This window comes from Pinus tabuliformis, chromosome 9 (genome assembly GCF_031772625.1).
Source record: "Pinus tabuliformis cultivar Carrire ecotype Pingquan chromosome 9, CPIR1, whole genome shotgun sequence".
Taxonomy (NCBI): Eukaryota; Viridiplantae; Streptophyta; class Pinopsida; order Pinales; family Pinaceae; genus Pinus; species Pinus tabuliformis.
In genome coordinates this window covers 1,462,540,494-1,462,612,582 of record NC_142307.1, presented here as the reverse complement: position 1 = coordinate 1,462,612,582, position 72,089 = coordinate 1,462,540,494, and the positions used below count along the sequence as shown (strand labels likewise).

Below are 72,089 nucleotides of genomic sequence, written 5' to 3'. Positions count from 1 at the left end.
AATGGTAGCTATAAATTAAGATATATTTGGCCATATAAATTAAAATAATGATTCATATTACTAAACATTATAATTTAAAACTTCATATTTAAATTTAATTAATACACATATAAAAAAATTATAAAACATGTGAAAGAGTTTTATTAAAATTAAGAATATATATATATATATATATATCTATATCTTATTTTGGATTTGCATCTTGAGAGATTTGATATCTAGGCTCTTAGTAGAATATGAGTTAAGATGGATCTATATTGATTACATTATATATATATATATATATATCTCTTAATTTTGGATTTGCATCTTGAGAGATTTGATCTCTAGGCTTTTAGTAGAATATGAGTTAAGATGGATCTATGTTGATTACATTAATAGTAATAAGATGTATTTTCAATTTAATATGTTATATATAGAGGTTTGTTGTATGAGGATTGTTTATTTAAAAAAACAAAACCAATAAAACTTAGTAAATAATAATACTAATAATGACGACTTTCCTCCAAATGGACACCACCTTGAAGGAAGAACTATTATACTACTCCTCTGATCCTTTAGAAGGTATTAACATCTGGCAGTCTTCTTTTAACCGCTTTGTTTCCTCTCCAAGTGTAGCACGGGGCCCGTTGATGTCATTTTTCTTTGACCTCCTTTAACCCTTCATCAATGTCCTAGATTCTTTGTATCCTCCTCTATTTAGGGTCATCAGAATGAGCTCCCCTTCCAACTCAACGAAGTGAGTGGAGGTGTCACACTCCAAGCTGTTAAATCAGTCCTGGTTTATTTCAAATCTCAAATTGGGGTCCTTCATTTTGGATGGGGCATTACTCCTTTCCTAAGGCTCTACCTTTTCATTCGCCAATTTTACTTTCCCACTCCAGGACAACTCTAGTGCCCTCCTTTCCTGATCCCCCATTGTGGATCCATTGTCATTAGGCTTTGTCATAAATTTACTAACCCTCGAGTCCAAGAGAAATAAGGAGCCAACACAACAGTGGTCTTCCTGACCATCTCTAGAAGCCATTGTGGTTAATGCACCTGTTAAACAAAACCACAAATGTATCAAGAGGAAGTTAGTAGAAGCCAACTTAGTTTTAGGCAAAGAGATGCAATTGAGTGAGTGTAAAAAAATGGAGTAGGAGGCTGAGGCTATTGTAGGTAGGTTTGTGAGCAAGCATATGTCAGCCGAGTAGCTTAGACGATGGACTCAATAAAAAATTTTGCTACTCTCCTTGGTTATTACCCTCAAAGTATGATTCGTTTGAAGGGTTGGATGACCTAGATAGCCCATTCAAGTGATGATGTGTAAAAATTACTCTTAGGTTGCTAATTTTGGGGCTCGTGAGCCTTATTTCAAAAAAAATGGAGCTTGGAATTTGATGCCCGCATCGAAAAAATGGAGGTCATTCTGGTATGGATGAGATTGTCTAGTCTACCCTTAGTTCTTTAGTTGACAGACATGTTTAAGGAGATTGGAAATAAATTAGGGTTTTTCTTTGAGGCAGATGAATCCTTCCGCACCACTAGTTATATGGGCATGGCAAGGATTTTGGTCAACTTAAATCTAGCCATGGGTTTGGTGAACATCATCACTATCAACTTTGGTGACAAGATGATCAAGCAGTCATTGGATTATGAGGGAGTTCCATTCATATGTGTTCGTTTTCACTCTTATGGCCATCTGGGTTCTGATTTCCTAATGTCACATAAAAAACAGAAATGGGCCAGGAAGCCCTCTCTCACTCCTTCCATCCCACTCAAGCAGCATGCAACAACATAAGAGACAATGGGGATGGACGTCAAGTCAATTGTTGATAATGTGGAAGTAGTGGTAATAGGTAATTCTATGGGGCTAGGTTTGATACAAGATTCGACGGCCCCAGGTATGTCTTCGACTACCCCTCTTACTCTTCTTTGCTACAAAATTTAGTTTCCCTTAAAATTATTAATGGCTCTAGGTTTGACATTCCTGGCCCCACTTTCCCTATTCACCCATCCCATGTTTGCTCGTATAGAAATATTTCCCCACATCCTCTATACCTATCGTTGCTTTGTAATTCAGAGTCTTCCCCTCATATTTTCCCTTGGACACATCACCCTCCTCAGCTGAATATTAGTTACAACCTTAGGTCACAGGGAAAACCCTCTTTGAGCTCATATTTTGGGGAGAATGTAGATTCTTTGCCTCTTCTTTCCAAGAGTTTAGGAATGTATGACCCTATATGGGGTCAAAAAATAGGGAGAGGTCAAAAGTCATAGTTTTCATATGCTTAGAAAGAAACACAAGAAAAAATTAGGGTAGGGTAACAAAACTCCCTGGATGGGGATCTTAGAGCATCAACCCTTGAAGTGGGTGCCTCATGAAAATTCTATCCTTCAACTGTCGAGGCCTATATATCCTTGTGAAAAAATGATCTCTAAGTTATCTGATAGATTAGCACTTGCTCAAAGTAATTTTGATCTAGGAATCCATGATGGAAGGGACACAAGTGACCTCCCTACTATATACAATATGCCTGGGATGGGAGTTTTTGGCCCCTGATGCGGATGGGAGATTGAGACGGCTAGTATTTATAATATGGAAGAAATCAGAATTAAAGCTCCAAACGACCTAATTGTCCCGAAAATCTCTACTTCTAGAATTGTTCTCGCAAGACTTGGACTATTCTTTCTCAATCCTAAATGTTTATGGTCCTTATTAGGATAGGGAACCTTTATGGGAAAAATATTTTTTCTCTATTGAATATATTTTCTAACCTAGTGATTTTAGAAGGGGATTTAAATTTATCCCTAGGGCAGAGGGAGGTTTTAGGCCCTACTGTAAGGATCGGCCCTTTGACAGACTTCTTTCTGCAAAAATTGGACTCGGTCGGGCTCTTGGACATCCAACCCACCAAACTCCTCCCAACTTAGTGAAACAATAGGACAACTGAGAATAGAATCGCTAAAATAATCAACATTTTTCTCATTTTGGAAGGTAGGTTAGAAGGAAATATCAAGATGAGGTAGTGGATTGACTAGGGGTAATTCAAACCATTTTCCCATTCTCTTTGAACTAGCTCTGACCCATCCAAAACTAGCTAGCCCTTTCAAGTTGAATCCTCACTTATTTGAGGATCCTCTTTTTTTCAAGCTATTTAATTTGTCTGGGTCCCCTATGATGACAGTGGAAAACGTCCCCTCCCCTCAATTTCAAAAAAATCTTAAGTGAGAAAAAGATACAACCATATCCTAGGTAAAACAAAAACGAGAACAAGACACAAAATCATTGGAGGGCATAGAATCCTGACTTAGGGTCACTCTTCAAGGGGGAGGCTTTTGGATGCATAATTATATCAAACTCCAAGAATTCAAAACTTTTGAAGTGCGGAAGAGAAAGATTCTACTGGATAGGTAAAAAGAGTGGAGGATGAAAAGCAAAGCCCTTTGGCTTCAGGTGGGTGACGAAAACTTCAAATTTTTCATTAGCATGAAAATCATAAAAAATCCATCAATACCATCTAGTCCATAAAAAATGTGGATGGCTTCCAAGCTCCCTCTTTTCAGGAGATTTCCCATGTTGACGTCGTTTTCTATGAAAATATTTATAATGGTGCAGGAAAAGTCAATATAGATCATATACTCCATGGTGTTTCTCCTTTTCCTTATTTTGTGAATGAGCAATAAAATAAGGCATTGATAGAGGTAGTATCCATGGAAGAACTTGAAACCATGTTTCACATCTTCGAACAGGCAAGAGTCCACGACCAGGCATGCTACCTGTTGAATTCTATATTGGTTGTTTTAACTTTCTTGGGGAGGAACTTTTACACGTGGTGGAATATTGATCCAGTTGGATATTGGTGGCCACCCATCTATTCCACCTAGACCCTCTAATCAATTTCATATGTTTCCTTGTTTATTTCATCATTTACTATTTTTAGCAGTTTTTCGCGTCCTGAACTTTCAGGGCAGTTTTGACCCCCTAAACGTCATTTTTTTTTAGGTCCGTTGCAGGCCCGTAGTTGTAGGAAGGGGCCTGCGACGAAACCTGTAGTAATCGAAGAGACATTTCCAACAAAGTATCATACGTGCCAAACAGAGATAATATGACCAAGTTACGACCCTGGGAAGTTGGTTGCCCAACTAACCCCAACAGGGCCCACAAACTCTTGGTGTTACATCTCTTGGGGTTAGGGTTTTGGTTGTTTATGGTTTTATCATGTTTTTCAATAATAAATAGGCCCTTGAGCCTCATTGTAACACATTTCATAGGCATGTAGCCGCCACATATCTTCTTAGAGATAAGCTACCATCGCCCGAGCTATCTTAATTCCATTATGTTTGTAAGTATAGTTCAATATTGTTCTATTAATGAAATGAAGTATTTTTCTGTTGCATCTATGTATTTATGATTATATCTGTAATTTGTTGTGTTCTTGTTTAAGTTAAGATCAAATATTCCATAATAAGTGGACATATCTTGTTCCTCTTCAACTCTAGATCTTTAACCTTGATCCCCAAGGTGGAATTTCTTTTCTCTTTTGACCTTCTCAGACATATATCACTTTCTAATGAAATCTACAAGATCATTTCCAAAATAATTTCCCTTCACTTAAAAAGCATCCTCTCCTCCAACATCTCCCTTGAACAATTTGGGTTTCTCAGGGGCTAGCGAATCCACAATGTTATAGGTCCAGCCTAAGAGGGACTTCACTCCATCCATAGGGATTGTCTTTAGGTGGCTTTCTACAAAGTGGATTTATCAAAGGATTTTGACAGAGTCAAATGGCTATATATTTGATTTATTTTGCATCTGGGCTTTCATCACTAGTTTGTAGCATGTGTTATGGGCTACATCTCCTCAACTTCTTTTGTTATCCTAGTCAATGGAGTAGCCTCCCGCTTATTTAATGCAAAACAAGGCTTCAGAAAAGGGTGGCCCTATCCCCCTTACTCTTTCTATTTGGTGGAAAAATGTCTCAGTTGTCTTCTGAAGAGTTCCCTCTCTCGTCAAAATTTTAAAGGTATCTCTTTGGGGCCTCAATACATACTATCACATCTATTATTTTGGAATATATCCTTATTTTTTGTGAAGATTCCTTTAGATCTCTATATGCCTTAAATAAATATTTGGGAGCTTTCTATGAGGCCATGGGAATGCTTATAAATAGGGGAAAAGCCCACATCTTCTTCTGTGGAATGGAGGATGTTGAGAGGCAATGATGTTTTGCACTTCTTAATTCCCAAGTCAAAGAAATCATATATGGCCTGAAATATTTGGGCTTTTTCCTGAAGTTGAACAATTATTTAAAAAAGGACTAGAGATCGCTAATAGAAAAACAAGAATAAAGGATACCATTCTAGTGCTTTCATTGGCTCTCTCGAGTTGGAAGACTCGCATTGATAAAATCCGTCATCGAACCTATTACAGTTTTCTGGGCCACCTTGGCATGGATCCCAAAAGGTGTTCTCAAGAAAATAATACAACTTGTTTGCAGGTTCCTTTGGTCGGGGAAAAAAGATAGAAATTTATTCACATTAACTTTTTGGACTTCCATCACCCTGTCAAAATCCCTAGGAGCCTAAGGTCTAAAAAAATTAAGCTAGCTCACCTCAGACTTAGTAGCAAAAAGAGATTGACCTCTCATATAGGGCCACAAATTTTGGGCCCAATACACAACTTAGAAATATATTTCTCCTTCCTCCCCGACTGATTAGATAAGAGCAACAAAATCTTTTTCCTTTGGATATATTATATAGAAGGTCATAGTAATTTCATTCCTTATCCTTGAAAACAAATTGGTTTGGTTGATTGAGGACAGGTCCAGTCGTCTAATCATTAGAGACCCTTGGGTGGGTTGCATGCAAAACCATATTTTCTTGGAGGAACTCTTCCAAGTACTAAGCCAAACAATAATTTTCTATCTAGGTCAAGCTTCTCATCAGATGGATGGCTTTCAACATTGGATACTCAATGATTAATTGGGTTTGTCCAACCCACTAGATGTAACATGGTTTGAATATATTAGAGCTCTTAGGATCTCACATATTTACCTCTCTAATGCGCCAAAAAACTGAATTTGTTCAAGCTTTGATATAGGCAGCTACACTCCAAAAGCTAGATATATGTCCATTTTATCCAGAGAACACCCACGGTGGGGTGAAAAGCTATGGAAAATAAAGTTCATTGCTAAGTCAAAGTTTCTAATGTGGTTAATGCTCAGAAATAAAGCTCCTACTTGGGATATCTTACAGAAATGATATTTTCAAGGGGCTGGGAAAGCCCCTTCTACAAAGATAGTGACGAAACAATTTAAGATCTATTTATCTCCTACCCTTTCATTAAAGAAGTTTGGAATGAAACCACTCAGCTAAAAGGACAAGACTTTAAATGTTAGGGTGACTCAGGGGAGCATTGTCTAAAAACCTAGTTCTCCTCCCACATTCCCAAGTCATATATGGGTTGTCTCTCTCCATAGCATGGGGGATGTTGTTGGAATGAAATCATGCTATATTTGAAGATAAGCCACATGTTTCTCTGTGTGTGACCACCTAGAGTATTTCCATATATGATTTAGGGGCCTCCATCTGGCATCATGCGCCCCCTAGGTGTCATGCATAATAAAAAATACTAAAGGATATGTCGTGGGCCTTCTTTGATGGGGTTGCCTCTCCCTCTCCTTCCTTAGGGGTGGGGAGGGGGGGTTGTTGAGGGAATCATTTATTTTAAATACACCCATTATATCTCCTTTTGAGATGGATGGGACCAGTCATAAACAATTATGCAGAATTGATGGGCCTAAAATTAATTCTCACAATAGCGGAACAACACAACATTCCTAGGATGCACATATATGGGGTTCCCCATTAGTTATAAATTGGATGAAAGGGGAATTCAGGCAAAGGAACTTTAGGCTCTTGCCACTTTTCAAAGACATTTGAAATCAGACTTAAAAAGTTTCTTACATATCTTTTGAACATGTCTATAGGAACAGGAACCAATAAGAAAATGCACTCTTAAAGTTGCAGCTGGAGCTAGTCCTAGGAACGTGGAATACCACAGAAGTGAAAGTTGGACATCAAACTGAAGATTTTCATGAACATTAGTCTTAAGCAGTATTGACTACTCTTAAGCAATTGTGCACCAACGGTGCTCCAGGAATGACACCAACATATACTGATGTGATTTTTTTGCTTGATAAAATTACTATTTTTTCCCTGGAAAGTAATAATAATAATATATGTTAGTAAAATATAAATATAAAAAATAAAATAAAAAATACCCCCATATATAAAAGAAAAATATTTGATATATAAATATAATTTAAAAATTGACATATACTAATACAACCATATAAATTAAATGGATGGTAAACCATGATATGTATCAAAACATTTACCTCATGATACATATTACATTACTAAAATTAAAAAAATCATAAAAATTAACTAAATTATAAGTTTTTTTTGAGTTAGGCACTTTCCATTATGTAAAAAGAGGATTCCATAGACAAAAAAAGTTCTACTATTGGTCTGCTCGAAGGGAAACCAAACTAGTAAAATAAGTTCACAGTCTTGAGGTTGTTAAGACCTCGTCTAATTAGAGCATCTTGTAAATAGAAGCTTATAAAAACTGGTTGGTTGTGCTAAACCTTGACATACATCAACATGAGAAGACAAAAAAAAACTACTAGTGTTGCAAGAAAAAAACCAGTTAGCCACAACAACTATTGCGGAAAATCTTCAGGAATTTGTGTTCGCTGGTCACTACCCTCATTCGAGGATAAGGAGATCTTCACTGATCTCCTAGCTAGAATGGTTCGCTTGCAGTCTATACTATCATTTTTTCCCTTTATTTTTGCCATTCTCATAGAATTCTCTCACTAAATCCTCATGTACTTCCCTTTGCAGCTTGCAATATTCAAATGATGTTTAGCCTTGTACTGCCTTCACACCATGATTGATGAAGTGGCAATAGTATATGCAATGCGCCAAGTATATTGGGAGCCACAACCCCCTTTCATGTGAGTTGGCATCATATCAAGGCGGGGGAGAGGGGGGGCGTCCGCTCCTATGTACCCTCCTTGATGGATAAATTATAACTTTATTTTAAATTATTGTTATTATTATTAATTATAAAAATAATTAATATATGATTTGAGTGTGTGTATATATATATATATATATATATATATATATAGATATATATGTATGTATGTATGTATGTATGTATGTATATGTATATGTATATGTATATGTATACATATGTATATGTATATGTATATATATACATATGTATATGTATATGTATATATATATACATATATACATATATACATATATACATATATATATACATATATATATATATATATATATATATATATATATATATATATATATATATATATATACATATATATATATATAGAGAGAGAGAGAGAGAGAGAGAGAGAGAGAGAGAGAACCATAAAGATTCACCCCACTTTATTATGGAGATTCTTAACTTGGAAATGGACTCGTTTACAATAACACGGGCCAATACCATGGCATACCACATGCCCAAAAAACCGTAACTCATACCCATATGACACATGTTCATAAGACTTGTTTTTTTAATTACACTGATATGAGTGTCTATTTTGGAATAGGGCTTCTAGAATTTTAATTTAACTATCAATAATTATCAACTGGATGGTAGGGATTTAACCTCCACATAGTATTTTAAAATATTCATAGTAATATACACAATTCAAAAGTTGAGATTTACTTTCAAAATAGTTGTCCACTTTTTTCCCTTTTAATTAAATTGATTAATTAAAAGAAAATGTCATATGAAGTGAGTTATAGTTTTTTAAGGCAATTAATGTTGATAAGCTATAATATTGGGTCATGGTATTGTAATAAATACTATTTATAGATTAAGAATCTCCATGGTAAAGCGGAGGTAAATCTCCCTGGTTAAGAATCTTGTTCCATGCATTTTAAATTTATATATGTTTAATTTATATATTAATTCTTTTTTATAATTAATAATAATGATGATGATGATGATGATTAACATCCACTAAGACCAATGTGGTCTATTAGACCTCAAGAAAAGAGAGTCTAATTGTCATTCTTCAAAATCTTGTTTCTGTGATCAAGGAGCAGGGAAAGAAGCATTCCAAGATCGCTATAGTTGGGTTGGCTTAATAAGTCAAGAAGATTGGAGGTGTGGCTGATGATAGGGAATTGAGAGCAAATGTGGGCAAGAGTTGGGCAGTCTAAAAGGAAGTGATTTTCATCTTCCACCTTCTTAGTATCACAAATCTGACAAATTCTATCATCCCAGGGAGTCTTGGGAGTAGACCACCACCCGGTCTCACTCTGAAGCTCATGAGAGTTAGTTCTAATCCTAGCGATGTTCATTTTCTTCTTAGTGCTAGTCAACATAGAGAGATAATTCTGGTTATCAAGGGTGGGGTTGATCACCTCCTTATAATACCTTAGCTTCCTTTTACCCTCCAGCTCCTTAGCATCCCACATCTTGTCCTTAAAATTGGAGGTAATAGTATCTTTGATACTATCCTTTCTTCCCATGATGATCTCATCTTTAATCCCCCAAAGGTTGAGCCATGATTGAGAATTGTGATGACACCCGTGCTTGAGACACACGTGGGGGTTTTGACTAAAGTTGGAAGAAAATTTTGGGAGCCTTTTTGGATTCCATATTGTGAAGCTTCTTCTTAGACATCATATATCTAATCATAGCCACACTTTCAATGGGGGACATGCCAGCTTTGATCAAGAGGATAGGATATGGAGTATTTCCCTTGATCTTGAGGTTATAGGTTCTCAATTTGTTTTGGATCATCTCAATTTTTCTCCATGACTCCCTAGATATATTGCACCCTCAAACTTCACATCTATATAAGATAACAGGGGTGACGAGAGTCTCAAAGAGGAACCTTTTTTTACTCTAAATGTAAAGATTGGTTGACCTACAATTGTTTTCAAGCTCATAATAAGCTTTCCAACCTCCAATAATTCTTTTCTCGGTGCTATAATTCCAGTTGAGCTGATGATGGAAGTCAATACCCAAATATTTATAAGAAGAAACCTACTCAAGATAATGGTTATCATAGATCAAACTACCATGGGTGATCTTTTTGGATTTGATGATCATGACTTTAGTCTTGTTGGTATTAATTGTCATACCCATCTTGGAGCAGTAGACATGAATATTCTTAAGCTACTTGTCTAGGTCATCATAACTCCTTGCAAGAAGAATGATATCATCAGCATAAAGGAGAAGAGTAATGATAATACCAGCAATCTCGGTGCCTTTGCAGCCTGCAATTTCCAGACACTCCTCTAGTTTATCGATGTAAATACCAAAGAGGGTAGGGGAAAGGGGACAACCTTGCTTAAACCCGATATTACATTTAATATCTTTAGACCACCCTTTGTTGGTCTTAAGCATGGAAATGACAGTCTCGTAGAGGCAGATGAGAACAATCCTCAGTTCAGGAGGAACCATAATCTCTTCAAGCCTTTCCTAGAGCTTAGCTCGGGGGATAGTGTCGAAAGTTTTTCTAAAGTCCACAAAACAACAGAAGAGATCAGTTTTACTATTGTGACATTCCTTTGCGATGATCGCAATATAGTTTACTTAGTTTTTATGATATATTTTTTAGCATGTATAATGAAGTAGATGTTTTGATCATTATTAGTCTCTACCCATGCATGACTCTAGCAATTGATTTGTTTGTTGACCATTATTAGGTTAAATTTCGCCATAACAACTTGTAATGTTTAACATTATAAATCATTCAAGTATTTTTTATTTTAATTAAAAAATAATAATTTGTTAACATTTGATTGGTTTAAACATTTGTGTCTTTTAGGGTTCTTGACATGTGTCTCATGGTACCCATGAATTTTGGTCACCTTGAGAACTCGCCAATCTTCATGGGGATCAGGCTTCGCATTCTGTAATCAAAATAAATATAGATATTTAAGTAAATTATAATCATATTAAGTAAAACATAATTAAATTAATAATACAACCAAACTAAAGAATAAAATAAAAAATCATTAATTCAAAGTAACTACGAATCATAAAATTATATTAACTAAGAATCAAAATAAAGTTATGAACTTAAATTAAACTAAATTATTATAAAAGTTGAATTAACAAAACAAGACTAAATATTATAAGTAATTAAAATAAACTAAAGTGATAACTAAACCACATTTTCATGGGATCTTGTAATTAATTAAACAAATTAATAAAAGTTAATACATATATGAGTCTATATAATTAATTTGATAATTATAGTCTTCTCAAGTTTTGAACCAATCGTACCAAATCTCATTATTTCGTTAATGTAATTAAAAGTCTATTTCTTTCATGTCAATCATGAGGCCAAGGACTTTAATCTATGCTCTGAGATAAAATATGAAATCATTCTTATAGGGTCTCTTATACTTTTACTGTTCATCCCTACATACATATATAAACTTGTTTGGAATAATAATATTGCATTCTTATACTCTTACTATACATCCCCCACACATATATAAACTTGTCTACAATAATAGTTTTGCATTCCATTATATATATAGATATATAATTCCATGGAGAAATATGAAGGTATAACTCATATTAATTCATCAGTGCAGCCCTGTCTCCCATTCCATATTTATAGTTTTTGTTTACAAAGTGTCAATATCGTTTTTTTGTTCACTTCAAATTGATGTATATATTGTTGTATTGTATGAAGTAGCGCATGGTAACTAAAGTCTATGTACTATTTAATTATGATTATAAAAATGATATTAACATAAAAGGATTTATGTGGTTTTGTATCAAGTAATAACAAAAAGGAAAGGGCATAGTTATTATTCTTATAGATATTCATAGCGTTTTCAAGTGGAATCAAATTCCCATTGATAATGGAAACGTTTCTATATCAATAGAGTTGTATTTTGTAATATCTATAATTATTATGTGATTATATTATTTTATGTGTTTATTTGAATATAATAACAATATTTTGTGATTGATATTGATAAGTTATTGTGTATTTATTTGATGGTTGGTTAAATTTTTTTGACTTTCGAATTTGAATTCCAAATGTGAATGGATAAAATCCTTGGGACTAACCCAAATTTGTTGAAAAACTTTTTCATGTGGTTCATAATCCACCAACTCCTCCTCCTCCATGTGGGTCCAATAGTAAAAAACTGACATTTCATATGAAAAGTATATTTGACAAGTGGTTGTGTGTCTTCAAAGGGTTTATCATGGTAATCATCTCTGCATTTAAAAAATATATATCATGTGGATAAAAAACTCATGGTTACCATTTAATCTTATTTTGCGTTTTGACAAGGATATCAAAGCCTGACATTGTCCAGAGCTCGTTCACTCTTCGTCAAAACTACGCCTTGCTCTAGTTTGAAACTCGACGACCCTTTCTCTGCCTATAATTTTTTCGTGGGCCTATAGGGTTTCTTTAGTGTTGAATTCCTCTTCCATGGTAGAGATTTTGTAATTTCATCTTTAGCAATTTTTACTTCGTCAAAATAAAATAAATAAAAAACATAAAATTTATAATTAAACCAATCTAGATCCATCTTAACTCTAGATCTACCAAGTTCTGAGAGAGATGAATCAAATATCTTAAGGTGTAAACCTCTTTTAGAGTGAAAAGAGATTTTATCCCTTTGGGCACTTGGTAGATCCAAAATTAAGATATATCAAGACCGATTATATAAAATGAAAAGATTAAAAAATGATATATTTTCCACCTTTCTTTTGAAAAATATTAGAAATATTTTTTCACTTTTCTTTTGAAAAACATTAAAATATTTATAATATTTGAATAACTTAAAATTAAAGTATTTATTATATTTGAATAAATTTTTTAACATTGTATTTTGACCCTTACTATTAAAATGGGAGTTGTCTATAATGCGACTTTTTGAGATTCCGGTGACGGAATCCGGCGGAAGAAATTGAGATGAAATCATGATTTGTTGCAGTTAAAATGGTTTTTTAACTGCATATTAGGATTCAGCACCCTGAAAAACCCCTGGGACGGTTTCATTGTGCAGAAATTAGCTATCAAACTTGGATTCCAATAAATTACTGCCGGATTTTCACCAGAAAAAATCGCCGGAAAGACTTTCAAAAAGTCGCGTTAAAGACTACTCCGTTAAAATGTGTTAACTGGTTGAATATCATTTTCCCACTCCTTTTAAATTTTCATGGGTATTGTCCATGGAGGATTGGCGGGAAAATCAAACACGGTTAACATTTTGTTACCAACATAGTAGGGCAGAGCTACAGGAGGGGAGACATTACACCCTCTCATCGATTTGCAGTATGGCTTTTATTGCTAGTTCTAGAACAAATCTCTTACATTCCCTGGAATCAGAATCTTCTTACAAATTAAAAAATGGCAGGCAGATACTCTGCATGTTTCTTCATCTATTTGCTGCTCTTAAACCAAAATCCAATTTGGCTTTTCAACCCAATAATTATTTATCCGTAGAGGGTTCAATTCCCAATACCAACATCTATGCCTCTCTCTTGCAGGCCTCCACCAACGAAAAATCACTGTTACAGGGTAAGTGACTTCACGCCCACCTTCTCATCACTGGACCATACCAAAACATCTTTCTAGCAACTAAAATCACCAAATTCTATGCCATTTGTGGGAATATTTTGGATGCACACCAAGTGTTTGAAAAAATATCTGAAAGAAGTGGATTATTATGGAACATGATGATCAGAGGTTATGCCTGCAACGGTTTTTCTGAAGAAGCCCTTATGCTCTATCATCAGATGCAAGAGGCAGGGATACAACCAGATAAATTCACCTTTCCTTTTGCGCTCAAGGCATGTGCTACTCTCTCAGCTTTGCAAGAGGGCAAGGAAATTCATCTTTTTATACTCATATTTGGACTTGAATCTGATGTTGCAATAGGGAATTCACTCATAACGATGAATGTCAAGTGTGGGAGTGTAGACATTGCATGCCAATTGTTCGAAATAGTACACTGGAGAGTTCGACTTGAGAAAAGATGATGAACAGATTATTCAGTGTCAAGAAGAAGAAGATTGGCCCAATTCCTCCATCCGTGGAAGAGGCCTATGAGAAGGTAAGCATTTAAGCCATTATTTCCTGTACAATGTAGCTTCCTTTGATGATCATACAAAATATTTGTGCTAGAATCCACTGTGTAATTTATTTTTGTGGATTTTATGTTTTTAATTTTTTGTTCAATTTGTTAACTTTGTAATATCTAGAAACCTTTCTTTACTATTTTTTGTCATGATTTTTGGTGACACCATTTTTCCTATCACTCCAACTTGCTTGGAAGTGAGACATATGTACTTATTATGTGACCTTATTGTGCACATTGATTTCCAAATCGATGATTTATGGTAAATATTTCATTCTTTATTACCTAATGCATGAATATATGGATGGAACATATATGAATTAGCTTGCTTGGTCACAACAAAATGTTTGTAGTTGTTTATTGCAAGTTTCTGAAGAGACAACAAATATAAATCTTGATTCTTTAAATGCAACATTATGCAAGAATGCATAAATGTGATATTAGTGAATTAGAAAAAAAATGGAATTTGTTTCCCATCATTATGCTTTCAAATGTATGTTACAATGTCTACTACTCAAAATTGATAAGGATTTATAATTTCTTGGATATTATCATCATTTATTTTTTGTTATTCCCAAAAAATAAATAAATCTGAGTAATATGACTCTGGATTTAAAAAATATTCAGGTCTTTGATAACATAGTGATCTTGTTGGTTTCTTCAACAGGCTCATTGACATGTTTTTAAAGCCTCTATCTCTAATATTATTGAACTCCTGCTAGTTAATTCACATTGCAATCACATTGTTTTGTTTGGATGACTCATGGTTAACTCTAAATGTCTCTTATGGGTAATTATGTAGCGAATTTGATTTAGTGGGTGCAGTGATTCTATTGGTTTCATCATCTGGCATAACAGTATCACTAGTTGAGGTAACGTGTCAATATTGTTCAACTTTTGTTTTTGTAGCCTTCTAGATTTTGCAACTTTGCTATATTTTACATCCTGAAATGTTCGACTATAAAATATGTAAAGAGTAAAATGTTTTTCTACCCATATTTCTAGTAAATACCCAAAAATCATATAATTGAAAACATCTAGGAAAATCAGGACACTTGATTTTTCTTTTTCCCACAATTACCCTGAATCTGCTAATTTCAACAAATTTAAGTAATTATTCCTTTCTCCCAAATTATGAAAATGCCTTATTTTGGTAAAAATATTATTGGGCAGATTTATTAACATATACTAACTCATTGGATAACCAGCCTCAAGCCACATGCACACCACTCATTAGTTTTTATGGTTGGAGCCATTGTGGTGAAGTTAAGAAAGTTTCACCAAATAACTACAAAAGAGGATGATGTGCCCAAATGAAGAATTAAGTTCGTGCCTATGAGACAATAGTCCAACCAGAATATGAAAAGTAGCAGGAATAACCTCCCCAAATGCAATAGCCATGTGAAAAAATGGGCCATGTATGCCAAATCCTATGAACAATAAAGTCTCTTGCCTGTAAAATAGTTGCAATGAATGTCGTTAATACATGATTATTTCGTTGGATCCATTCTAAGGCTTGTCTAAATAGAGTAGATGCATGTGAAAATTTACTCATTCCCATTCCCTTCTAGCTGTTGGAAAATTACATGCATCCCATTCTCCATGCTTTCTTGCATCTCAGAGTACTGAGTATTGGTGGCTCGATTAGGGAAATGTATGTCTCTGTTGCAGCTTTTAGCATTCATCAACCTTTCCTCATACTCCCTTTCCTCACCGACATTAGTTCCATCACCATCTCCAGTAGTTATTTTCCCTCCATTTTCTTTGGATGTACTTACTTCTTTTTACTTAGAAGAATTTAGTTTTGTACTCGGTTGTTGTCTGGATAGGGAAGTCTTGCCCTTAGAAATGTTGGGTTATGTAGGTGTTGCACCCTATTTACCATCTCCTAAACCTATGTACCTCTGTGATTTGGTCCTATAAACATTGCTCTGATTATCTGGGCAATCAATATTCTGAGCATTCTCACCGTTGTTTCCAGATCCCTTGTGTATGACTGAAGTTGCAAATCTTGAACCCATTTTTCTTGAGGGCATACCAGTTGACTCTGAAGAGGAAACATTGTCCACTAATCCATTATTTTTAAACCCCTTATCATGAAAGTTACCCTTTCTATCCATGAAACCAAAAGCTACAGGCCTTCTGATCAGTCTTGTGCTAACTCCAATATGAATGATTCACCACCATAGGTTTCCACAAAGGCAAGAACTACATATTTATGTTTAATATTTTCTTTGGTACAATGGAACTAGAGTCTCAACATGGGGAGAGTTAAATGGATTTCAAACCTTGTTGGAAATTTTTTTTCCACTACCTTCTTCTGCCAGGACTAGCTAGAGAAAAATCAGAGTCAAATGTATTCAATAAGTCGTTTGATCTTAGATCTATTATTATTTCACTCCTTAGAGCAAACCCTACTTATCATAGCTTTTGAATAGATGTTTATTTGGAAAGTTCTTCTTCGTGGATTTTGCTGCAGTAACTAACCTATGATCTCATCCGACTTAACATTGTCTACTCTTGTAGCTTCATTGATGGTAAGTATTAGATTCTTCCAACAATCTAAAAGACCATAGTGTAGTTTATGCATAGCTTATTGTATTGTTAAGGCACTCCTAAGTGTTAATTCATTGTTTTAATTTACCGCCTTATTTGGGTGTTATTCTTGAACATGAATAGACGAGGTTACCAAAAAAAATACATTGCCACTGTCTCTTTGTTTTAGGTCTGAAAATCCTTCTAACCCTCCACCTTTTACTGGTTGACCTCTTGTGTTATTTTATGGTTTTGTTGATCCGAATTTAAACAGGAACGCAACAAATTACATATATAACCATAAATACAGATATGTAGCAGAAATAACACTTCATTTCATTAATGTCAAATACTGAAGTATGCTTACAAACAGAATGGAAATAAGACTAGCTCAGGTGATGGTAACTTCTCTCTCAAAAGAGATGTGGCGGCTACATGTGTCTGAACTGTGTTACAATGAGGCTCAAAGGCTTATTTATTATTGAGAAACAATGGAAAACCATAAACATCAAAAAACCTAACCCTAGGAGATGAAGTGCAAAACTATGGGGCCATTTTGGGTAAATTGGTACATCAACTTCTCGGGGTTGTAACTTTGGCATACGATCTTTGTTTGACACGTACAATACCTCGTTAGAAAGATCTATCCAACGACTACAACTTTCAAGTGGCCAACAAAGGTCTAATTCCCATGTTGGCCCCCTTTTTCCAAAAAAAAAAAAAAAAAAAAAAAAAAAAAAAAAAAAAAAACGTTGTTTAGGACCTCAAAACAGCTTCGGAAGTTCAGGACCCGACAAACTGCCAAAAACAGTAAATTGTGCTACAAATAAGGAAACTAAAAAACTGAAAGAAACAATGGTGGGGGTCCAAGTGGAATAGGCAGGTGGCCACCAATATCCACATGGATCATTTGTATTACTTGGGTTTCTTATTAGAGGATTTTACATTAACCATTTAGCGGTTGGGTGGTTGTGCTCATCCGCTAGCCGCCTCCCTATTTGCCTCGTTCGCTTACTCTCTTTTTTCTTTTGGTCACCATTGTTGATGAAACTGGTAAATTTGAAAGTGAAAGGGTGGCATATCGATACCTTCCCCTACCCCTTGCTTTAGTGAGGGTCGTGCTTTGAGTCTCCCTTCAATCATCTTCCCTTTGGTTTAAGGGAGGCCCGACCTGAGCTTAGGTGGCACCAAGGCTAGTATGACTCACGAGTCCATGTCATACCGAGCAAGTCCCACTTCACAGAACACAATTGAATATTGTATCTATTCAAAAGTTCAAAATGGTCCACAATTTCTTGAAAAAGGGTTTGTTAAACTAGTTAAGGCAGAAAGATCTAGTGGTGTTTCCTTGATCAACAATAATAAATGTTGTCTAAATAAATAAATTTGATCTTCCTTACAGGATGTTGCTCGTAGAGCTTTAGAAGATGCCCTTAGTGGAAAGAAAGATGCATTTGATAGATGGGATGGGGAGATAAAAAAGAGGGAAGTAGCTAGAGGTGGGGTGGAAATGGAGGTAGAAGATGGTTTGGTGGTTTTGGAAATGAGGATTCCTAGGAGGAAATCCAGCAAGCAAGCTTGGCAGTGGTTGGGCTATTTCTTCTGGTGAGTGCTTTTTTAATTTGAAACTTTCAATTGGTCAGTACTTGTGAAACTGAATTCCCTTTAATGATTCTTATATTAGTGGAGTCATATATTTGTTCGGTGTGATAACATGTTTCCCTTTTGTACTCCTAATAATAGCACTGTTGGAGTGACTACTTGGTGACATGCTACTTATGTTTCTGTTCATTCATTTTTTGATGACCTATGACATGTTCTTTGGACAGTACGTTCTACTTTCCCAGGGTAATTCAATGATGTTAGTTGCATCAAAACTCCATATTGTTTTTCTTGCGAGGATTTAGAAATGGTTTGAATTCAATTTCTTCTGCTCGATCCAGAATAGGAACTGAATTAGTTTCTAGCTTTAAAGATAACTCAAAAGCTCAAGATGACACACTTGTTTCTACAAAAGCTAATGTTATTAGGAAATGGGGGCTGCAATGATTTCATATTTTCAGTGTTATCTTCTATTAATATGGGGAAATAAAATTTGTAGATCTATTCCAACAAGTATTACTCAATGGCGAGTGAGTCTTGTAGGTTCTTACTGGTACAGACCCTGACCGCTCAATAACTTCTAGGCAATTTACCTACCTAAGAGTCCAACTCACAGGTAGATGGAGAAACTCTTAGGTGTCAAATATAAATGCCAAATGGGAAAAAAAAATATTCATTTTGGATGATATTTGTTGCCAAGTTATTGTCGATACTGAGTGGAACGCTTACACTTTGGCTTTGCAGATTTTTGTTGATTGATTTTTTTAATGCTGGCAAGAGCACCACTAGAGAAGGGAGATATAAAATGCAATTTTTGCAACAAATCTATTAGTGGGGGCATAAACTATCCAAAATATAGTTTGGCTCAAATATAGGAACAAATGTAAGAGAATGCCCAAGTGTGCCTATAGATGCCTATAGTTTATATCCTATTGAAGTTGCAAAAGATAAAAAAGGAAGAAAATAAAAAGCTGCAAAAAAAGGGGGGGTTGAAATTGGTGTTGCTTGTGTTTTCCTTTTTTGCATCTGGTTCTTAAACCAGAAAATGAAAATGACATTTTTGAATCTCCGGAGTTTATGTTCCCTACCAACAGACACTCCTATTCCTTCTCCTAATGTTGGTGGTTGTTCTTATTTTAGATGTTTATTTGCTAACTCATGGTTTTTGTACAAAAAGTGCAAGAGATGGACTGTGTGAATCTCATTAGGAAGCACATATTGCACTCATGAAACTCATGAAATGGCGCGCTGAGGGCCTACACCCATTGTATGCTCAAGTAGTTCAGGTAAAACAACGAGATCTTGTAACAGGTAAAATGAAAATTTCCAATCCTCAAAGAAGTAGGCTTGTGTGGGAGACATGTTTGAGCGAGTTTAAAGCCCTTGGGAAAGTCATTGTTCATTTGATATTCATTCATGCAACTTCATGTGGTCTAAAGTGTAATTTGTCATTCATGAGGTGGGTGTATGCTCATGGGCATTCACGGACATCGACGGATAAAGCTCAGAAGATGATTTTTGTTGCCTCACATGTGAGGCTTGAGCTCAGATTCTTTGTTAATGAATAAGAGAAGGATGTAGATCTTTTTTCCAATGGTGAGGACAATGTCCTCAACGAGGTTTTCTCAGATTTGGCAATGTAACATTTTAAACATAGGAGTTTAGGATTGGATTCTTTGTACTATTCTCTTTGCCTTTGTTACCCTTTCCAGGGTTTTGGTTTCAGGGGGAGGAAGAAAAGAGAAAGGAGGAGAAACCCTATGGCTATTAGTTTCTCAAGCTCTACTATTGATCTTTTACATGAGTTTTGTTGTTAATACTCACACATCCTTTTCATAACTGATTTTGTTCGTTGAGGTAGTGCAACTGCAAATTCTAGTCTTATAGATTTAGGGTTGTTATATAACTTCTACCTTTTCGATATTTTAATGATGTAGTAGCCTTTTCATTTCAATTTTGAATGTCATAGTTCTAGGAAGCTTGGATTCAAAGCATTTTGGGACCTAGGATAAAGTGGTATTCCTTTATTTAAATTCCATTTTCTTGTATGACCAATGTCTTACCAATCGACTAGAGTCTTCTGCATGAAGCTTAGATCTAGCTAGTTAGAAGCTATACTAAATGGAGTCTTAATAGATCGTAATGATACACATTGTTTTGATTATAATATATGAAATTTATTAGATCAAATGACCTAGACATTTTAGGGTGGCTTTATCAGGGAAGAATGAGTGTGTATTCCTGATCCTAGCATGAATATGGGCCAATGAATAAGATAGGGGCATGCATTTAAACTTAGTGTCTTACTCTTTTACCGCCAAAGTTAAACCTGCAATGAAATAGGTCCACAAATTTTTATTTTTGAGCCATCGGAGCTGAGGGCTCAAACATAAATTCCTACTATTAGGCACCCTCACACTCACTGTGGCTTGGATGTTCTACAATTTTAAAATGATACTGGCATATTGGCAATTTCCACTTTCCATAGTAGCAATTTAAAGTCCAATTGAATAAGGAATAACAAAATAAAAGAATTTTTTTTTGTTTTCCTAATCAATATACCTTCCTGTTGCTTTGCTACTAATGGGTTTTAGCCAAGGTTAATATTTGACACCGATAGCTGAAATATATAGTACACCTCATTTCATGATTTGACATATAGTTTCTATAAAGAATATGTACTCATGTACAAGGTTGTTTACTCTAGGACTTCTTGATAAATTTAACTTGTGCTCTTAAGCAATTTTATTAAGTCTATGGTGTGAAGGTTGGATGTTTTTTCCCCATGGAAATAATCGCACCCTACCCTCACACACTTAAATGAAGAAGGTGTTGATTGCATGCCAATACTGGAGCTCTTCCACTTCTTACTCATAATTTTCAGATGGAACACAGATACACTTCTAGCAGCATATGTGGTTGGTAACCCAAAAGGCCTTGATGAGATTTGATCCGAGACCTCTTTGGTCTTAGCACAAGAGCATCTACTAGTCAATCTAACCCTTAGGACGTTATTAATGGGAACCTGTCTTTTATGGATTTGTAAACTCGATAATAAGCTCAACTCACCACCCTTAGGGCGTTATTATTGGGAACCTATCTTTTATGGATTGTAAACCAGTAATAAGCTCAACTCACCATCGCACAAGCAAAGAATATGGTTTTCTAGTATCTTCTCATAACCATAACAATAATTTTCCTGAAGGGTACATCAACAATTTTCAATATATTCAATATCCACATCCAACTCCACAAACCCCATGTAGGGGACGAGCATGCATCAGAATTTGAACTTGGGTCATTGTCACAACCGCTACTTCAAGTTGTTGCTAGACCATGGTCCAATGGACTGGGAAAGTTGGATGCTTATTTGAAATGTTTGTTGTAGAATGTTCAGAAATGGTTTAGATCTTTTTGTGATAGCTTGAAAATGGACATTTTTGGTGCAGAATGTTCTAGTGAAGAAGTTATGTTTCTTGTTAATAGCACCACAAGCTCTTTCTTTGAGATGTCTGAAACACTTTGGTCTAGTCTTTTAGAGTCATTGGAAGGTTGTTGGGACATTGGTACAGTTGGTGTTGCTTTATATCATTCTTTGTAGAGTGTCAAAATTTTCCATTGTTGTTAGAAAAATTAATTTTGTTTATTAGAGGGACTAGGGTTAGGGTTTTGTCTTTTGTTGGAGGGCATACACTAGGTGGTCTATGCAATCATTGTATCTTATATTCACCTAGTATATAAACGAGACATAAAAATTTTTGTGGGTTAGATAGAATTTTTGAGCAGTTTGCTTTGTATTTTTCCATTTGAAACTTTGAAGTAATAGAGACTTAACGTGTTTGTGTGCCTAAAATTTGTTTGATGTCATAATTTTTAGATCATTGTTTTATGCAGAATTAGCATATATACATTATGTTGTTCTCGTCACTTCTAGTTTTTTGTTTATACTTTTTAGTTTGTCTACACGTAATTAGATATAGCAGTAACAATATTTTGGAGAGTTAAGTTTCCATCTCTCTTAAGTGTTTTTTGGTTCTCTGATATGATCACATATACTAAAATTTTAACATGACATCAGAGCACATTGTCTATGGTTTTTGAGATCCATGTATGGAGTGGGTTTTTGCCTGTTAGAGGGAGTTGTTGAAGGATTGTAGTGGATGTGAAGCTATTTTAGGAATTGAAGAAAATTGGGACCTGTGCTAGGTTGGTTGTGATGTTTGGGTTGCTTTAGTGATTGGGATTTTTTAGCATCTGCATGAATAACGACTCTTGGGCTTAGAGTATCACATGTTGTAGCGAACTACCAATTTTGTAACATGGAAGTGCAGGCTATAGAATTTGTTAGAGAAGTGTGATCTTTAGGGTTTTGTGGAGACTAAGGTAGCAGAGCTGACCAATCCCGTGCAATTGGAAAAAATTAACAAGATGTCTAGGGAAAAGAAGGCCATACTCGACTCAGTGAAGGATCAGTGGATCCTTCATGTTGCCAGAAAGAAGACCAGTAAGGAGATGTTTAATTATCTATTCACTCTATATATTCGTGAGAACATCAATTGGAAGATGCTTTAGAGGAATAAGCTCATAGCCACATAGAGTAGCAAGGTAAATGTTGTAGCTAGTTAGAAAACCTTGTGATTAGCTTGTAGCAGTTGGAAAAGAGGTCAAGAGTGAAACTTGGGTACCGATAACCTTGAATGGGTTTTCATATTTTTTGCAGCCTTTTGTTTGGGGTGTCTATGATTGAGATAAGCTTCCCACCTTTGAGAGGCTATGGGATGATTTCGTCTAGGAGAGAGACAAAATTGGAGACAATTGCAGGGATGGAGGAGGAAGAGCAGAATCAAGACCTAATCAATAGGATGGAGGAAAGTTAGAAAGGAGGTCTTGTGAGGGGTCATAAGAGCTAGGAGGAAGAATATGATTCTTTGGACCAGGGTAGGAAAGAGTTGAGTCACGTGCAGTGTTTCAACTTTCAAGTGCCACAAGATGGGCCACTATGTATCTCAGTGTCATAAGAGGAAGAAGCCAAGCAACGAAAACATGGGTTTGTAGGGAGTGAAAAAAAATTAGTGAGAGTAGATGGGTTAGCATTTAGACTTGACAATGCATGGCTAAGTTTGATGGTCAACTAGTGATATTTAGAAAACACAATCCTTAATTGAAGTTTTGGCTAGAGGAGTTCATGATGGTGGCCTTTATAGGCTACTCACTAATCTAGTGGAGCAGGTATGGAAAGAAGCCATGATGGAGGAGTGTCCTTCCAGCTTTGTGGAGACAATTTCAAAACCTATCATGACATCAACAATTGATTCCATGCATGCAATTGATGGCAGTATTGAAGAGTACCAGGGCATGTTTGTTGTTGAAAAACTCTCTTAGAAAGAGGGAGATGATATTTTTATTGAAGGTTTTGAGGTGCACGAGTGAGATATGCATGAATTGAAACTGAATAAGTCCCAATATGGGCTGATGCATGCACCACAAGTTTGTTATTTCATGCTTGACAAGTTTCGACTCAAGTTGGACTTTCCAATTTTAGTGCAGTTTTTAATTTTTATTTGATAGATTTGATCCACTTATCTTGGCCCTGTATACAAATGAGTTTACCTTTGCAAGAATTCCTAAACAACTCATGTTGTGGTGTAAGAAGATTTTGGCCAGTGAAGTTGACTTGAAGGATGTAGGAGGTTTGCAAGTTCTTTATTAAATTTTCCTTGTACAAGGGATTTACACCTTGAAGATTCTGAAGGGATATCATAGCACAGAAAGGAGAAGTGGTCCTGGTTTACATTCCTTTGGATTCACAGGTGGTCAAAATTCTTATGAAGCCCATAATAGAGGGGAGGTTTTGAGATCTTGTGCTAGTATCTTAATTTGGTATAAAACACCTTCCTCTTAGAGAGGTAGTTCGAGTTTTACTTAATAAGATTGTGTTCTCCTTCATCTTACTGCACATAAGAAATTATTCCTCAAAAGTACATTGCATTCAACAATCAATACAAAAGTCACATCTAGTGTGAAACATGGAAGATGTGTGGATAAGGGCACAACAACAGTATTAACAATCCTCTGCAATGTGTGCAACAAATTGTAGTCATAATGAAGGTGTAATAGAGATGCCTCTTTTGAAGTGAAACAGTTAATCCATAGTGGTAGAGGCACATGCATTCATGTGGCTAGACTTGATTTATTTAGGGGCATTATTCAGCATAGTAGGACTTTAGTGTTTGTGGTGCATGCAGGAATTTACTACCCTTGGAACTTTCTGCAGAAGTTAAAGCCTGGCTTTCTGAAGAACTGCTTATTGATTTCCCACTTAATATGTCCACATAGTTCAGGTGTTCAGGAATTTTCATTGAAGGTGAAAGTTGGCTGTAAAATTTACTTGAACCCATTGCCTGATCCTATAAAATATTGCCTGCAAGTGTTCCCTTCCATAGGTTGTGCTGCTCTTCATAGAGCTTACAAGCAAGTGTTTTATTCCAGTCTTTTTCTTTCTTGACTGACTGGTTTTCTGGGTTGCAAATAGGCCCATGTTATTATTGTCCTCTTCCCAAAAACTATCCATGGTAGGAAACTCTTCTTCTGAGTCACCAAATGGGAAGCTCCTGCATGACTTGAATACACATTGTTCAAGAGTCACCATGAAGTACATGAGATGAGTTTGCTTCATTGCCACTATCAACCACTCTATTATTTTTCTCTGAAACATGTGACAAGTCTGGCAGCTTTGCAGCATATAATTCTTCACTACTGCCAACAGGGGTCTCAAATACATTAGCCTGAACATCACCCACATCACAAGTAGGTTTATCCAGCTCATCAATCTGTTCTTCAGAGTCCTCAAAGTATGACATCTGAGAAAAATCATGGTTGCCCATACTTTCACACTTAGCAGTTAATGGAAATTCCCCTGCATTTTTGGCCTCAAAATAGAGTTACTCAAAGCCAATTAATGCACACACTCTTGAAGTGTTGGCTTCTTGTTCATCACCAGATTTTCCATCCCCTGTTGTTCCAATGCTTGAATTCACTATCTCTTCTTCATACTATCTCAGTGTAGCCTCCATGAATGCTTCAACAATGGTCTCTAATGCATATGGGACACCGAACTCCACCTTACCACCAAGCTCAGCAACCAGTATGTCCATCAGGTCTTTTACCTTATTCACTACAATGCTCTGGCATGGATTCAACGTATCATCCTCTACCATTGCAATTACACTGCTCCCACACTCCTCAAAACCAACCCCAACCTCCTCCTCTGCTTCAATTAATGCTTTTTATACCTGTATATAAAATTGTTAAGGTAAAATATATTTCGAATGAAAATTAGGTTTCTCTTTTCATGTGTATGACTTCTAGTGACTAATAGTAAGGGTGCTTTGTCTAGAAACTTTTTAGTAAATAGATTTGCTTCAATTTTCTTTGATTATCATCGCAATATATATATGTTAGGTATTTTGGGACTGGGACTTCACTCATTGAAAATCCCATCTACCAATTTCTGTTTTAGGCTTTTATAAACAGGACATTATATCCTTTAGATGGTCCATCGCTTGCATTCAATGAAAAATGGATTCCCATTCCTTCATAGCTATAACCAAATCTCATTTCACACTAGGTATGTCACAATAAATTCTATGGGTTTTTTCTTTGAGCCTATTTCAATCTTGGGTTGATCTAATTTGTCAAGCATCAACTGATAAGTATCACACTATTTGGGCAATCAATTTATGGCTATTAAGAGGATTGTATCTCAACTTCTCCTTCTTGTGGTTCCTAGGGGTTATGGAGTGTTGTGACCTCTTTTGAGAATTACACAAATCAGTTCCTCTTGGAGAAACCTACTTTACGGGTTCATAGGCATTGCAGTTTGTAAAATGTTGGATTCATTAATAATGTTTCTGGATATACAAGTATTTTCCTTGCAATATTTAATGTAGTTCTTGATGCCTTAAATGAGAATATTGATATTGTGCTAATGTAGAATGGTATACTGAAGTTATCATAAAAGTGTGTCCTGACATGTTTATAGGTACATAATTACAAAGCCAAGATGTTATGTAAGGTGCCCTTCTCCAACAAAATTCTCCAACAAGGTCAAACTTCCTTAACCACCTGGCACCTCGATTATTTGTGCTTTAAATTAGTTTAGGAATTAGTTCCAAGTGTAAGTCATGTTTTTATTGCTTCAATCGTAATGACAATTTTTTAGAATGGCTGGAGTGCTCTTTAAGGCACCAAGTAATTTTTTTATGCTAAGTCAATGGTATTCTTGAGTAGAATGGAAGCTTGATTTAGTCTTCCAGACGCCAATTTTTAATCCTTAATCTTTGTGTGTCATAGAGACAGATTGCTTCTTCCTATCACTGGATTTTGTAAATAGTGATTTCATCTATAATGCATGCCCATATTTCTTTCCACTCATGCCTTTTTAGCCATGACATCCCAACACTATCCATGGGGGAAGATTCAAAACTACTTTGATCAGTTATCTCTTTTTCCAATCCTTTAGAGTAGTATATCAGTTTTTTCAAATTTGCTATAGGTGGAGCAGTTTGAATGGCTTTAGTAAACTACTCTCTGCACTGAATTGAGATAGCACTTCTTTCATGCACATTTTTTATGACGTGGCAGCTATCTAATAGGTGAATCATGGCCTTTTGTCTTGCTTACAGTAGACACATAATGAGAGTAGCCTTGAGAGTACAGTGTCCAAATATTTCCCCTCTCCACTTCTCTGCTAAAATGTATTGTCAATATGTTGTAACCACAACAATGAGTAGCCCCAATCAATTACTACATCCAAATTTGAGAGAAGAAGAAGAATGTAGCTAGACTAGCATAGTGGATGGGAAATTGTCTGATGCCATATAAAAGGCAAGGCAAACAATCCATTGGTATCCAGTGGTAGATTAGCAGAGAAATACTGCCCTTCTCAAGATATTTTGCAGATTGAAGATCCAAAATCTAGGTTGAGAACATCTTTTTAGAAGTCGTCCATTGCATTCAGGAGAACGAGGTAATCAGTACAAACTGGAATTAGCCATTGAACACTTCAAGAAAGTAAGATGTGGATTGAGCTGATTGGCTATTGGGAATGGAAAGAAGGTTATCAATTAGTGATTTATAATGGGTACATTGATTGATGACACTAGCTCTGAATTTTTGTCTCATGCTTCATGAATATCTTGAAATATTGTTGTAGGCAATTGGTGGGGTTAAAAAGATTATTTTCTTGTGTAATATGAAGCCAATATGTGGTTTTTAATTAGTTTACGACTCTGATCTCGTGATTGATAAACTGCAACAGATTGATGTTCGATGTTGAAGCCATTGAAAGAGTTGAACAATAAATAGTTTCCTGTGTAAGAATGTTAAACATTATAAGGACTTAAGTGATGTCTATGGGTATGAACATGAATATGAATTGTGATAGAGGACATGATATGAACACTATCAAGAGATAGGTTATACATTAATGCATTCTCATGAGCTTCCTGGACGCTAATCCGAGAAAATTCAAGAACCCATTCACACTACGTTCACAAAAAACAGGGCACAACTAATGGACTATACAGTCAAGTATTTTGAATTCTATGTTTTCCCAATTGGAAAACGTTACATATTTACACATATCTTCTCACATCTCTCGTTATGCGTAGCCAAAAATACTTTTCTTTCAAAATGCATGGGTTTTGTCGCTTCTGAAATGATCATTCAATCCTCCACCATATGATTCCCAAATTCTAGATTAAATTGTCACTGATGGAACCTCTTGGCACACAAAACTGTTTTTTTCTTTTCTAATAAAAATTCTTCTTGAAAAAGTAATCCATGTAGGATGTTTGATCTCCCATCAATGATTCCTTACATGCTCTCCTTGCCTCTGAAAATCGTTATAATGCTCATACATTTTTTTATAGCTGCAAAGCTAACTACCTTTATTGACATAGTTGCCAACAAAGTAATTTGTTTACTCATTGCATCAACTATAATGTTTGAATTTTTTTATTTGTCTTTCCCTAGAAGAATAAATTTACAAATATCCAACCCACCTCATATTCCTTTGATGGGACATTCAACAAATCAACCCATGCTGCTTCCTACCCAATAGATCTCTTATTATTTCACTCCTTAGAGCAACCCCTACTCATCATAGCTTGTGAATCTTTGTTTATTAGGAAAGTTTTTCTTCGTGTCTTTTGTTGTAGTAACTAACCTATGATCTCATCCAACTTGACATTGTCTACTCTTGTAGCTACACTAATGGTAAGTATTAGATTCTTCCAAGAATCTAAAAGACCATAGTTCAGGTTATGCATAGTTTATTGTATTGTTAAGGCACTTCTAGGTGTTAATTCATTGGTTTAGTTTCCTACCTTGTTTGGGTGTTATTCTTGAACATGAATAACCAAGGCTACAAAAAAAATACATTTCCACTCTCTCTTTGGTTCAGGTCTGAAAATCCTTCTAACCCTTTGACTTTTACTAGTTGACCTTGCGTGCTATTTTATAGTTTTGTATTACCTAGGTTTCTTATTAGATGATTTAACCTTAACCATTGAGTGGCTAGGTAGTTGTGCTTGTCCGCTAACTACATCCCTATTCACCTCACTTGCTTACTCTCTCTTTTCTTTTGGTCGTCACTGTTGATGAAACTGGTAAATTTGATAGTGAAAGGGTGGTGTATTGGGACCTTCCCCTACCCCTTGCTTCAGTGAGGGTCGTGCTTTGAGTCTCCCTTCAATCATCTTGCCTTTGGTTTAAGGAAGTCCTGACCTGAGCTTAGGTGGCACCAAGGCTAGTATGACTCATGAGTCCATGTCATACCCAACAAGTCCCGCTTCACATAACATAATCGAATATTGTATCTAGTCAAAAGTTTAGAATGGTCCACAATTTCTTGAAACCAAAAAATATTTGTTAAATTGGTCAAGGAAGAAAGATCTAGTGGTGTTTCCTTGATCAACAATAATTAATGTTGTCTAAATAAATAAATTTGATCTTCCATGCAGGATGTTGCTCGTAGAGCTTTAGAAGATGACCTTAGTGGAAAGAAAGATGCATTTGATAGATGGGATTGGGAGATAAAAAAGAGGGAAGTAGCTGGAGGTGGGTTGGAAATGGAGGTAGAAGATGGTTTGGTGGTTTTGGAAATGAGGATTCCTAGTAGGAAATCCAGCAAGCAATCTTGGTAATGGTTGGGCTATTTATTCTAGTGGGTTCTTTTTTAATTTGAAACTTTCAATTGGTAAGTACTTGTGAAATTGAATTCCATTTAACGATTCTTATAGTAGTGGAGTCATATATTTGTTCGGTGTGATAACATTTTTCCCTTTTGTAATCCTAATAATAGCATTGTTGGAGTGATTACCTCATGACATGCTACTTATGTTTCTATTCATTCATTTTTTGATGACCTATGACCTATTCTTTGGACAAGGTGTTATACTTTTCCAGGGGAAGTCAATGATGTTAGTTTCATCGAAAGTCCATATTGTTTTTCTTGCGAGGATTTAGAAAGGGTTTGAATTCAATTTATTCTTCTCGATCCAGAATAGGAACTGAATTAGTTTTTAGCTTTAAAGAGAACTCAAAAGCTCAAGATGACACACCTTTTTCTGCAAAAGCTAATGTTATTAGGAAATGGGGGCTGCAATGATTTCATATTTTTAATGTTCTATGCTATTAATCTAGGGAAATCAATTGTGCAGATCTCTTCTAGCAAGTCATACTCGGCAACGAGTGAGTCTTGTAGGTTCTTGCTGGTACAGACCCTGACCGCTCAATAACTTCTAGGAAATTTACCTACCTGAGAGTCCAACTCATAGGTAGATGGAGAAACTCTTTGGTGTCAAATATAAATGTGAAATGGGAAAAAATATTCATTTTGGATGATATTTTCTGCAAAGTTATTATCGATACTGAGCAGAACGCTTACACTTTGGCTTTGCAGAGTTTTTTGTTGATTGATTTTTTTTAATGTTGGCAAGAGCACCACTAGAGAAGGGAGATATACAATGAAATTTTTGCAACAAATCTATTAGTGGGGGCATAAACTATCCAAAATACCATTTGGCTCAAAGATAGAAACAAATGTAAGAGAATGCTCAAGTGTGCCTATAGATGCCTATAATTTATATGCTATTGAAGTTGCAAAAGAAAAAAAAAATCAAAAATCAAAAGCTGCAAAAAAAGGAGGTTAAAATTGGTGGTTCTTGTGTTTCCCTTTTCTGCATCTGGTTCTTAAACCAAAAAATGCAAATGACATTTCTGACTCTCCTGAGTTCCTTTATGTTCCCTACTAGTAGACACTCCTAGTCATTCTCCTAATGTTGGTGGTTGTTCTTATTTTAGATTTTTATTTGCCAACTCATGGGTTTTGTACAAAAAGTGCAAGAGATGGATCATGTGAATCTCATTAGGAAGCACATATTGCACTCATGAAACTCATGAAATGGTGCGTTGAGGGCCTACACCCATTGTATGCTCGGGAAGTTCACGTAAAACAACGAGACCTTGTAACAGGTAAAATGAAAATTGCCAATCCTCAAAGCAGTAGGCTTGTGTGGGAGACATGCTTGAGCGAGTTTAAAGCCCTTGGGAAAGCCATTGTTCATTTGATATTCATTCATGCAACTTCATGTGGTCTAAAGTGTAATTGGTCATTCATGAGGTGGGTGTATGCTCATAGGTATTCAGGGATAGTGGCAGATAGATCTCAGAATATTTTTTTTGTTGCCTCACATACGAGGATTGAGCTCAGATTATTTGTTAATGAATAAGAGAAGGATGCAGAGCTTTTTCCAATGGTGAGGACGATGTCCTCAACAAGGTTTTCTCAGATCTGGCAATGTAACATTTTAAACATAGGAGTTTAGGATTGGATTCTTTGTATTGTTGTCTTTGCCTTTGTTACCCTTTCCAGGGTTTTTGTTTCAGGGGGAGGAAGAAAAGAGAAAGGAGGAGCAACCCTATGGATATTAGTTTCTCAAGCTCTACTATTGATCTTTTACATGAGTTTTGTTGTTAATACTCACACATCCTTTTCATAACTGATTTTGTTCATTGAGGCAGTGCAACTGCAAATTCTGGTCTTATAGATTTAGGGTTGTTATATAACTTCTACCTTTTCTATTAGATCAACACACTCATTAATTTCTCTCTTGTAAGGGAATTTATGAATAGAAGTAGAGTTATTCTTGTGATATGAACATTTTTGTGTACAACTGTAATTTTCCAATGCATGGGATTGTCTAAGCAACCATAACATTCTCTTCATAAATAGAATAAATTGAAGCACCACAAACTTTATGGTTGGTTAGGATCCCTTTGACACTAGGCATGAGTTAAGGCTTTCTTTTCCCATGCAAAGGAATGGAATAATATAAAGAGTTCTTCATGGTTTAAATTCTAATAACATTCAAGTTGTTGATTTTGAGTTCAAGTTTTGCAATTACTTTTTTTGAAAATTTGTGATATGCCAGATCATTTTATATGCATTTAGACATTTATAGGTTTTTTTAATCCAACCACAATTGCACTTATTTGGAAATCTACGACTAGTCCTTGAGTATGAATAAACTGGTAATGTTTCTTATTTGCTTTAATTCTTTGCTCTTTATTTCCCACTGATCTGGAAGACATTTTGATAAAAATTTCATGGATTGAGATATAGAAGCTTCTTCTATGTTCTATTTAGTCATTGTATAACTGTGTTTCACGGGTACCCGCACCCGGGGGTGGGGTTCTCGAACCCGTCCCGGGTTCTCGCACCCAAGTACCGGATTCGGGTACGGGTTCTTCCCAGACGAACCCAGAAGAACCGGGTTCTTCAAAAAAAAAATTGGGTTCTTTTCCTTTAACGGGTTCTTGGGTTCTTCGGGTGCTTGGGTTCTTGGGTTCTTCGGGTTCTTCGGGTTCTTCATAAAAAAACATATATTAAAAATTTAATTTTCAAATAATTTTTTTTTTATTGAAATTAAAAAATAACTTATAACAAAGGTAAAACTTATAACAAAACCTAAAAACCCTAAATCAATTTGGAATGAAACATTCTTCCACGGTCCTTACCATCAAAACCTGTGTTGCACGGGTACCCGCACCTGGTTTTTTAAGTTTTTTACAAGTCTTTGTTTTTAAGAATTCTTGTAAATAAATTTGGAATGAAACATTCATTCCCGAGCCAAATAACCATCAAATTATAAACTGTAAATGCACACATACAGGTTCAGACATTTTCAGTTAAATAGAAAGTAGGATTGAGACCAGCCATAAGCTGTAATCAACTGATGCTGTTAAATGGCGAAGGGCTATTTTGGACAATGGCTAAATTAAGTATCAAAATCTGCCAATTTCTCATAGCATTCTGATAACATCATGTTATGATTAGAACTAGGAAAATATGCCTAAATCATATATGGTCTCTACAGACTTGTACACCAAGTAATCTCTAAAAACTGCGAAGATGTTTTATGTTTAGATAATTAATATTCAGGCAGAGCTTCGCACTCAAAGACAAACTATCCCTCAAGCCATCAGATGGCTGCTGTGCATTTTATTGGGAAACAAAGACTGATAAGCGTGTTTTGTGGAAGGGTAAGGCTGCCACTGTTTTTGGGATTGCTTTACCATAGAGCACACCATGCATGGGGCAGGTGGATGATTAGGCATCAAGAAAATTCTAGACCACTATCAGGTTGAGAAGAATCTCCTATGAAAAAATTATGTTTTTATATGGGGGAGACTAAACATTCAAAGCAAAGTTACAAGCTCAAGCTCTAGCCAGAATGAGCAATTTCAAGGAGAGAAGCTGTCTTGAAATCAGAGCAGGAGGCAGAAATGCTAACACTCCTTGGTTGTGTAGGAGGAAGGGTCTGTACGACCACAGCCTGATTCATTGATAGGCATCCTTGCAAATGAACCTAAGCTGCATAGTTATTTTAAAGCCTGTGTGTGACAAAATCTGTCCCAAGTTTCACCAAAATAGCTGAGTCTAGCATTTATCCTAGTATGTATTTTGAATTTTCAGTGTTAGTGGTAGCCTTGAGCTCTCTCACATAGTTGTCACAGTGTCATGGTTACACAGGAAAGATTCAAAAGAACAATTTTTTGGTGATAAATTTTGAAATTTCAATGTCAATGTTGAATGTTCAATGATGTGCATGTTTAAATGATTATCATTAAAGTTTTCTTGTTTAAAGTTGAAAAAATATACAAATTCAAATTTCATATATATTATTAATTATAAATTTATAATTTATAAAATATAATTATTAAAATTTAATATTATTATATTACCCGACGAACCCACGCACCCTGTTTCCAAAAATGCCGTCCCCGTCAGTCCCCGTCCCCGCACCCACGTTTCCTGGCAACATAGTTGTATAATGCACATTTCTCTTAAATTCAAATTTCAAACAAATCCACTCCAAAACAAGGAGGCTTCACTTTGTTCTTTTAGTGGCTATGTTTGGTCGTTGTTTGAGCCTAATTAGTGTGCAATATTTGTACAAATATGCATAACTGAACTCTTGGAGGTAGAAAGTTTTGTAAGGTTTTTTCCTCCAATAGTAGTTGAAAATATGTTGCACTGAGATATGAATACCATCTCACATCAGAATTTAGACTAGTCATAATGAACACTAGTGACATGGTAACTCTTTCTCAACATAACTAAATTTCTTATACATAATGGTTCAATCACGATCTTTGTAGAGTACTTGTATAATTATCATGTATCTTTGTTGTTTTGTAATGCATGTGTCTTACATTACTTGTTACATAGTTTTCTTTGGCTTTTTGACAACCCAGGGTTATAATTTATAACTTATCTAGTGAAATTATTTGAGAGAATACAAACATATACCTCTCGCATATTCTTTGTGGTTTATCAAAAAGGGATAAGTCTTAAATATCCCAATTAATAATGCATTTTATTTTGGTCAATAAAGGATAAATTTTCCATTAATAATACAAAATTAACAATATTACAGTCTCATGTTGCTACCTAGCAAAGAGAGTCTCGATCTGATATCCAGATCTGACCCTTGGTTGACAAATGAACTTGACTTTCCTACCCAATATTGTTGTTCTATTATTGGTATTTACATAGCTTTTAGAAGCTCTAACCATACTCCCAATAACACATTTCAAAATTGCATAGATCAAACATTTTTGCCTTGGATTATATAACAAGGAAAGTTTCAGAGATCTTCCATTGACAACTTGATTATACCTCTCCAGAAGACTATTAGAATATAACTCAAAGAAAGATTGTTTTGGCTAGATAGAAATCATTAAGGCAAAGAACAACTTAAGAGCAAGGCATATGGCTAGTAGAATGCCCCAAAATCATATCTCTAGAGTTTGGATTCATCTGATCAATTAAAGAAGGGCCATTGGTCCACTAGATTCTATACATGATCTCGTCACTCCATCCCTTCAAATTTCAAATGCTTTATCCCAACCTTATGCAACAAATATGGTAGTATCAAGGTTTGTTTAACAACATGCTCCTCCACTAAGGTCAACCTCTGCTTTATGAATTCCCTATCAGCAACAGAAATATTGTGGATTGAATATCTAAGCTCGGATTCTATATTCTCGTTCAGGCTACCAATATCTTTTAGATCTTTGACTATCCACTGGGAATTTGTGTTGGGCATGGAATCCCCGCGAGGCATGTTTTGGGGCTCAAAGCCCATGTTTTGACTGAATAATGTTGTAAAGCCGCGCGAATTGCGGGCGTGGAAGTATGTCAGAGTCATAGGGTTGTCCGCCCTAGTTTGTAATGTAATGTCGGCCTACCCATGGTCCACGGACCATGGGATTGTATAAATAGAGCGAGGCTCTAAGTGTAAAAGGGGGTGAAGGAGAGGAAGTATGAGATAGAGAAGTAGAAGCATAGAGCAAGTGCAAAGTGTGTCTTGGGTCGTAGAGTAGGAGAAGGCTCTGCAGCTGAGTGCGCAGAGGCCTAGTTGTCCACAGCTGAGTGCGCGGACCCCTGCAGCTGAGTGCACAGGGCGGAGTTGAGTCTGTAACCAAAGGAAGAGAATAATAAAGAGAAGTTTTATCTGAATTCCGTGTATCTATTCTTGAGTTATTACATGTTTGATATCAATTGCAAATATACTGTTTATTTACTGCGCGCACTTGTATGAATGATTTATATTGCTAAGTATACTTTACACATGCAAGTAAGCTAAGTTAATAAACTAACAGTGAAATACTAGTAAGGACTTGGGTAATAACAGCGTTCGGCCCCCGAGTAGGGTTGCGCGAAGGCAACATCATAGGCTGCGAGGTACGGGTAAGTGCGCGTAGCGACGTGCGCACAGGGTCGAACCGTGGACCACTTGAACTCATCAGACATCTCCAGGGTGTGGAAACCTAGTTCTAGCACCCTCCCATACTACTTCGGGTGAGACCTCAGTCCGCACTCCGCAGACTATTGCCGAAAGGGCCAGTAGTACCGGGATTTGTTTGGCTAAATCACCTCTGAACCTGGGTCAGGCCCCAACAAGCCAACAAATGGTTCTGTTGCTGGGACCGGGATCTACATAAGGGATGTCTGATGTCGTGTCATTGGAATCCGATAAAGAAAAAAATTGAAGGGTGGCTGGACGAAAAAATTCACAAGTTCGCGTTGCAGGAAAATAGGAATCTGCGAGTATCGAAGGAACAATAGTTAGAGCGCTACTTATATACGAAAATCCATGAAAATTTCTTTGCGTCCTTCCCCTCTGAGTTGTATGAGTGCATCGCGAAGCTAGCAGACAGTCAGGGAAGGTGTAGGCTTGACAAACCAATTGTGTGGACTCTAGAATTGGTGCGCAGACTAGAAGCAACAGAAGATAAGATTGCGCATGTTGTGTACCATTGGCTCGATCGAATCATAGGAGGGTTTATCACTGAGTTCGCGGTATATACTTCAGTTATCTAAAGTGAGGCGGAACATCGCTTCCTCAAAGGACCGCGAGGTAAGTACATTAAAACTTTGAACACTTGGATTAAAATGCTACTATGTGAAAAGTGGGTTATGCGAATAAATTGATGTTTGGGGCTACGCGAAGTGGGAGGATCTATAGAAACGAAGGTAGTGCATAGATAGAAACTAGCCCCTTGATTTCACCTCGGCAAGAAAGTGAGGAAGAGCTCGCGAGGGTTTCACCAAGGAGTGCGATCAGTCTGATAAGGCAACAAATTCTGCGCATACCACCCCCACCTACACCACCACCAGTTTCACCATCTTCACCCCCATCTTCGCCCACACCACCTCCGCCACCACCACAGTTTAATATGGCAAGCGCAATAAAGTTTCCAGTATTCAGAGGAGTAGGAAACGAAGATCCGAACCAATTTTGGTTCGTAGTAAAGGCTGTATGGGAAGTGCAAGGAGTCACGGATGATAATATCAAGAAGGAAACATTGGTTAGCACCTTGCAGGATCACACACTAACATGGTACATCAAGCATTCTAATGACAATCCAAACACAGGGATCGTAGATATCCAAGCTGCGCTAAACAGGGAATTTAGCAGACCAAAATCAGAGACATAGTCGATCATCGGATTTAAGGAAATCGCGATGCTTCCAGGTGAGACCCCCTGGGAGCTAGATCAGAGACTGAAGGGTATGATTCGCAAAACCAACATGACCTTGATGGATGGGAAGCACCACGCATGGTTTGTAGCGTCATTAACGCCACATCTAAGGACCATGTTGTCACAGCAAAAACTATCTACTCAGACCGAAGCCTTGGAGATTGCAATGAGGCTCCACGAGACCCCGATACAGGATCCTAGCCTGGGAGTGTAACAGATCCATGCGCAGTTGAAAAATTTGTGTCTTGAGATGTAGAGTTTGAAACAAGATAGGACAACTCGGCCAGAGGGGCACGAAGAGGTATGGTGCATAAAATGCAAGGGCCAGGGGCATGACAAGGACCATTGTCCAGTCTTCGTGAACTACCTAGCAGGAGGAGGGCCAATTCCATTGAGACTAGAGGCACAAGCCAGGCCAAGCGTGGCGCCTGCATTATGGTGCACGATTTGTCAGATAGGAGGGAAGCACACTACAAATAACTGTCACCTATTACAAAAGTATACGCAGACGTCCCAACAGTTGTTCTGTAATTTCTGCAGGTCAGTAGGCCATGATGAACGCACATGTAGAAGTTATGAACTGATGATGGATCGGACTCCTGCCTACAGAGTTCAGACTGAAACACGAGCCCTCGATCAAAATACAGGGATGACGCGCACTGGATTTTAGGGGTGCGGATGAGGTCGAGGTGGAATGGGACCAGGAAGGGGTTGCGGGCAACTGATTTATTACAATTAGCGCTGGATAGGGCATTATGCCCGCGATTGTACAAATTCGACGAAAGCCTAATGTTTATATTGTACCCAGTTTGATCATGAGACGGAGGACTGCCCCACACTAATAGCGAGGTTGTGCGATAAAGGAATACTCCAGCCTCCCCCGACTCAGAATCTGCAAATGATGAGGTCTGAGCCGTGTGAAGAGGACCCAAATGTAAACATCGTGCTCTGAAGCGGTATTACGACAGGAGATGACAAGGGCAAGCAACCTGAAGAAAGTGCTTGGGTTTGCAAGGCTCCTACAAAGGAACCAGAGTTCGATTTGGAGTGCGCAAAGGAGACATTCATGGAAGCTAAGAAGAGCTTCACGGAGGCCTCCACTTCAGGTAGTAAGGACAAACTAGAACCGGAGATGGACCCATCAATGCTTACTACCTTTCTGGAGACATGCATGAAGCTGCTGCGTGACAGCAAGGCTGTGAAGGGACTGCAAGAACTCATCACTAGGTGCGTTGGGTCAGGAGAACCACGCGTAGTCTGGAAGCTTGGGAAGCACACAACACGAACAGGAAGGGAGATGAGATTGACTACGCAAATCGGGGAATATGAAATGGATCAAGTGATTCTAGATTTAGGATCAGACGCGAACGTACTGCCAAAGCAGACATGGGAGCGCATGGGCAGGCCCGCATTGCAATGGTCCCCTATTCAATTGTGAATGGCGAACCAGCAGAAGATCCTACTGATGGGAAGATTGCAGGGAATAATGGTAGACATCGAAGGTGCGAGCGCGCTTGCAGATTTCGAAGTGATAGAGATTGTCGATGACAGCAATCCCTATCCCGTGCTACTGGGAATAGATTGGGCCACTGATATGAACGGAGTGATAAATCTAAAGAAGCGCAAAATGATTTTTGAGAAAAAGTCATTGCGCGTAGTGGTACCTTTAGACCCTGCAGAAGGATCGTGCTACACAGAGCCAGTGTGCGACGATGATCTAGACTGTATCTACAAGATAACCGCTTGGGAATAGGATTAGGTGAATCCTACAGTGGATGGCAGGATTTCGTGGGAGCATGAAAGGTCCTACACATCAGATTCGGATGAGGAAATAGAACGATGGCAAAAATAGTTACACGATGTAACCATGCTCAATTGCAACATGATGGTACGATCACTACGCTGCGTGACAACAGAGGTAAGGGATATGCCTATGTATGACAGGTTGATAGCGGTGGATGAATTCCTGACCAAATTTGAAAGAGAAGTGTCGGAACAGCAGCGTTGTGACACTCTGAAATGGGCACTGCACGTTATGCCCGCAAGGTGGTGGGGTACGCATCAAAGAAGTTTTGAGAACTGGCGTGACTGCAGAAGAATGATGGTTATACGGTTTGGAAATCCTCAACTGCAAATGGAATCCAGGTATGATGGACAAAACAGCCTACGTGCCCACCTCTCCAGAGGGGTACAGGTGTATGGTATGCAACCTGCACGGATGCACACCGTCCTTACAATAGGAAACATGAACAACAAACAGGAGCGAGCAAGATGAGGGCATAATCGACGAAGTATGATAAGACCAAGCGCGCCGAAGATTATACATGGGGAAGCCTTTAACAAGGTGTGCGAAGTGTTGAACACGGTCCACCATGTGAGACACACTGACTGGAACCTGCGGGTACCAGTGATTCTATGGCCTTATAGGACCATGTGCAAAACCCTGACCGCACAAGCACTTTCGAAATTGACTTATGAAGCAAGGGTTGTGATCCCTATGGAACATGTGAAGCCTAGTTCACGCATAGCAGCACCCATAGATACGACGGTCCGTGAAGCCCGGAATGAAGGAATCACACAGCCACGAGAAACAGAACACATAAGGCTTGAGGAAGAAATCTAATAGGGAAACCTTAGACTTCGCGAACTTGAAAAATACCAGGTACAGCTGAGGGAGAAAAGCTCTTCGATGGCCGCAGAGGTCAAGAAGCTAGAAGATGAATTAAAGGAAGCATTTCTCGTCAAAAAACCAAAGGTGGTAAGGCAAGTTGCGTACGATCACAATGACATGTTGGAGAACTATCGTCGTGAACTAGTTAGCCTACTGCCTTGGCTTGGAATGCATATCGCCAAATGTAGTGGCCAGGGTAGTGCGTTGCAAGTAGTAAAGGGCACGAGGCCAACCACAACTATGGAAGGTGGGGGTTATCCGCAAACCATGGTGGAGGATGGGATGGAGCCCCACATGGGTGGTGTGACCACCTGACTAGCCGCAGGAAGGACAGTCTTAGCGCTCTAGGTAGTTGAAAGGAAGTGCGGGACTATAAACTATTCTGCCCAGAAACTGCGCGATATTGGGGATGCGCGCAGAAGCAGAGCGTCACAGGGTTTGCGACCATGCACGGAGGGCTGCGCTGCAGTGCGGATTGGCCGAAAAGTGACCGTTGGTGTCACTATTCACAATGGGATGCTCGATTTGAGGTCAAATGGAGCGGGCGGCGGGAATTTAAGACGCGATTTATGGGCAAGATTTGGGAAAATTTGCCGCAAAGAAAGCATTAATGGCCCGAAATTGTGGGGAACGGTCGAATTCAAATTCAAAAGGCGTTATAAAACACAAAGGGCTGGCCAGCGAACAACACTTGGTCATTTGAGAATTGAGCGCTTGAGCAGAGCACTGAGCATTGAGAGTCGAGCGATAATTGAGCCCCTAAGTTCGTAAGTGACAGAATACAGCTGAGATACGATGACAGCTACTAAGGATGGTTTGGGAATTGAAGAGGTAACCGCTGGCAAGGCCGTGCAGACCCCCATGGTGGAGGATGTTCCAGAAGGCACTGGGGTTGTGACAAAAATCCCCAAATCACCGCGAACGCCGAGGCCCAAGAAAGATAAACAAGCAATGGCCCCCATACGTGTGTCCCCGAGGAACCCACTACGCAGTAAGCTATCAATGGCCAATAAAGGAAAAGTTATCACGGTCGACACAGATGAGGAAGAAGAAGATTTACAGGCCCTTATCATCACAGCGGAAGAAGATGAAGATATGGAGGAAGATATTCAACCTATACACTCTGCAACAAAACTGCCCGCGTATGTCCCTCCACAGAAAGGGAAAACCAAAGTGCCGAAGGACCTGGACGAAACGAAGAGTTCACTCCAGACCCCGCTCCTCCCAGATGGCATTGTGTTTGAGGGCACACACCTAGGCCGCGTGCCAACCATGAAATTTGAAGATTGGGACCTCGCTAACTGCGAGAAGTTCCCGCACCTAGAGACCGGGAACCTAATGAAGCAGAATACTGAGGGGGTGGTGATAACGTTAGAGCCGCGGAAGTGGCTACACGATGTGGAAAAGGCTGGGTTGCTGCACTTACTATGGATACCGCATTTCCATAGCACGCCCATCACCATTTTCTTCATCACGCAGCTGCTTTGCCTAGTGCATGATGGGTATCTATGGCTAGAGGAGCCTCTCCCCATCATGGCAGACCTCATTCACCACATTTCTCAGCTCCCCTACAAAGGAAAGGACCCTGCAACCATAGCTGAAGGAAAGGGAAGTGATTTGGCCCTTACAGAAGCCATGAAGACAAAATACAAGCTGGAGAAGAAGAAAATGGACTACGCGATCTCTAGCATCAAGGACAAAGGGGTATGCGTAGAAACCCAACTCTTGGCTGGAAAAGTTATGAGGAAGTGTCGCGCCGATGAGGTACCGGCGCCGATAGTTGCATTAGCCGAGCAATGTGTGGAGGGGGTCCAGTTCAACTGGTCCCAATTCCTTTGTGAGGAATTTTTGCAGAACTATCGTGAAGCCCAAGAGCAGGGTAAAACCTTCCACTACATGTGGTTGTTGTTATCCATAATGCTCGTAGCGTGGGAACTGCCAAGGGACAGTCAATTCCCCAGCATTGACAGAGAATTACCGGAGGCCACGAAGTACGCTTCGCTCTAGGCTACAAAGGACACGAAATGGATACGCGACACCAAAATCTTCTGGGTGCTCATGGAGATGAGCATCCGGATGTGGATCAATCGGCAATTGCTACTGTCGCCTACGGTGTACAACACTCTGCATAGTTTTGCAAAATTCAAAGCTGACATTCATAATGTATACATCAGGGTGTGCAAGGATACAACGAAGTAGTGGACGAAGCTCCCTTTTATAGCCACTGACGACGCTATCTTCACTGTCTTAGAGACATGGCCTCCGGAATGGCACGCCCCATATCTAGCAGAAATGGAGAAGGCGGCAACACAAAAGAAAAAGGATGATGCCAAGCTACGCGTCACACAATTGGCTGAGAAAAGGCGGTAGGAAACAACAACAGCTAAGGAAAAGGTAGCACGTGAAGCGGCATAGAAAGCCACCGAGCAGAAGAAAGTCGCAGAAGCAGCAGCAGCAGCACAAGCGGCAGAAGCAGCAATCGCGAAGACGAATGAGGGCCAAGCAACGTCCTCGCAAGGGTAGGAGGCAGAGGAAATAGAAACAGCCGAAGGGAGTGTAGACACAGTTGAAGCGGCCACACATTGCAGAACAAGCAGGACCAAGGAAGAAGGTCAAGGCCTCGAAGTTGGCCATTGACCTGATCACCTTAACTGAAGGTGATCTCCATGACATCGGCGAGACAGTCTGCGATGTCACCAATGAAGCACTTCATAATTTTATGCAGGAGCACCAGACTGTGTTGGGGGCCCTCACAGCGTAGCTATAGGAATTACAGGTGCACCCCCCCAGGAAGGTACCCTGTCAACCCACGTCGCAGCCGGAACTTCAGCGGCAGAGCAGATGTTGTGCGCAAGGATGGAAAATACAATAGTGTTGCCGGAGGGAGCTCTAGTGTCGTCAAATGTGATGGATCGAGCTGCGCGCTAGGGAGAGTCGTGTGATCAAAGCTCTTAGTGAGCATAATATAAACATAGAACAGCTCAACTTGCAGAGCGACGAAGTGGTGTCGCAAAATCAACATTTGGCACAGGTGGTAGATGACGCTTGCCAACACGTCCCGAAGCTGGCCATCGCAGCAGATCCACTGGTAGAAGTGCGGATCCACAGCTTGGCAAGCGGAGTGCATGAGGCCAGAGAAGAAACGACAAAGGTTCAACTAGTGCTGAATCTTCAAATCGCTGAGTTGTGGTTGAAGGCGCAGCCTTCCACTCCCCCGGAAGTTAGAGAACAGCGCGCTAGCGCTATCACAGCAGGGTTGGAAGAAATTGAAGGTGCAGTGCGAGACTGTACCAGCATGTTGGAACAAGCACTTGAGGTCCTCACGACTTTGCAGGAGGACCCCAACATCCAGCGCCTAGAGACAGAGGCACGAGAACTCCAGTAGCAATACGATAGTGTCCGAGGAACTACGTAGATAGTAGTCCTCACTCAATGACTTGCGAGGATGCAGCAAGCTAAGGCACTGAAGGAGCAGGTGGACGCGGCGTGACATAAGGAGGCAGTTCTCAAAGCACGCGTTCAACCATGGATTGACGAGGCCTTCATGATCATGACAAATATCGAAGGGAAGCTTGCACACATACAGGGGATGCACGCATAGATGTAGGGAAACAATTCAGACATGGAGCAGAGGATGCAACAGATCCAACAAGCAGCGATGCAGTACGCTGCCGACATCAGCATAGTTTGAGGACAGTTGGAGGGACTCTGTACCAACATCGCTACACCGATAGAGTGACTCGAGGGCGAGTCACAATGTTTGTGTTGGGGGCCTGTTGGGCATGGAATCCCCCCGAGGCATGTTTTGGGGCTCAAAGCCCATGTTTTGACCGAATATTGCGGGCACAAAAGTATGTCAGAGTCATAGGGTTGTCCGCCCTAGTTTGTAATGTAATGTCGGCCTACCCATGGTCCGTGGACCATGGGATTGTATAAATAGAGCGAGGCTCTAAGTGTAAAATGGGGTGAAGGAGAGGAAGTATGAGACAGAGAAGTAGAAGCATAGAGAAAGTGCAAAGTGTGTCTTGGGTCGTAGAGTAGGAGAAGGCTCTGCAGCTGAGTGTGCAGAGGCCTAGTTGTTCGCAGCTGAGTGCGCGGACCCCTGCATCTGAGTGCGCAGGGCGGAGTCAAGTCTGTAACCAAAGGAAGAGAATAATAAAGAGAAGTTTTATCTGAATTTCGTGTATCTATTCTTGAGTTATTACATGTTTGATATCAATTGCAAATATATTGTTTATTTACTGCGCGCACTTGTATGAATGATTTATATTTCTAAGTATACTTTACACATGCAAGTAAGCTAAGTTAATCAACTAATGGTGAAATACTAGTAAGGACTTGGGTAATAACAACGTTCGGCCCCCGAGTAGGGTTGCACGAAGGCAACATCACAGGCTGTGAGGTACGGGTAAGTGCGCGTAGCGACATGCGCACAAGGTCGAACCGCGGACCACTTGAACTGATCAGACATCTCCAGGGTGCGGAAACCTGGTTCTAGCACCCTCCCATGCTACTTCAGGTGAGACCTCAGTCCGCGCTCCGCGGAATGTTGCCGAAAGGGCTAGTAGTATCAAGATTTGTTTGGCTAAATCACCTCTGAAACTGGTTTAGGCCCCAACAAGCCAACAATTTGTAGATGTCTTAAAGACATTTCTTCATCCTCTAGTATCCCAAGGATCCTCTGTAGAGAACAAAGAGGGCACTACTCTATCCCATCTAGAATCCTTCTCTCTTAAAGATTTATGTTTCCTCTGCCAATAATTGATCCTTTAGAGGGGCGAAATATCTTGAAAGCTTGTTCATGGCTTCTTTTCAACTCCCAAGTCCTCATGCTTGATTCTCTTTAAGCCTTCCTTTCTACCCTTGAATGCACTTTGGATACTTTGTCTTTCTTTCTCCCGCTCCTTGTGGGATTCTTAGTTGCTTGATAGTGGGCTCCATATAAGCTTCCTAGTCATGTATCCCTTCCCACTCTCTCTCTCAAAGGTGAATTTTTATTTCTGGAATAACATCCCTGCTCTCACAGTGCAGATCAACACCTACACTATTATTTTAATAACTAGCCACTTAGTAAGATTTGTGATCAATTTAGGGAAAGAAAATCCAATGCACAAATTAAAATTCTAAGGTCATTGAATGTCCATATTTCCATTGAGTATCAATTGAAGCTTTGATACAAATAGTCAAAGATCCTAAAAGTGCAAGGTACTAGGAAATTCACTTGTAAGTGCATTTTCCATCAAATCCAGCAGCATCATATGGTTAGCCCAAGATTCTGGCATGGTGGCCAAAAAGTGATTACAATGATGGATGAAGACAACTATAGAAGTTGGAAAGGTTGTGTCTAGATTTCCATGGAGCACAAGCTGGATATATTTGGCCGAGGAACAAGGAGTAGAGAAAACTGCCATAGATCCTAAAGAAGTCTATGTCCATATTTCCATTGAGTATCAACTGAAGCTTCGATACAAATAGTCAAAGATCCTAAAATATTAGCAAAGATGTGATTAAAAAGAGCTCAGAGAACTTCCATAGAAGTTTCTACTGAGATTAGGGACACCTTAACTCTTTCTAGGTGCATCTATTTAAAGTTTAGATTGGTATCCATTGAATGAATCCATAAACACTATCTGAAAATTACAGATTTGGGGTTAAAAATGAGTTCGATCTAACTAGACCCAACGCAAAAAATTGATAGAGAATCCAGATGGCTTCAGCAACTCAAACAAGTTGGAATACTTCCACTAATTCCGTTAGAAGTACAAACCTTCTCAAACTTTTATATATGTGTTACTGGGAAAAGTGTCTATTTAGAACGACTCTATCCCACTAAGGTGTGACAGTTACCTTAGAAACAAACAGAGAAAACTACTTTTGTATTTCCTTTATGAATTAAAGATAGAGGGGGATAGAAAGAACCGACCTGTGTCTTGCGCTAATCCTTTGATCCAATTCCTCTCTTCTTTGACAGCTTCTAGCTACCTGCTTCCTTACTTCCCCAGCTTCACCAAGTTCCTGTAAGATCACAGAAGAAGGAAACTACACAAAGACATGGATCTATATTCATAAAAAGCTTAGGATCAGATTTAAGCTAAACATACAAATGTAACAAGCATCAATGATACAAAAGCATGTAGGAGAAACTCAAATAGTTTTATTGATATAACAAGAAGATCCAGGAGGAGTTACAACCGATGATTCCTGATCCAGCATCAACCTCCTAGCAAAGAAGCCCCTCTTCACCTCCAACAAAGCGTAAATCACCCAATACTCTGATATCTATCTCAAAACCAACAACAATTCTTTGCAATGTACAAAATTCCAGCCTCTGGATCTCTGGGATGAGGGATCCATATATAGATGTATGCAAGGAGGATGAGTCCGCTTATGATTTGACTAGTGTCTTCTCTCTGTCAGTTCTTGCTTCCACTTGGAGACTGAGAGCCTCTTACTCATCCTTGGTCGAATTCAGTGAGGCAAGTGTCATTGGAGAAGATTCTGGAAGCTTCCATTGTCTTTCCACCTCGCGGAATGGCACTGCCATTTGTCATTTTCCGCTCAACGCACCCTGATAGTGCATTTAGGTGCGTTGCAACGCACCCAGCTAGTGTATTTAGGTGCTATGCAACGCAGCTAGCCAGTGGAGCAGCTGAAATGATCATGATTTGACTGATTCTGAGCAGTTTTTGGTGGAGAACTTCTGGGAGAAGCTGTAATTTGTTGACCTTGTTCCTTTAGGGGTTGGAACAACACTTTTAGGGACTTAGGAGCCCTTGGTTTATGGACATTTCATGCTTGGTGCTGCAAGGCACAAAAATGTCTATAACAGTTGCCCCCTAAAGTATGAGGCCGTTAATCGGGTGAAATGCTTTATTATGAGGATCCGAAGTTCTTTCAATGCTGGGAGGAGACCTGTAATAAGATACAATACAATACATTATCTTCATACTGTTTTTCATGATCTAGCTGAGGCGGGCATTCCCATGCTCAGCTTTATAAATTCATTTTAATGTACATAGGACAGACAATCGTCTGAGTGTAGACTGATGATTCTGATAGAGCCATCATCCTTTTGGTAGGATGATTATCTGTGCTGCAATGCTGTACATTTTAATGTCTTTATTTTCCTGAATATATATCGCAGCCCGGATGGATGAAACTAGATTCGGAGTCTTCAATCTCGTCCGATTTTCACTCGAAGTACAAGTCGATCCATGTGAGAAATGTTCTGAAGTCGAACATGGAAAGACATCGCTTGATTACCAGTCAATGATGTAAACTGTTAACAAGCGCGAGAGGAATCACCGATAATGATAATGACCCTCAAGGTACTACAGTACAATTCACGTGGTGTGAATAAATGACTTGGCGTCGAACACCACGCAAAATCTTTCGGTCGAAGGCCATTGATGTAAACCTGTCGCCGGAAGTGAGAAACTTGCCATTGAGGCATGCAAGCTTCAAAGTACTGAACGGGGTGTTCCTAGACCAACTTCTTGGATAATGAGCTGATGTCGACAAGAAGTGATCCGTCAAAGGAGGGCCTTAATGAATCCCACATCAACGACACGGAACAGAGCAAATGATTTTGATGGAGGTGAAAACAATCTGATGATATATGGTTCAGGATGGCGGTCATGAAAGAATGAAGTATAATGTATGGTAGTGGATGAGACACAAGTGACTTCTCTGGATGACTTCTCTTGAACATGTCGGCGACACTTATGTGATGGATTGGTAGCATTTACCCCAAATGTGGATGGTATGGCGAGACCATGGCGATGTGACCGGTGAATGAAACAACCCAACCCGACTCGGACACGGAGTGGAAGTGTCATGTTCAAGAGCGACTTGCTACCAATAAAGATTCTTTGAGTTTTCTTCCCAATTTTTCCCCAGTCATTGCTGACCAGTACCTCTTTATTTTTGTCAAGCTTGAGGAGAATAACATATGCTTGTTCTATAATTTTTCCTTCGGGCAAACCCATCACTATGTTTTAACGAACGTAGCGATAGTGAAACTCGTTCTCGTCTAAAGACAAGTTTGTCGCTATTAATCTTTTTAACGAGTTTAACGACAAAGATAACTCGGTCCTTTTCTTTTTTAGAGAGTCTGAAAAGGTACGTAAAGGTAACTCCAAAATTCCTTTTTCGTCATCTAATCCCTTAAGTATGAAAAAGTATAAAACAATACAGAAGGGATGAATTTTCGATAGTTTTAACGAGCCGAACAAAACAAGCGCTCGATCTTTTTGTGCAATAATCCCTCAGGTCCAAAAAGATTAAAATCTAGAGGAGGGATAGCACTTCCTGTCCCTTTAACGAGCTGAAAGGCCAAGGACTCGACAAACTTTTCATATTTTACGAGTCAGTTGAAAAGAGCTTAAAGGAGACTCGTCTTTTGAGGAACGAGTGATAAAATGGGTAGCAGCTGATTCCAGGTAAGGTTTGGAATTTTCCAATCACGGCAGTGTCACAAGGATGGCTAGTGAAATCACTCTTCGCAGCTGTTCCTCAAAATGGGTAAACAATCAAATGGGGGTGAATGATCGGCCAATGGAAAAGTGGAGGTGACGGTGCAAACACGACCAAGGCTTTAATGGCTGAAGTACTACATTCACGGTGGTTATTTACCGGGGAATAGTTCATTTTTTAACGAGCTTAAACGCGGGTGGAAACATTTGCTCGGTTTGGGTTTATTTTTTAACGAGCTTGAACCTCGCGGTAAACACTGCTCGATTAATCCAGTCATATGATAAGAATGTCTCATATAAAAAACGACAACTTTTAGAGTTTTGCCCCACATCCTTTCTTTATGCAAGTTAGGAGACGACCAATCCTACGAGTTTAAAGGGTTAGAGGTCCTAAAAAATTAAAAAATAAATAGTCGCTCTTTGCTTGCACTCCAAAAGGTTTGCATGCCCCCAGGTATAAAACAGAGTTTCAAGGTTACCCCTTCTTTAGTCCGTTAAAACATTTGTTTTACCGAGAGAGGCCTACCTCTTACAGGTTACCCAAAGATTGTTCTATTCGCAGCGCAAACAAAACACTTCTTCGACGATGTCTACCGAGATAAACAAAGGTGAGTGGCGGCGCTCGCCAACTCTCATAACTTTGACAAGAGAATCTTGTACTAGAATAACCCCCTCTTCCACTCATGGACGGGGGTACAGACTAGGCATATTCTCCCGCGGAAACCTACTCTATACCCGAAGTTTTCCTGCTGAAGCAGACCAGGATGCATGCCCCCTGGGTTTCAGTCATATCCCTCCGAATTACTCGCGCTCATCGGGAGGACGGACTGGAGATTGAGACATTTCTTGCGTGAAAAGACCATTTAGGGATGGTATATGACTATTTTCTCTGTATGATCCGGGGAATGAAAGCTGGTCCACGAGCTTGACCATTCTTCCTTCGTGCAGAAAACACATTAATCTAAAGAGTGAGGAGACAATCGCTCCCATGCAATAAATATAGTCTCGTCCAAGGAGTAGATTGTAATCCAGGGGTCCTTGAACTACCATTACGTTCAGGTGAACGGTTTTCCCTCTCAATGTTATGGGCACATCGGGAAGGATCCATAAAGGTCGACTGGTTTCTTTATCAAAGCCTGTCAGATTTCTCATCTCAGGCAAAAGCGATGGCGAACCAAGCGCTTTCCAAGCAGTTGAGGAAAGGATACTCACAGAAGCCCCCTCATCTATGATGGTACCAACCATAACCATTCTATATATTTGAACGATAATTCGGAATGGTATGCTTGCTGGTAAACGGGGTCTGCCTAGTTGATTCCAGTCGAAGGAGACAACTAGGTTGCTTGGAGGTGGGACCGAATAGACGGCCGGGTACGAATCTGACGAATTTCCTTCCTGCGGTAAAGGAACGGGTATATTGCCCCCATGTTCGTTGGAGTCTGTGCTTATGAAAAGAATTTGGACGGTGTCATCCTTGTTCTCTTCAGTGGGTGTATCATCTGAAGATGAAACCTCTGAAGGCAAGACCGGGTCAACTGCCGTCTCGACCTTTTGACTTTCGTCTGGTATGGACCCAGATGGTTTATCTTCAATGATAGGTGCTTCAGCTGACCACTTGAGCGGGCCAGCCGGATTTTCGACTAGTGACGGACTCGGCAAGAGTTTTTTATATCCAGGAGGAAGTCGTAACGGTGAAACCGGACGATCATCCAAAATTCTTCTGGCTTCGTCTAAGAAGGGACAACGGTGGACGGCATGATCGCCTTCACACAGTTTACAAGGAAATCTATATTTCCCTTTTTGTCCTGGGGCTTCACTTTCACTAGTCGACGGTGTGCTTTCAACATGATCACCAGAGGTTGACGACACCGGGTTGTGCAATCTAGGAGACCAATCCCTTAATATCCGAGGGATGCAAGGACAATCTCTGTGAAAGTGGTCTCCTTTGCAAATGACACATGGCGATTTAGGCCTGGTCGGTGCAGTGTGTGGATTTTCGTTAGACGACACTCGTTTTCCCCCATTCGCCTTTGGCTCCTTCTTCTTCTTATTTTCCTTCTTCTCCTTAGGAACTTGACTTTTGGCTTTACCAACCCCATCAAGCGAAGAGGAAGGAAGAGAGGAAGAATTAAATGAAGTAGGTTGGTGGGCAACTCTGGACTCGTCTAATTGCTGATTCGATTGTTCAGGAATAGTGGTGTTCTGAACGACAGAGGTTGAGAAGAGCCATACAGGCAAACCAATTGTCAGTCCTGGAAGCGATAATGTGGCCATATGGGGTGCACCAACATCTCCCCAAGAGGAGAAGGGACTAGGATTTCCACCAAGGGGAATTCCTTGGTTGGTAGACTCCATTTTCTCAACCCAAGATCAACGTAGGAAAGGGGTAATGAATATTACGTTTAAAATAAATTTTTAGACGCTTTGACACAACTTGTTTTTTCAGTTTTTAAGAGTCGAGAAAAAACAAAAGATGACTCTAGTCTCCTTCGATTTTTAATGAGCCTGAAGTGACAAGTGCTCAGATGGACCTTTTTCGTTAAAGAGTATGAAAAGGAACGAAAGGGACTGCTATGGAGATCTAGGTAGAGGGAGTACCAAACCAATCGCAAAACTGCAGAATACTTTTTACGGTACGATAGTCAATCTTCCCGAATGCTGTGTTCAGTGCATTGCGATCGATAGGGCGGCAGACACGGCTTCCTATGGATAAAGGATTTAAGCGTATAGGGGTCTCCCAATATATACTCGACGGTACGTGGGAGCACAAGTCCGTACTGGCACTTATTGTCTCAAAGTGGAGGAATCACCCAACCATCAGTGAGGACAACAGTTACCAGGCTTTACGACGTCGGAATACGTCTCTGGCCTAGACCTCTAAATGTTGTGTGTTAAGTTCCAAAGCGTTGTTAGATTCATTGAATTTATTTTAAGTTGATCTTTCTTATGAAGTTTGCCTTTTGGGTTCACCACGAGATGTAGATGTAATTCCTAAAATGCAATCTAAAGATGATAAGCAAACTTTTATCTCTTTTCAGCAATGAAAATCCTAGCTACTAGGGGAAAAGAAAGACACAATCTTTTCACAAAGAGCAAAGAGCACACTGTAAATGCACTTTCCTAAATCAAGCCAAACAGACTGTCAATATGCAAATGCACATGTGCATGTATTTGTTTTCGACTTTCTTAATATTGATGCTAAAAAGAAAGTTGATGTACAAATCTGAATTTGCTTTCAAGCGACAAACACAAACAAGCTTCTTTTCGAAATCAAAAGATAAAGACGATTACGACGCTTTACGATTTTGAAATAAACACTCGTTTTTGACACTAGAAAAACATAAATTCAGACCAAAGGCAAAAGTAAAAGTATAGTCAACCATCAACAGCAATCAAACTTTCTCCTATGATCAAAATCGACACTTGCGACAGATCTAAATCAAAGGACGATAGTACGACTATTCTACTTTTGCAATGGAAAACTGTAAACGACTCAACAAACACACAAAAACATCTACAGTTCTTTTGTACAAAGGAGGCGGAATTACAGCAAGGAAAAGGGGTTTTCAAACAGACACATACACTGATCACAGGCTGCAAAAATCAGAGACAAAACTGGAAAGAATGAATCACAAGAACCTCAGCTGCACAGGGCTAGTCTGATCAGCGCACCTGTAACACAGAGAAACTGGATTGCAGCGCAGGTTGCCCTCTCGGGAATTGCGCTGAAATGCAGGAACTCTTCACAATACCTGCGCTGGGGCAGAAACGAGAATTCTATCCGGGTTCTGGGTCACGGTTTGCAGTTTAGTCTTTGGTTTTTGGCCGAGTAAAAGCAATCAGTAATGCACAATCAGAGGGTAGATCTAAGGAGGGTCTAAGAGCTATCACAAAGGGCAATCAGATCATTTGTGAATCAGTTGTTCAAATCATAAACAGATCCAGTGAATGGATTGAAGTAGCAGATGTCTACTTTGCATTTGTTATGGCAAATGCAGTTCGAATGCTACTTATAAGTTTATGAAACAAACAACAAAAGATACACAAACAAACTAATTAGACAATCGTCCCCAGTGGAGTCGCCATTTTGTTACCGGGAAAAGTGTCTATTTAGAACGACTCTATCCCACTAAGGTGTGACAGTTACCTTAGAAACAAACAGAGAAAACTACTTTTGTATTTCCTTTATGAATTAAAGATAGAGGGGGATAGAAAGAACCGACCTGTGTCTTGCGCTAATCCTTTGATCCAATCCCTCTCTTCTTTGACAGCTTCCAGCTACCTGCTTCCTTACTTGCCCAGCTTCACCAAGTTCCTGTAAGATCACAGAAGAAGAAAACTACACAAAGACATGGATCTATATTCATAAAAAGCTTAGGATCAGATTTAAGCTAAACACACAAATGTAACAAGCATCAATGATACACAAGCATGTAGGAGAAACTCAAATAGTTTTATTGATATAACAAGAAGATCCAGGAGGAGTTACAACCGATGATTCCTGATCCAGCATCAACCTCCCAGCAAAGAAGCCCCTCTTCACCTCCAACAAAGCATAAATCACCCAATACTCTGATATCTATCTCAAAACCAACAGCAATTCTTTGCAATGTACAAAATTCCAGCCTTTGGATCTCTGGGATGAGGGATCCATATATAGATGTATGCAAGGAGGATGAGTCAGCGTATGATTTGACTAGTGTCTTCTCTCTGTCAGTTCTTGCTTCCACTTGGAGACTGAGAGCCTCTTACTCATCCTTGGTCGAATTCAGTGAGGCAAGTGTCATTGGAGAAGATTCTGGAAGCTTCCATTGTCTTTCCACCTCGCGGAATGGCCCTGCCATTTGTCATTTTCCGCTCAACGCACCCTGATAGTGCATTTAGGTGCGTTGCAACACACCCAGCTAGTGTATTTAGGTGCTATGCAACGCAGCTAGCCAGTGGAGCAGCTGAAATGATCCTGATTTGACTGATTCTGAGCAGTTTCTGGTGGAGAACTTCTGGGAGAAGCTGTAATTTGTTGACCTTGTTCCTTTAGGGGTTGGAGCAACACTTTTAGGGACTTAAGAGCCCTTGGTTTATGGACATTTCATGCTTGGTGTTGCAAGGCACAAAAATGTCTATAACAATATGAGAGTTTCATCCATTGAAGGTGAACAATATTAGATAGTGTTTTTGAAATAAAACCCCATAGCGAACTAAAACTAAGGCCATGCATTCCTAAGAGCGCTTTAAGCTACACAAACTGTGATGGAATTCTTTCATTGTCAAAAAAATTTTATAAGAAAAAATTAGAGTGCACAATACCTTGAGGTTATCAAGAAATGGTGATGGTCACTATCTTTCATTATCATCATTATTAATGACGAACCTTGAATGTCACCACAACACCTATACATTTAGCGACGCCACCTTTGGTGACGTTAAGTTTTTTGGTGACGAAGGCTAAGGTCCATCACCATTTCTCATATGAAATGGTGATGGAGGCTAAGGTCCGTCATCATTGCTTATATCAAATGGCGATGGTCAATGTCCGTCATTAAAAATAATATTGGTGACGAACCTTGAATGTCACCACAACACCTATACTTTTGGCGATGCCACCTTTGGTGACGTTCAATTTTTTGTGACATAATTTTTTTTGACCGTCACCAATGAACTTATGGTGACATTTTTTGATCCTCACCAATGTCCCTTTTTCTTGTAATGTATTGTATGCGACTTATTTTTCATTAGAAACAATTTACTTTTTCATGTAACATTTTTTTGTTAAAATTTCTTCTATTTCTAATCCGAATTACAATTTTAATTTGAACTAAAGCTTCCAGTAACTCTTAATTTACCAATCATGCATGGACATCATAAGAAACATTCATAATAGAATATGAATAACAATTGGGTAACTACTTCATATGCATTAAAAAATGCTTCTACTACTTAACGTGAATTACAAGTGTAATCTTAGTTGGATCTCAAATATATCTTAAACCATATTTTCATTTTATTTTTTAATACTATTAAATGTTATTATGTCCTGCCTCATCTTATGGTTAGCATTGTAACAAAAATATGCATTGTGCTATGGAATTAGTACTAACATGTAATATTGATGTTTTTTCCATAACGCCACAAGTAATGACCTCGAACATGATGATACAGACTATGTTGAGCTCACATCAGATATCAAAGACAATGATGATGAGGTTGGCGATGGTGATGGCGTTGGTGGTGATTATGTGGATGAGATTATCAAGATGATCATGAGGACGATCTTAACTATGATTTTCATGGTGCTAGCTAGCCATGCGTTATTTTTTATATTTAGTTGGGATGTATTAATATGGTAATCATACATTTGAATTTTAGTTGATTCAAATAATGATGATGATACTATCAATACTATCTTGTTACCTTATGAATATGTTGAAAATTGTTTACATTTTTTATGAAGAATTACTATATGATGAGATTCCTATTTTTTATGGATGTTTTGAATTTACTTTAGAATAATGATATCTATGAAACATTTTGATTTGGTAATCATACATTGACTTTTAGTTGATTTGATTAACTATGATGATGATATTATCATTATTATCTAGTTATTTTATGTATATATTAAAAATTATCAACATTATTTTGATGGAGAATCATTATGTATGATGATATTACTATCCTTGGATGGATGTTGTGAATATACCTTAGAATAATGATATTCACAAAATATTTTGATATGATAATCACACATTTGAATCTTAGTTGATTTGATTAAAGATGATGAGGATATTATTAGTATTATCTTGTTACTTTATATATGTGTTGAAAATTGTCAATGCTTTTTGATGGAGAATCATTATGTATGATGATATTATTATTTTTGGATGTAATATTGCAAATTTACCTTGGAATAATGATATCTGCAATAGGTGTTGATTTAGTAGTCATATGTATATTGAAAATTTTCAATGATTTTTTGATAGAGAATTGTTATATATGATGAGACTACTATTTTTTTTTATGAATGTTGTCAATTACCCTTAAATTTGTTTACAAACATTAAGTTATCAATTTGAATTGTGATATATTCTTAAATGATATTTAGAAACTGTAATATATTTCACTATGTAATTGAAATTAGTAAAATGAACCCATAAAGGGGGTCATAAATGAAAAGAAAAGTACACTCTAAACAAGAAGCCAAAAGTGGATGTAACCATGGATGCAAAATTGGGAGTAGAATTGGATGTTAAACTAGCCATCAAAACAAGATGCAAACAATGACACAAAAATGGTTTTAAAGTAGAATTAAAAATGGTGCAACACTAGACACAAAGAAGGGAACAAAATAGGACATACAAAAGGATACCAAATTGGGCATAAACAAGGACGCAAAAGTGGACACCAAAATGAGGATGCAAATAATGATGTAAAATTAGGATGCAAAAATTGGCGCAAAAAATGATGTAAGAAAAGACAAAAAACAAGATGCAAAATGAAACTAAAAAAGGGTGAAACCAAGGATACCATATTAGATGCCAAAAATTATGCATAACTAGATGCAAATTAAAACTCAAACCTAGGTGCAAAATGAGAAGCAAATGTGGACACAATATGTGGCAGAAAAAAAGATGCAAATTTGGATGCCAAAAAAAATGCAAAATTAGACACCAAAAAGGATGCAAAATTGGACATAAAAAATGGTGCAAATTTGGACATAAAAGTAGAAAAAATGGTGCAAAAATGAGTATAAAAATGGCTCAATTTTGGATGAAAATTGAGATGCAAAATGAAAAAATGATGGAAAATTTGGTGCAAAAACTAATGCAAAAGTAGACGAAAAAATGGCTCAAAATTGAATATAACATTAGAAACAAAATGAGATACAAAGGCGGACGCAACACATGGCTCAACGTAGGATGAAAATATAGATGCTCAAAAAGATGCAAGAAATTTTGTTTAAAATGATCCTAAATTGGATGCACCAAATGATGCAAAATTAGATGTAAAATATGGTGCAAAATAGGATGCAAAAGAGGGAGACAAATCAATCGCGAAAGTGGATGCAAAAAATGGTGCAAAAAAAGGCACAAAAACTGGCGCAAAAATAGATGTAAAAATAGGCACAAAATTAGAAACAAAAATTACATAAGACTAGATGCAAAAACTAGCAAAAATTGGATGCAAAAAAAAGGCACTAAATCGGATGAAAAATATGGTATAAAACTCAATGAAAATTACGACACAAAAATAGAAGCAAAGAATGGCACAAAACGAGAAGAAAAAATGATGCAAACATAGATGCAAAAAATGGCACAAAACTAGAAGCAAAACGTGTTGTAAAACCAAATGCAAATCTTGGTGCAAAATATGATGCAAAAAAGGGTGAAAATTTTGGCATAAAAAAATATGCAAAATTTGGCACTAAAAAGGACACTTTAAAAATTGTACAGTAGAGCCAGATTTAGCGTCAGGCTGCTCATCCTAATTGAAAAAAAAAGCACTAAAATTTGGATCTAAATTTGGCACAAATTGCCTGTTTTGTTGTAGTGTATATACCTACTCACTCATAACCATAAGAGCATTATTAGTCAGATTTGAAGGAAATCCCCCGGATCTAGTAACAGAAGTACCACCTACAACATTTCTATGCATATATCTCAAAACAGGGCGTAAATATAACCCCCTGAAGCACCACGATTACGCAGAACGCATCATATTTCCACTGATGCCCGCAACGGAAGGGATTCTCGGATCTATGGAGCTTAGCATATTGCCTGGAATCTTGGAAAATCAACCATATTGTTGTTAGCTCATCGTCACAACAACCATTTCAGTCAGATCCGTAGCCACAATCCCAGATATAACAACAGTTCGCCCACTAGTAATTAATTCTCTCATAGTTCTGCAGATCAAGAGCTTGGATCTGGATAGTTGTGATCCCATGAAGGAATATCGAAGTCAAAATAGAGAAGCAGACCTAGATTTGGGGAGTTTGATTCGCTTCTCGCTGGTACAGACTATTCCTCCTACACAATGGGGGATCCACTGATCCAGCCATCGTATACTCGGGAGATGATCAATCAAAGCCCGCCAAATAGGAATACACACACAGTAGATCTAGATCTAATCCAAATTCTTATCAGAACATTGCAAGGGAGGACTATCTGCAAGCGGATCTGGAATGGGAGGCGGATTCAAGATTTAATGTGCAAGATACAAAATCAAATGGGTATTTCAGCAAGTATGCAAAGCTTGATTCATGCAGGACACATTTTGCAGGACAACTTCACACTATAGATTATGGCATCGCCTCAGATTCGATAATCATCCTCAACTTGAGATTGTGAGGCAGATGTTCTGGGACCATCTCAAAGGGTACAAGATCTTTTAAAGACATAGTCAAAGGGAAGGAGGAATCCCAAACCAAACTAGCTCCACTTCTAGAACTACTTGGGCCCTGTATCGTGGAGCAAAAATCCCAGATACCAGCTTTGATAGTCTCTTTGTCTGAGGTAAATGAGCTTTATGCAGATTTCCATACCAAAGCAGTAATATGTAGATTTAATGGATTCTGGCCTAAATCAGACACTCTACACCAATGGATATTTTCTACATGGACATCAAATTGTGATATTCATTTATGTTCCAAGGGGTTTTTTATTGTTAGATTTGAAACAATAAAAGATAAGGATTATGCCCTCAACGAGGGACCATGGTTTTGGGGCAATGCATGACTCTTTATGATCCCTTGGTTTCCAGGTTTTGATCCCACCACTATGGTGGTATCCAAAATGCCTGTATGGGTCAGGATACACAATCTACTGCTACATTTCTGGCACCACAAAGTATTAGAAGGAATAGGGAACTCCCTTAGAAAATTTCTAAAGATTGATGTGGAAAGAGTTTCAAGAGGCATTTTTACATTTGCCAAAATATGCGTTGAAGTAGATCTTAGCCAAGGTTTACCTAACTGCATTATGCTAGTCCATAACAATATGCAGTGGACTCAACCACTAGATTACGAAAATATGGCATTTTGTTGTCGTGGATGTCTACAAACAGGTCACCTTCAAAGTGCATGCCCACAAACTAAAAAAGGCCCCAAAAGAAATAAGAAACAATCCCAAAAGCCAAAAGGTTGGCAATGCATTGATCACCCGGAAGAAGCAACAGATGAAGAAGAGATAACAAAAAATATTGCAGACAATAACGTACAGAAATTTCAGAACATCTCACAGAAGGATGAGATCGAGCACAACTCCGCATTAATTCTGAGGCCCACCAACCCACTGCAGCAGAATGAGCAGCACACACCTAGAAAGGAAGTAAGTGGCAGCAAACGAATACATGGATCAGAAGGATCTGATTCTGACAAAGAATATCCAACAAATACAAAAGAGAATCAAATGTCTATTGTAACATCCACACCCAACACTGGTGGTTGGCGAAAAGTGGAAAAAAAGAAAGGTAGAAAAGAATAGATCAGTCTTTTATAGATCCTGAGAAATCAGGACTTGATTATTATGCATATGCTTTTTAGCATCTACAACATGTAATTTTGCTCATTATGAATAAAATTATGATTTTTCCTAGGGAAATAATAATAATAATAAATTTGTAAATAAAAATAATTGAATTTTATTTTAAATATTTTATTAAAATAAAAATTATGAGTTTAATTTTCATTTTTAAATTTGGTATATCAAAAATTAATATCAATATTTTAAATTAATTTCAAATATTTCGTTTTATATTTTATTATATAATAATTTCATATATATATATAGATAGATCAAAATAGTGAAATGTTATGTAATTATTCACATTTATAGAGTGCTTTTTTCAAGATCCTGTAGCAATTATCTAACAATGTATTATATTAATCTAAGTTTTTGAATATATTCTAATGTTTCTGGTATTTTGTTTCACACACATATAGAGGTAATGGGCAAGGACTGTATTGCATCTAACAATGCTTGTTGTAGATTGATATTTATCTGACTATTTTAAAATATTCCATGGAGTTTAAATCCTTACCATCTGCCTAATAATTATTGATAATTAAATTAAAAATATGAAAGATATAAATGTAAAAAAACACATACACATAATTTACCATACATATATATATTAAAAATAATATTTATATATATTTTAAATTTATATTAACTCTTATATATATATATATATATATAAAATTTACCATACATATATATTAAAAATAATATTTATATAAATTTTAGATTTATATTAGCTCATTAAAATTTTTATATAAATAAATTGGATTTTTTTTATATTTTATAATTAAGAATTAAAATATATTTTTACTGATTTTATTTTTTGAAAATGTGTATAATTATTAAAAAAATATGAATATAGAACATTTTAATTGTTGTCATTATGCGTAAATAAATAGGATATTTTAAATTTCAATTTTTGTGATCTATTTTGTTCTTGAGATTTCTTTTCCAGATTTATCACATTAGTTTTTTTGTTAGTCGAGTTTCGAACCATCTAATGTGGTTCATTCTCAAGACAAAGATGGTTTGAAATATTAATCAAGCATCTACTTCTTAAATTTCGAACCATCTAATGTGGTTCATCCTCATGCCAAAGATAATTTAAAACATTAATGAACCATCTACCTCCAAAAAACAGTAGTAAAAGCTCCCCATAAAATTAAGAATATGCAAAGCTCGGAAAAAAGACATCCTGTAATTCGCACAGATACAAACCCCTTAACAAGCCTCACTTTCATCTCCCCAGACCGAAAAATATATGCAAATGTCATTACCAACATGCAGGTCCCCTTGCTTAACACATCTCTGTATCATGGTTGTCGCGTGGGAGAGCCATTAATACCCATGGCGTGATTAATATTACCCTTGTTCGTCACCCCATTGGGGAATTGTTGAAACTATAACAAAAAATAATTTTGTTTAGAAAACCTTCGGCAAAATCACATAATCAAACTTTTGTCGACGCGTTTCGAACCAACTAGTGTGGTTCATCGTCAGGACAAGTTGAAGAACCAAACTGGCAAAGCTTGAATAAATAGAGCGTGCAGAGACTCCAACAGCTATTAAGGTAACGGCTAGTTTGACCTAAAAATAATTTGTTAAATATTTAGATTCGAAAAATAAAAAATGAAATTTGGAGTTCTATTTACATTTTAAATATTTGTTTTGAATTTAATTTGATTGTAAATTTTGGGAATATTATATACAAAGTAAAGTTATTTATTTACTTTCTTCTTGTTTTTGTAATTTAAAAATATTCTTGAAATTTATAATTGAAATAAAAAACATTATTTGTCATTATAATTAATTTGTATAGCAATTAATATAATTATAAATTTTAATATAATAACATTTATATTCATTTCAATTTCTTAATTATCCAAATAATTACAAATTTTAATATAATAAAATATTATATTATTTTCTTATAAATTTATAGAATTTGACATTAAAATTTATTTATTAATCTGTAAAAATATTAAATTTTAAACATAGTTCAGTAAAGTAATATTCTTTATTTGTTGGGCCTCGAGTATGTCCTAAAACTGCACCGAAAGACGAGGAACCGCCGCCAAAAGGATAAGAGCCAAAGAGAGCGCCATCAAGGAAGGGCAAGGAGAGAGAAGCAAGAGATAGCCGCCAAGGGCAAGGATATAAAAGCAAGATAAAGCAGCTAAGGGGTGTAAGTGTCTAGTGCGGTTCTCAGGTGTGGTGTGTCCAAGCGGGTAATGCTTCTGTTTGGTTAAGAGTTTGTCTTCCTCAAATGTAAGGAAACAAGTTAATGGCCCAGGACCAACCTAAGGAAACAGGTTAACGACCCAAAACCCACAAGCATTTAACACGAGTGAATATCTACCCCTTACGAACCACCAGCAAATTATTCCAGGTGGCGTGGTTTTCCTTGAATAATGATGATGAGTCTGCATGCATTAACTATTAGCAGCTTCATTATAAGAAGCAGAAATCATTTCTGCAATAAAGTTTCGAATTTTATCTTTTTAAAAAATGATGCTACTACTTTTTTAAAAAGTGATGCTACGAGACGCGGGAGGGGTAAAAATAATTTTAATATAACATAATGTTTTGAATATTGTTTTAGATTTAGAATATTATATAAAATGGATAAGTTTTTAAGAGATAATTCAAGTTATTGTCGGGAAAATTAAGTGTTATATTTAGAAGGTTTAAGATTTATATTTTTCTAATCTATTTTTGTTTTTAATAGTAGTAGTTAAAATTGACTCTATAAAACAAAACCTAAACAAACCCAACAAAACTATCTAAAATAAATAATCACATTTAAAAGAATATTTAAATTCTTTTATATTTATTTAGAATATAAATTATATATCTCTCCATCTAACGTCTTTCCCAAGAAAAACTAATCCACTCCTAATATCCTGCGCATGTGCTAAGATACATTATAAGGCATTTATTTTATGTTATCATTCTACCCTTTGTCTTTTATACCGTCTTTACTAGAGTTAGGATTGTGTGACATTAAGTCCTGTTTATTTTAGTATATGAATAAAAAATATAACGAAGCTAACGACATCCACGCCTTCCAATCATGTGATACAGAATTAACACTAGATATCCTTCTGGATAATGTTTATTTATTGTGATGTGTTTTAACACCTCCAAAAGCATTAGAAGTGGTTAATGAATTAGGTAATGGCTTGGAGGCAAATCCTTGATTTTTATTCTGGTTGATGAATAAGGTGATTGATGGAAGGTGGCACAAATATTAGAATTGATCTTCAGTCTTTCTTAGATGAGGTCAGTTACCGATTCACCAAGTTGTTAAAAAAAATGAAAGTGGAAGAAGCACAATTTTTTTTAAATGCTGAAATAGATTTGTGGTTAAAAAGAAAGAACATTCGTAGGTTTTTGAAAATATTTGTTTTTAGTTTTAACTTAGCTTTAAAATTTTTATTTAAATGAATACCAGTAAAAATTAACAAGAAAAATAGCTATAGTATTATTGTAAAGTTTCTTTTCCAAATTATGATATTTCTTTTTTTTAGGGGATTTAATTTTATTTATCGTAAATGTAAAAAAATAATTTATGCGTGTTTATTTTATTGATTAGCATATGCATTTGATTAAAATTTCAATTTAATAGATTTTTTTAATTGTTTTATTTGTATTTGTGTTTCTAGTTTTCAATTTTCCAAAGTATTTAAGTAATTTATCAATAAAGAAATTAATAGGGAGTTTGGGTGGCGATCATCTACCGTGGAACTCATTCAAGAGAGTTTTGTCTGTATTAACTTTATATGTCTAGAACATTCTCTCTAAATCCACTTCGCAATTGACCTTACATTGGCTCTCACGCTTCAATTCAGATTATGCCTCAATCCCTTTGTCTCTTCCTTCATTCAATCTTGTAGGAGGCAAACTTTGAAAGAAGAAGCATTATTTTTCCCGTCACAATTATCAAAAGTCATTGCTCTAGGTTCAACAACTCTCGGCAGGAAAATATGGTTAGAGGACGTGGTAGACCCAGACGGGGAGGCCGAGGAAAATGGTGTCCATCCCTCTCTCCATAGCATGGTGAAGATGCAAAATTATTTGACCCAGATATGCTAGCCCACATCCATACCTTGGAGGCTTCAATGGAGGTTGAGTATCAAAGACGTTTGGGCGATGGTCATTAGGCAGTTGGAAATTTGTTAGCGCACCACCTCTTGACCTTGGAATAATCCAGAGGTAGATCAGAACAAAGAACGATAGAGGTTGGAATCTAATTCAACAACACTCATCTAGCATTATGCAATCTCTCCATGGCTATAAACATTGAGTTCCCTCCTGGCCCCCTATCTCCTGCAACCACCAACTCTATGGAAAGCTTTGCTTAAATGAATTCCTCTCACCATCCTAGCACTCCTCCTCTCCTTGGTCCTCCAACAACGAAAGCAAAGGACAAAGGTCTTAAGTTCTATGGCTCCTCTCTCAACCAGAATATTGAAACAGAAGCAAACAGTCAGATGAAGCCTCCCATCAATGTAGCCCAAACATCTAAAGGTGAATCCTCTCAGCAAGGTGCATGTTCCTACAACTGCGTCATTGAATGAGAGCGTCCTCCCTGGTTTCCAGATGGTTATGAAGATCCTTTTACATACCTGGAAATGTTGGAGTAGGAGAAGAAGGACATAGCAAAGCAAATTAAGCCTCAAGCAGTTCCATAGTCAAGCAAGCAACATGACTAGGTCCCTCATTAAGCTTCATTTGCTTATGTCTTTCATCATATTACACAATTGTTTAAGTTTTATAGTCATACCTGAAGGAAACCTTTTTGTAGGGCCTATGTCCATTTTGTATGCCATGTTTTCATTTTTGTATGGTCCATGTTCTCCAACTATATTTTGCATATATTGAAGGGTCGTCTGGTTTCCCCATCATGGGCAGATGGTCCCTCTCTAGTTCTTTTCAATCCATACGTAGCACTTTATAGACTTCTCCTCATCTAAACACTAGCCTTTGTGAATCTCCTCAGAATGTACTCTATGTAAAGTATTTTTGGTAATATAAAGTTTTTTGCTTGCTCACTCATCCAGGGGATCAATAAAGTGCTCAAAATTCAATGTGTTTAAAATTTGTTGAAACCAGTGCCAAAGTGTATAGCTCGCTAACATGAATCCAACACAACTTGAAGCACTCAAAATTGATATCGTATGCTCTCGATATCGTGTTCTGATTGTTTTCCCAAATAGGAAAAAAAAATTGCAGAGTGGATGAAGGATTGCTGATTGGGAATTTCGTACGATGATTGGGAAAGGTGACTGGGCAGGCTAACTGTACCTCGTGGGCCAGTGGCAGGGTGCTAAGTGGCCTCATGTGATTGATTCGTTTTGGGTGCATTTGATTGGTGGATGTGTTATCACTCAGGTTGTCCTTAAGCTCTGGAAAAGGATACGGCCGAGGTAACCAAAGACCAACTTTGGACTGCAGGTTCTAGCCAACCTGCAATCAGAGAGGGCTCTCTCTTTATGATTTAGCTTTGTTGAAAACGATTTTAGGCTAGGTCTTGGGTTCAGAGGGTTTTGTTTTGTTTTTGGTGGGAAAATTGATGTTTCAGGTAGAGAGGCTGAGCATAGTCTAAGGGTTTCGAACCATTGGGCGTGGAGTCGAGGAGAAAAATTGTTGGTTCTTTTCCTTAATAACAGTGAGGGAAAATGGAGCAAGATAGCTGAGCATGAAACAATGTTTCAGGTTTAAGGGATGGAAAGAAGTGCTAAGTAATGAGAGACAGTTAAGAATCTCTCAATTATGCTTAACAAGGGAAGATAACGGGGCGCTACCTAGGGCATTTAAGAATCCCTAGGTAATTGGCTAACACAGGTGAATCGGGGTAAACATGAGCCAGAAGGAATTCATATTCATAACCAATTCAATCAGAGGAAAACATAAAGAAATAGCAGAAATTGAGCATAGAGAGTATTTAAACTAATTCTAGGCTATTCTTTCTTCCTGCTATTTAGATAGTGATAAACAACAAACAGAGATAAGAGGCACTTATTGTTCCAGGCTGCAGCACAAGAATTCCATCTTCATATCTCCAAAAACATTCATTCACAACAGACAGTTTGCTCTCCAAGCTTTCGGCAATCTTTGATTATGGAAAAAACTTAGGTATACACAGCGAGTCTCTAGTGAAATTCTCAATTGACCAACCCTTGAAACAATGTAGAGGGTGGTATATATAGGGCAAAACTATCTACAAAGTTTCTTTATTACAACTTGACCTAATTAGGTCTGAAAGAAAGATGATTACTTAACCTAATCCTATCCAGAAATAAATGCAAAAAATATCTTGGGCTGCGCTGAGGGCGGCCGCATTAAAACTGAATGAATTCTGTTGTCCTTGGTGGCTTAGTGCAGTGTTTCTGCAATAAATGTGTATGGGTTTCTGCATCTCTGTTGTCTATCTGCATTTAAAGCTTTAACTGTGATTTGAGGGCAAGGATGGGCTTGCACTTTCTGATTTGACTTACTGGGGGGCTCATCAATGTTCAGGTGCTTCGAGCCCCTAAAAAAATCTTCGGCTGATACTCTTTGGCTCTTCATCTTCATCTGATACTCTTTGGCAATAAACCGATGCTGTTCTGACGTGCTGGTGGGTCCAATCACACATTAATGGCTGCTGCTCGGCCTTTGTTTCCTTCAAAATTGTTTTCTTCTCCTCTCGGCAAGCTTCGCGAAGAAAAATGGGTCTTTCGGCGCCTTTCGGGCTTCCTGGGGGCTGCAAAATGAAAAGATTACCTGAAGATTCCCCCTGATTCCGGGGCTCCGAAGTGCGATTTTTGCTCCTTCGCGCCAAAAAGTGATGATGACGTGAGCATGACGTGACGTTGTACGGCGGATGACGCCAGAATGATGACGTGGCGGGATGACGTCAGCAGGTGACATCATCATGTACGGACGATGACGTGGCATGTATAGTGGCAGGGTATGGTGGCAGGTGACTCAGCAAGTGACTCGGCAGGAGGCCACGCAGGCGGACGACGTGTCGCGGTGACTGGGCCAGGGGGGAGTGACGCAGGCGGGTGACGTGGGGCTTACGTCACAGGGGAGGGCGGTAAGCGGTTTTGGGCGCACCGCCATTAGCGCCTGGGCGGTTTTGGGGGGAGGGGCTCCGCCACACCCCAACGCTTGACGCGTGGCGGGAGTACGACGGGTAATACCGCCCATCTCCCGGACGCTATCCTTCGGGCGGTTCGGAGATGGGACGGCCCGCCAACCGTCGATCTGGGCACAGGGCGATCGGACGGCTGGCGGCGAATGTGAAGCGGCGGGGAGTTAGGGCGGGGAATATTCAAGGAATATCCCGAATTTTAATTTGCGCGCGGTGGGGTTTAGACTTAGGGAATGGGGGTTTTTGGGTTAAAAATGCGCGGGGTTTAATGTATTTATGCAGAAACTTTGGGTTAGGGGCGAAAAAGGGGGTTTTTTGAGGGTTTTTAGGGCTAGGGGAGAGGTTATTAATCCGACCAGGTGTTAGATTAATCCCTTTTAAGACACGGATGGGCTAAAAACAGCCCCGGATGGACCGTTTTTTCCCGGACTTATAAAAATATGGCTATATTGCCAGGGAGGGGATATTCACATAGGGGAATTTTATATACAAAGTTTTAGTAGGGGAAAGGGGAAAACTGATAGGGAGTTATATAATACTGTTAGTAGTTAATGTGAAGATGATAAGCAGGCGCCAAGGTCAGAGACCTTAGGCCAATTGGGGAAAAGAGCTTGAAAAGAAATAAAATTCCTTGAGTGAAGCAGATCTTCACCAAGGCAACTGATATGGATGATGATGAAACTAAGAGGAATCAAGCAGATCTTGATCTCTTTGGGAAGTTAGCAAGTGACTTGGGGAATTAGAAGAAGGGGGAGTTAGTTATGTCCACCTTTGAGCTCCTTTGCATGAAAACTGCCTGCACTGTGATCTGTAAAGATAAAGCACTTTGTAACACAAAATTGATCATAAATTATCATTCTGCAACCACACAGCTACCTACCCGGCCTACTCACCTAACATTTTTTCTTCTTTTTGGTTTGGGTGCACTTAGACTTGCAGACCCAGATTTACAATTTTTCTTTTGGATTTTTCCTATCTAAATCTACACTTATTTCTGCCAGGGCCCAGATTAAACAGTTGGGTCCCTTTGATTCTCTACCTATCTACAGATCTGCCAAGATTAAACTGTTTGGACAGATATCATTCTCTATATTCTAAAACAGGAAATTGAAACCTAGGGAGACCAAGATTAAGCTGTTTGGACCTCCCTTAAATGAAAAGTCTTCAAAACTGGAACAACTCATCAAAAATTGGAATCAACAGTGGCATTTAGACTAGCACACTTCATGGCTTTCTTCTTTGGTCTCTCCTGGAAATATGGAACACTGCAGCTTGCAAAGTATGACATATTTGGCATGTAAAAATGTCAATCATGAAAAATGATACCCTATTGCAACAGGAGGCTAACAGTGGCTCCACTTGGGGATGGTTTTTCCTTGTGAAAAGCCAAGAACAGCAGGTCAGATTGCCTTGATTTTCTATTTGTTGCTGTAGACTGGGAATACTTCTTTGTTCTGGCTGCTAAAATATAAACTTTGGACTATGAACAACCTCCTCCTCAACTGAATTACTGTGAACTGTACAACATCGCCTGCTTTCTTCTGCGTGCTTGATAATTATGTACAATGCTACTGGAACATGTCTTTGACTACAAATAGTTCTTTTCTACCCTGCATTGCTTGTAATGTGACAATTTTCCTCATGCTGTTTTGGTGAAATTGGTGTAGAGACAACGCTTTTAAAACTGGAATACTTGCATTGGCCGTGTCTTCTAAAACTTTACTGCTGCTTCTTAAACGATTGGCCTGCTTATACAAAAAATAAAAAACAGAGTGCTGATATATACACATAAGACTGTACAAAGATATATACAAAGCTGCATTGTGTCCCTTAAACGGGATCATGGTAGTGTTTCAGCATCCGGCCATTGACAGGGCCTTCTTCAGCAGAACAATCCTCTACAGATCTAAGAAAATAAGTGTTATTTCCCTGAACAGCAGAAATAACCAATGGACCTCTCCATAGAAAATCAAACTTGGCATGTTTGCCCTTGTCTTCCCTTCTTGAGTCCCATCTTAGAACTTTGTCACCAACATTGAAATCCTCAGCCTTAGCTCTTCTATCAAACATCTTTTTGAGCTTTTCTTGCACAATCTGAGCTCTGTCATAAACTTGTTCTCTGGTTTGCTGCAGATGGATGGTCTAATTGATTCTTCTTTGAATGTCATTCGGTTCAGCCTGAATCTCTTGTAACAGCTTGATAGTAGGAATGCCCAGGGATGAGGGAAATCTGGCCTCCATGCCATATACTAGCTCATAGGGGCTCATCCCAATTGATCTTTTGCTTGAAAGTCTGTCTGCCCATAGGGCATTTACCAGTTTTTTGTGCCAGTTCTTCTTGTTTTCTTCCAGCACTTTCTTTATGATGTTGATGAGGCTTTTGTTAGATGATTCGGCCAAGCCATTACCTTGGGGGTAATAGGCAGTGGAGTGGCCCAGGGTGATATGAAACTTGTGACAGAAATTGATCATCTTTTTGGACTTAAATGCAGCGGCATTGTCAGTGATGATTTTCTCAGGGCAGCCAAATCTAGAAAGGATGTTGCACTCAAGGAATTGGATAATGATGGTGTCATTGGCTTGTCTACAGGGAATGGCTTCAACCCACTTAGTGAAATAGTCAGTGGTTGTTAGGATCCATTTGTGCTGGCCTGAGGAAGAGGGATGGATTTCTCCAATGAAGTCAAGACCCCATTGTTGAAAAGGTTTCTCTGTGGAGATGGGTTTGAGGGGCAGGGGCAACAACTTTCTCTTGCCTTCAAAAATTTGGCATTTGTGACATGACATGGCAAACTTCTTTACATCTGCAAAAAGAGAGGGCCAATAAAAACCAGCCCTTAAAATTTTATCAGCAGTGGACTTCCAATATAGATGTCCTCCACAGTCACCTGCATGGAATTCTTTCATGACATTGTTAGTTTCATTCATGGTTAAACAATTAAGCAATATACCTTCATGATTTCTCCAAAATAATGCACCATCTATAACGCAAAACTTTAAAGCCTTCATTTTCAAAAATCTTTTCTTGGTCCTGGACAATCCTGGGGGAGCACACAGGTTTAACAGTACAAAGCATATATCAGTGTAACATGGGGATTGTAAAAATATTTCACTGATCCGTGGAGTCGCCAGCTCCGGTTCATTGTCCAGCTGGTTAATCTCTAAGGCTTGAAAATTTGTTTCGGACATCAGTTTAGCTAAACCTTGTCCCTTTATCAGATTGGTTGGTTTTATTTCTATGTCATATTCAAGGATGTTTGCAATCCACTTGCCTCTTTTGCCTTCTAATCCCTCTTGCGTCAATATGTCTTTTACAGCAGCATGTGGGACATAGGCAATCACGTGCGAATATAAAATGTACACTCTGAAATCCTTGATGGCCTTCACAAGTGCGTAGGCCTGCTTTTCCATTATTGGGTACTTCAAAGGGGCGTCTCTTAATGCTCGGCTGAAAAAAGCGATTGGTTTTTCAGCTCCCTGCTCATCCTTTTGCAACAGGACAACAACTATTGTGTGATCAGATGCAAATGAAAATATGATAAAATCTTTATCAAACTGTGGGCTAGTTAGGACAGGGGTTTGTGTTAAGGCTGATTTGATACTTTCAAATGCTTGCTTGGTTTCAAGAGACCATTTTACCTTGGCATCCTTCTTTAACATGTTGCTTAGCAATCTTATCAGCTCAGCTAGATTTGGAATAAATCTTCTCAAGAAGTTGATTTTCCCAAGGAATGCTTGTAGCTCTTTAATGTTTCTTGGAAATGGGATTTGGAGGATGGCTTGTATTCTTTCAGGATCAATTCTGATCCCATCCTTTGATATGATGTGGCCAAGTAATTTGCCTTCTTCAAGGCCAAACAAAGACTTCTTGGGGTTCAAGGAAATGCCATATTTCCTACATGTCATGGAAATTTGCCTAAGATGCTTGAGGTGTTCTTCATCAGATTTGGAAAATGGGGTTAAGTCATCAAGATAGACAACTAGGAAGTCATGTATTTCTTTGGCGAAAGCAATATCCATTGCTCGTTGAAAGGTAGCTCCAGCGTTTTTAAGACCGAATGGCATCTTTACATACTTAAATGTTCCCCAGGGTGTAGTAAAAGTTGTTTTGTCTTGGTTGTCTGGGTGAACAAGTATTTGGTTGAAACCTGAAAAACCATCTAGCAAAGAGATTCTAGATGATCCCACTACTCTCTGCAAGATGTGGTCCATTTTAGGCAAAGGGTAATGGTCTTTTAGGGAGACTTGATTTAAATTTCTGAGGTCCACACAAAGTCTAATTTCGCCTGTCTTTTTTCTCGTAGGAACAAGATTGGACACCCATTCATAAAATCTGATGGGTGCTATTATGCCTGCTTCAAACATTCTCTTTACTTCCTTCTCAATCGGGGGAAGAAGCATGGGGTTAATTCTTCTAAGTTTCTGCTTGAAGGGTTTCTGGTTTGGTTGTAAAGGAATGGTGTGTTGGATCACCGAGGTGTCATAGGATTTCATATCCTCATAACTCCAAGCAAATACATCTTGGAACTCTTTGAATAAGTCAATATACTTGGGCTTTTGATCAGGTGGTAAATTTTTGGACAGTTTGATCATTTTTGGCTTTTCTACAGTCCCAATGTTATGTTCCTCTATCTCAGTGTTTATAGGCTGCAATTTTGGCTTTCTTGGCACGTCATTAGCATCAAACATATCTTCTAATGGGGTTAGGCCAGCAGGCAGAAAGTTATCCTTTAAGTCAATGATGTCTGCCTCTGTTTTGGCTATATCCTCCAAGTGTATTTGTTTCAGCTGTTCTAGGTTTTCTTTGTCAAAAATAGTTGGTTTCAGGATTTGCTTGACTGTTGCAGCCGTTATATCTTGCTGATTTTCATTTGTTTGGTGTTCTGGATCTGTCATAGCATCCATGTCAATGTTAATGTTCGAAAACTCATGCTCAAGGGTGAGGAAATTATTAATCTGGGCATCATTTTCGAATACTTGCCAGTCTTTAACGTTATTTGGGACTGCGGGCCTATGTTTTATTTCAGCTGTGAAGTGATGGTTTGGGTCAAAAGGAAGCTTGCATGTACTAGCAAAGGTAGCTAGGCTGTGTGCATGAATGTTGTGATTTCTTGAAATCTTGTCAAGCTTGAATTCAGTGAATGCCTGGAGTATATTAGTAGCAGCAGTCCTATAGGCTCTCATTCTGTTGTCATTGGTAACAAAATTACCTTTCATCTGTTGTATAACTAGATCAGAGTCACCCAAGATAGACACTTTTGCAGCTCCTAGAGCTTTGAGGAGTTTAAGACCTAAAAGTAGAGCCTCATACTCTGCCATGTTATTTGTGCATTTAAAATTCAGTTTGTAGGCATGACCTTTTGCATGGTTGTTAAATGTATTGTGAATCCATACACCTGCCCCTGCTCCTAACTTGTTGACAGAGCCATCAAACTCTAAATACCATGTGATTTCTTGCTTATGGTCAGTATCAAGAGATTGAGCTGTTTTAGGATTGGGCAGATTTAAAATTTCTGTCTGGGGAACTTCTTTTGGTAGGCTGGTTGCATCAACTGCTGTGACAGTTTCGTGGGTATTTGCAACCGACTCTTCGTTGATATGTGCTTGTTGCTCTAGAGTGAAGGGCTCATTATCAATTGAAACATTTGTATCATTATTAAACAAAATAAAGGAATCCATATCAGAGTGGATTGAGTAAATGGGAAAATTTTCAGGCTTGCTCTCACTACTTACCACATATTTCATGAGCGTTTCTCTATACAGTCTCTTTGGTTGCCCAAAGACTGAAATAGTGGCATAGGAAAGGTCTAATTGAAGGGATCCTTGGAGCTTTGCTCCCCATGATCTTGACAGGAGCATACCGTACTTTGGTGGAATGTCAGCAACCACTACATCCATGAGGATGGTCTTGTTGGGATATTGGACTAAGGAGACACACAAGTCTTTGATGAGGCCTAAACATTTCACTTGACTTGAGTCAAAGGAGTATAAATCTTTGTAAGGTCTTGTAACATCAAGATTCAGTTTTTCCATAACTGCTTTGGGCATAAGATTGTGAGATGCCCCTGAGTCAAACATAGTGTTGTGCAAAACTTTGTCATCTATATGAAAACTGACATAAAAGGGTGGGACCGGTCCATGTGTTGATTTTCCATTAACTTCTGGGCCAAACAGCAGCTTTGGGGTGTCGTCTAAAATATTTACATCATCCTTAACCTCTGGCATTTGAAGTGATCTTTGAATTTGCTGCCTATATACATCGTGTTTGGCAAGTTCTGAGAGGGGAATGGATATTTTTAACTTAGCTATTTCTGCCTCTAAGTTAAATGGCTTTTCCAGTGGAGTCTTGGTGTTGATAATGGCAGTTTTTTC

General features: G+C 38.2%; 1 protein-coding gene across 1 annotated transcript; it reads left to right on the top strand.

Moving 5' to 3' along the window:
• The first annotated feature begins 12,955 nt into the window (after window positions 1–12,955).
• LOC149154102 (uncharacterized) lies at window positions 12,956–54,476 on the top strand. The gene is made up of 3 exons (XM_089441291.1): window positions 12,956–14,139; window positions 26,342–26,405; window positions 54,219–54,476. The coding sequence occupies exons 1-3, from the start codon at window positions 14,062–14,064 to the stop codon at window positions 54,404–54,406; spliced, it is 330 nt and encodes a 109-aa protein (XP_089297417.1). The 5' UTR covers window positions 12,956–14,061; the 3' UTR covers window positions 54,407–54,476.
• The last annotated feature ends 17,613 nt before the right edge of the window (window positions 54,477–72,089 follow it).

Coding starts and splice junctions, on each gene's coding strand:
- LOC149154102 (XM_089441291.1), top strand. CDS start 14,062: ATGATGAACAGATTATTCAGTGTCAAGAAGAAGAAGATTGGCCCAATT. Junction 14,140..26,341: donor TGGAAGAGGCCTATGAGAAG/GTAAGCATTTAA, acceptor ACATGTTTATAG/GTACATAATTACAAAGCCAA. Junction 26,406..54,218: donor CAACAAAATTCTCCAACAAG/GTCAAACTTCCT, acceptor ATGATGATACAG/ACTATGTTGAGCTCACATCA.